This window comes from Miscanthus floridulus, chromosome 6, assembly GCF_019320115.1.
Source record: "Miscanthus floridulus cultivar M001 chromosome 6, ASM1932011v1, whole genome shotgun sequence".
Classification (NCBI taxonomy): Eukaryota; Viridiplantae; Streptophyta; class Magnoliopsida; order Poales; family Poaceae; genus Miscanthus; species Miscanthus floridulus.
In genome coordinates, this window is record NC_089585.1 from 140,388,138 (window position 1) to 140,459,179 (window position 71,042).

The window sequence follows — 71,042 nt, forward strand, 5'->3', positions numbered from 1 at the left end:
GAGACATGCAAGTTGACAAACTTCGGTTATATGATGATGATCCCTAGTGAGTAGAGTACGGGATAAACACCAATGTTAATCAATAACCATAAAATCTGCTGCTTAGTTTTAATCCATTCGTTCTAAAATATAAGATATTCAAGTTTCGTCCTAAGTTAAACTATGTTAAATTTGAATAAAAATATAATGAAGGGTATTAACATCTACCATATCAAAGAGATATATTATAAAAAATATATATTCATAATGTATCCAATTAAACTAATTTTAAGTCCTACATATTTTTTTTTTCTTTTTCTATAAGTTTGATCAATAATTTGAATTAGCACAAAACTGGATTTTTTACATTTCAAGATCATAGCGGCAAAACTTGCCCATCTAAATCAAATCCTAAACTCGATAGAGATGTTCGTATTTCACTAACCTTGATACATAAATAAACGAAGCTATTCCCCATCAATCTTATATTTTGGAAGATGAACGGGGCACTGTCTTTAAAACTTCACTTATAGTGGCGTAGTAACTTTTTTACGTGGATCTTTCAGGAAATCAAATTGTTTTCAATGTCAGTTTTAAATCTAGCTATATCTAATAACTTTAATTTATATGGACTATTTTATTTAGGCACCTTTAGTATTTGAGTTTTATACGAGCTCTTAGGCTATTTTTCTTTCCAACTCTTATATGGTAATTAAATGGCTATTTTAATTTATTATCATGAATTAAATATTTATTAATTACATTAGCCCTAGAATCTTTGGTTTAATCTAAACGATAGACAATCGCAAAAACATAATGGTGTAGATTTTTTTTCCTTTTTGATCAATATCGTAATTTTTAGGATCTCTTGACGAACATAGTGACTTATTTCACACTGATAAGTGATACTCCCTGCATTGCAAATTTTCAGACATTTTGGCTTTTCTAGATATAATAGTTTTGTATGCATTTAGATAAACATTATGTTCAGATACATAGATTTCACGTCGGTTCTGGCTAAAGTCAAGACATCTTCTAATTTGAAAGGAGGGAGCAGTACATAGATTTCATGCCGGTTCTGGCTAAAGTCACCAAGTGCCAAAAAAAAAAAAGTTGTCCCACCTGTCATATGTACCCCCACAGGTCTATAGCTCGTTTGATTTTTTTTTTTGAGTAAAAAACCTGTTCGTTGGTCGGTTTCTGGACTGATAAGCTCGGTTAATGCTGATTTATTATGAGAGGAAAAACGTTGCTAGTTGATAAGCCCGGGCTCAACCAGCGAAAAGGCTGAAAGTCTATGGCCCGCAAAGGAATCCTCACCCAGGAAAGCGGTCCAGGCCCATCTGCGCCCGAGCACGGAATCCTCACCCAGGAAAGCGGTCCAGGCCCATCTGCGCCCGAGCAAATGTACTCCGTAAGTCCTAGGGGCTAGGGCGTAGCGTCCTGGACTCTCCGTCTCTCCCGATGCGACAAACAGATTGGGATTGGGAGGAGTCCAGGCCCATTTTGCGGGTGCTCGGTCCGTTGCTCTAATGCTCTGACGACAACTAGACACCTGTTCCACTTTAATAATCCAATCCAAGTGTATAGCTGCACAACTCCGCTCCGCAACCCAATTCCGCCGGTGAGGATTCACCACACGCCAGGTCGCTCCTCGATCGCGGAATCCCCTTCCTGCTGGTGCGCCGTCTTCCGTTGCTCCGGTAAGAACCCTCGCTCGTCGCGCGTCGCGCGTCGCTCGGACTAGAAGCCCTGCTCTTCTCTATCAGTCGTCGCTCGCTCGTCGGGATAGGGAAAATTAATGCGATTCCGAAATCTTGCCTGTTCGTCTGTTCGCGCGATGCCATAGCGAACAATGCAATCATCATCCTTTTGGTTGTTTTCTAAATAAAAGCGAGTCTCGTCTTTTTCTAGGCAAAGTCAATGCGATTTCGAAATCTTTTCTGACGAAGCATACACTCATCGTGGCACCAGTGGGTGGAGCTAGTAATCGTACTAGCAGTAGGATCATAAATCTCAGCCCACTCCACCGGCAGCGGACCCTCTTCAGCGCTTCCTATATTGACTCGTCGATCGATCGCTTCCTTCCTTGCTGGCGCCGGCTGCAGCCTGCAGGTACGACACGGATCCTCATCTCGCACCGCATAGAATGCGATCGCTTGCCTTTGCCTCGTAGTGATTTTGTCGGGTCAAGGATGGATCTCGGCTCGGTTCTCCGGATCATCCTCTTACCACGATCTGGGTTTTTTGGGAAGGAACCGAGGTTTTGAGGTTAGATTTCCATTTCCTCCTAGTCGTAGGTAACGGGCTATGGTGGCCGTTCCATCTCGGGGAGCGCTGCGGCCGCAGCGGGATGGTGGCTGTGGACTGTGGAGCGCTTCAGTTAGTGGGGAATGGGTTGCGTGGAAGGCATTGACTGGTGCTCAGGAGGAGCGAAGGTGGAAACGAGATTGGGACGAGCGACGTTCAGGAGTCCAGATGAGCTTAAAGCTAATCATCCTTCCTTCAGATACAGCAATACAGAATGAGTGGGCGTGCTCCACAGGGAATTATTAGACAAAATGGCATTTTACAGACCATCCTGAAAGTATATTTTCTTCGGGCAGTTGTTAGCGCAGCCGCAGCAACTGTGGTCTGGTATATATAATAATCTATAGTAGTTTGCTCATAGGACGTAATCCTAAGATCAATTAATCGGTTTGCATACTCCAAATTACAGCATTCTCAAGTGCCATGCTACATACAATTCGTCTGTTCTGATGAGATGGTATTTTCATGTTTTTTCCCCAGGACATGTGCCTTTTGATCCAAGGGCTTAGCATACGCCAGATCTCTAAGTGGATACTGGAAATTCCTTCTGTCTCCTTCAGCGGAAAGTGTTCCGGAGAGATTCTATTGTGCTCATTTTGATGATTCAAATTGGGCGGCTTTGCCAGGCACGGTGCTACAACCTCCTTCTGCCTTTTCAACTTGCTTTTTAGCTGAGAAGGTGCTTGCTGTTTAGCATGTTCTCTTGCACATCATTTGAGAATTATTCTCAAGTGAGTCCTACTTGCTTGCAGTTCCCTCAAATTGGCAAATGCATGGGTTTGACCGTCCAATCAACACAAATATGACTTATCCTTTCCCATTGAACCCACCATTTGTGCCGGCTGATAATCCCACGGGTTGTTACAGGACAGTTTTTCACATCCCAAAAGAGTGGAAAGGTATGCTATTTACATGATATTTGGTAATCTTTCTTTTCTGTACAGCAATCATGGTATGTTGGTGCTAATTGCCGCCCAATTTTCTGTTCTCTGTTCTGAATCCTTCTATTCCCCCTTTCTTTTCTCTCTCTCCCTCCCTCCCTGCGATGATGATTTGGATGACGTTGTCATTATATCGAATATTTGTCTTGTTCGAGAAGATATGTGGTTCATGAACTTGAAAAGGAATAGCTGACAGTAGCAGACCTGTTCTGAAGCTCTGTGTTGGTTTCACAATGTTTGTGCGATTCTTGACAAGTTTTGGCCAGGCATGATTATTGCATAGCTGTCTATCTCCTTGGACAAACTTCTCTGTGTTGGTTACATATACATGTTTTTATTTATTTCCTTTTCCCCCTTTGCTATGCTATTCCTTTAATGTCTACTGGGATGCGTCTTATGACATTTTCTAAACTTTTTCCATTCTTTGACATGGATAACACCTTTGTCTCTGACATTTAAATGGATCTAGTTCTTACAGTTGTCCCTAACATTCTCCGTCATCCATTTTGCACAATTCTGTGCTGATTATGATTTCTGATAGGTTTGTAACAGCCCAACTTACAGCCTGTTCATTTTTTGCTGTTGATCTTGCTGAAAGGAGGATCTTGCTGCACTTTGAAGCTGTTGATTCTGCATTTTTTGCTTGGGTAAATGGAGTACCAATTGGGTATAGGTATGAAAAAACCGCAAAATGCTTTGATTTTCTTTCCTTGTACTCTATTTTAATCTGCAATCTACAGTACAAATAATTTATCAAGTTAACAATGTTGATGGTAAACTAATCCCTTGTCCACCTATTTACTGCCAATGGATCCTGTGAAGCCTGTTATTGTTATCACTGTTTCGGTATCTGACTCATAATTTTTGTGTACTACCCTTAAAAGGTTTCTGTATATAAGAAAGTGGAATATACGATTGTCTGCAACCACAAATTGTTTGTTGTTTGGTATCCAAAAAGTTTACACATATAGATCTTTTCAGCATTTTAGTTTCCATTTAACATATTTCACTTTCTATTTGAAAAAAGCGAAGATTCTTCCCAGTTCCCAACCTTATAAACATGTTTTCCTGCTGTGAATTGTTTTCTGAATGCTTAAATGTATAAAATTCTGTTTTCTATATGAACATAGCTTTAAAAAATTGCACCTCGAAATATGATAGCTTAAATATTTTGGTTGTGATTTAGGAGTGTTGTGCTGCTGGCTACCTGTTGTTTGTATTTTTTTTCCTTTTCGGACACTTTTGAGACAACAAAATTCTTGAAGATTTTTAATTATACATAAGGTGTTATAGTGCTCTATCTGGTTTGACCTATTTTGGTAATTATAGATTTGTAATGAATTGTTTGTTTGATTGAGCGTTGCTTGACGATCAATGCAACCAGGACAGCAGGCTTCCTGCTGAGTTTGAAGTTACCGACTGCTGCCATCCTTGTGATTCGGACAAGGAAAATGTCCTTGCTGTTCAAGTTATGAGGTGGGGTGATGGCTCTTATCTTGAAGATCAGGATCACTGGAGGCTGTCTGGTATTCACAGGGATGTGCTCCTACTATCAAAGCCACAGGTTACTCCTTGTTTCTTACATGGCATTTAATGAATTTCTAGCTATTATTTTGCATCTTCTAAAAAATAGAGGGGATCTTTAAGGTTCATATTTGCTTTTAATATGACCTCATTTAAACTTGAATTAGGTGCCTGATGTCATGAGTTTTTCAAGATATGGCATAATAACTAAGGCAGAAATGCACATGGCATTCGCCTATCTCCACAAAAGCAAGATAAATATGGATCCTTTTTGTGCTTACACTCTCAAAAGAATATGGAGCATCAGCCGTGTACTTTTCCTCTTTTAGACTGTCAGTGTTTAACATACTCCTCTACTAAATAATTGTGAGTCCACTGTTCTGTTATAACCTCTCGCTAGGAAGAATCATGGGCTGCATTGTTTTACTGAAAAGGGGGATGTACTAACTTGTTGAGATTATACACTGCATTTACATTTGTATTCGTTTTCTCCATTCCTTTTCTTAAAGAAATTATTCTTGGGTCTCCAAATTTTTTGGGTTATGAAGTGCTCATATGTTCTTTGCAGATTTTTATCACAGATTACTTCTTCAAAGCAACCTTGGATGATAATTTCAGTTTAGCTGATATTGAGGTAACTCTAGTCCTAATCTTGGCAGGGTTATCCGGTTTTGCGAATTGGTTAGTGCCTTAGTGGAGATGATTTGATTCATGACACACATGTTCCGGGAAAAACTAATGAAGATGGTTGAAGACCATTTCTTTCCTTTCTTCCTTCGTTCTTTTGGGTAGGAATGTTAATATAACCTTCAAAGTTCAAACATTTCTTACAGTAATAACTGATATCTGTTACTCAGAACCACATGATCAATCAATTAACCAACCACCAAAGGACTTGTAGATACATTTAGAATCTTATGCTGTTATTGCAACAGATAATCATTATGTGCTTATCCAGCTTTCGTGCTTGCTTCGATTGCTATAGCTTTTTATGCCCCATCTTTTCAAAACCAAACAACAGGCAACACATTTTCTAGGGGAACTCATTTGCCATTTCCTGTTTTTTTTTTCTCATACGGCAAAATATAGGTATTGTAATTGCTGATTCTGCACAAGTCAAGGAATTATTTAATCTGATATTGCTATGTAGTTTAGTTCACTTCTAATGTTATTTAGTATGTCAGGTCGAGGTGGAGATTGACTCACACAAGCAAGACCGGGAGCATGTCCCAACTTTGTCTATTGAAGCAACACTCTTTGATAACTCTGGACTATCTAACAGTATAGATGCTGATCTTTCATATGCTAATGCAGTCAATTTGAAACCGAAGCCAAAACCAACTCGAAGCCCTTGTCGTGGTTTTCGTGGTTATGTTCTTGGTGGAAAAATAGAAAATCCAAAACTTTGGTCTAGTGAGCATGTAAGAGATATAATAACCCCAGGGAAATTCTATTGCCAAACATTACTGTTACAGTTCAACTGTATAAAAGCTATGTCTTTTAACTATTCTTCCTCTTGTAACAGCCCAACTTATACACGCTTGTTGTTCTCCTTAAAGATGCCAATGGGAAGCTTATTGACTGTGAGTCATGCCAAGTGGGCATTCGTAATGTGGTCCTGGCACACAAGCAAATGCTTGTCGATGGATGTCCTGTTGTACTAAGAGGTGTCAACAGACATGAGCACCATCCACGCCTTGGAAAGACAAATTTAGAAGCATGCATGATTGAGGTTGATGTCTTCCTCTGTCATTTTGGAGAACATTTTTAAGTTTTTAACATATCTCTTTGGTTTGATTTAATCATCTGCCCAGGTTCAGATTCTTACAATCTATCTATTTGTGACAGGATGTGATTTTGATGAAGCAAAACAATATCAATGCTGTTAGAAATAGCCACTACCCACAGCACCCGAGGTGGTATGAGTTATGTGACATCTTTGGTCTTTATGTCATAGATGATGCCAACATTGAGACACATGGTTTTGATGATTCTAGCACTTTCAAGCATCCTACACTAGAACCTATCTGGGCAAATGCAATGCTTGATCGTGTTGTTAGCATGGTGGAGAGAGATAAGAATCATGCATGCATTATTGTTTGGTCCCTAGGAAATGAATCTTCATATGGACCTAATCATGCTTCCATGTCTGGTAAAACATTCTTACCTGTCAGTTCATTTTTTCTGTATCTTATCTTATCTAATGGTAACATTCATCTAGGGTGGATTCGTGAAAGGGATCCAACAAGACTCCTCCATTATGAGGGAGGTGGTTCCAGAACATCATCCACAGATATTGTGTGCCCCATGTATATGCGTGTCTGGGATATTGTTAAGATAGCAAAAGATCCATCTGAAACAAGGCCTCTAATTCTTTGCGAGTATGCTAAGCATGACCTCACATATCAATAACTTGATTCCCTTTGTCTGTATTCATATGATTTTGATTAAGATACTTTTTTCCTTTTGCTTTCAAGATATTCACATGCTATGGGAAACAGTAATGGGAATATTGATGCCTATTGGATGGCCATAGACAACACTTTTGGACTCCAAGGAGGTTTTATATGGGACTGGGTTGATGAGGTATCACCTATTTACTTTCATCCACTCTTGACCTTTGCGTGATTCTAGTTTCTATAAGCCTCTAGGACTTTCTTATGTGTCTCACTGGTTGGGTTACGTTATGATTTATGACCTGCTTCTTTGATGAGTGGATAAAGTAGAACAGGATTATAACAAGCCGATTTCTTTAACTTTCATCATTGCCTAAAAATCTTGTCAAGCTAATCTAGTACATTGCTACAGCCTACAAATGAAATGCTGTAAAATGTATCATTGACGAATTTTGTTTATTTTCTTATGCCATCGTTTGTTTCTCACCACTATCCTTTTCCTTTTTTGTTTCAGGGTTTACTGAAGGAGGACTCAGATGGATCTAAATTTTGGGCATATGGTGGTGACTTTGGAGATACTCCAAATGACTCCAATTTTTGCCTCAATGGCATTGTGTGGCCTGATCGGACGATTCACCCAGCTGTTCATGGTAACCGGAAAAAAAAGGGCGTACCCAGTGCAGAGAGCTCTCGCTCTGTGCGGGGTCTGGGGAAGGGTGTTAGTGGCAAGCCTTACCCTCGCCTATGCAATACGAGGAGACCGCGACTCGAACCCGGGACCTTCCGGTCACAGGCGGTAAGACTCTACCGCTTGCAGCCAGGCCGCTGGAAGGTATGTAGAATGTTCATGGGGGAGCTAAGAACATGCTGCCCGTACTTGTATGGTAGGCAATTAATAACAATTAATACATGCCAAAAGTACTAACATAGGCAAGTGTAAATCAAGTGGACTACTAAATCTGTCATAGAATGCCCTGTACTCGTATGTATTTAAATGTATATATTTTTGGTTCATCCCCATCGTGTCTGATGCACAAGCGCGTTCAGCATTATGTTGGTCTAAAAAATTTGAAGGGTCCCAATAGTAAATGGCTTTACGTAGAGCAAACTGAAATGTACTGTATGACATAGCTAGTCGTGGCCTGTGATTGAAAACTCTTGGCAAACTGACTTCTCATAGTTTCACTATAAGCAGCTGCAATGTCCTCCTTCATTGGTTCCTTTTTTTTAACGTAAAAAACTAACATAAATTCGGCCATGGGATATTGGGCATCCTCCCCACTAGGCCACCAGGTAGTTTCATTTTCTGTCAAAAGTTCTGTGAATTTGTTTTCTAATACTATCGTTGAACCGTTCTCGCTCATTCCCATATGTACCAGTCATATTACTCTTGCCAAGCTTTTAACCAACTTTTGGAATTTGATGTTTCAGTACCTTTACTTTTACCCATTTAAGAAAACTTGGGATATATTTTTGTAAAGGAACGTTGCTAAAGCCTAAAACTCATGGTGCTTTTACAAACAACAGGTCAGCGGCGTTGAGCTTATGAGCAAGGGGATACTCCACTGCTTTTGGACGCGCACCAACTGACAACGACAAAGGAGGTTTCTTCACCAAGCCATATGCTTCGCGATGGAGAGAAGCCTTCCTTGACAACGTCACGTTCCACAGCAGCCAGTTCTCCGTCAAGGAATCACCGGACAACACCGTGGAGTTCTCCACCGTCTACTACGGTGTTCCCGGGCACTTACCGAAGCCTGATGACGAAGCCTCCGAGTCCATTATCTTCCGGGTGAAGATGGTCTGCCGGATTCACGAGTCAGGCGACGTGGTTCTCGACTACGAGGTGAACCCCAGGAGCGACCTCCCTCCCCTTCCACGGGTGGGCGTCGTGTTCAGCGCCGAGAGGTCCCTGAGCCACGTCACGTGGTACGGGCGTGGGCCCTTCGAGTGCTACCCGGACCGCAAGGCGTCGGCGTGTACGAGAGCAGCGTGGAGGAGCTACATGTGCCGTACATTACCCCCGTGGAGTGCGGCGGGCGGGCCGACGTCAGGTGGGTGGTGCTCCGCGACGCGGGCGGGCTCGGACTGTACAGCGTCGGCGCACGGCGGCTCCCCGCCGATGCAGATGAGCGCCAGCTACTACGGCGCCGCGGAGCTGGACAGGGCGACGCACGTCCACAGGCTGGTGAAGAGGGACGAGATCGAGGTGAGGAAGCGACGTGTTTTTGTTTTTGAGCTCCTGGCCGGCATCGTCCGAGTTGCTGCGAAGTGGTCGGGGAGTGATGGCTCGGCTTTGTGTTTGGTTTGCAGGTGCATGTTGACCACATGCACATGGGGCTGGGCGGCGACGACAGCTGGTCGCCGTGCGTGCACGAGCAGTACCTGCTGCCGACGACGCGGTACACCTTCTCTCTGTGGCTCTGCCCCCTGGTGCCGACGTCGTCGTGCCATGACATCTACAGGTCTCAGCTTCCCAGCTGATGGTGCCGTGCCGGAGGCCCGTGAAGAGAGAGACCCGTCGTCCGTCGAGCCTTGCGAAAGCGAAACAACAATGAACCAGAGACGCATTCGATCCTGCAATGGCCTGGCCAGTGAATGAAGTATTAAAATAATTATAAGAATAGGTCATGTTAGCTTTCTCTTATAATCTGTTTTTTTCGGTTTGTTTTTTCAGCAGTAACTGTGTTTTCTCTCTCACAATAAATCAACCGGAACAGTGTTTCGTCTTGGTTTTTCAGCGAAGCGAATGGGGCAATATAATAAAGCAGAGAAGCATTCGCTCCTGCAAGCTGCAACGGCCTGGTTTCGGTGATGTTCTAACAAATCCTGGATATGTTTATCGGTTATACACAAACGTGCGTGGCGTTGCATGGAACTCAACACGTCAATCAGACTCCATTGCATAGAACTTAACACGTCTTCAAATCGAATTTTGTATCATCTTCAATGTCTTGAAATTGAATTACATGAGTATGGGATCATGAATCTGGATCATATTGAGATATGGAGAACGCGAGGGCGGATCACATATTGAGACATGGAGAACACGAGGGCACTTTGGGAAGTAAAAACGGACTTGCTAGCGCCCGGGCGTCCGGCGCTAGCGTGTCGGGCTCGCGAGGGAGCGCACTAGTAGTGGTTTTGCGCTGCCTCAGAAGTCGCCCCGGACGTCGTCCGCGTTGCTGACCGTTTTTCACGCGTATCCCATGTGCAACGCCCGGTCTGCTTTTGAAACATCTAGATGCAACAAACACTTGAAACAAGCATATGAAACACTTGCGAAAACGTCTGAAAATATTTGAAAACCATTGCAAACATAGCAACATCCATACGAAATACTTGCAAATATACGTATGAAACACCTGGAAACATATGCTTGCAACATGCATGTATATGCAACATCTAGATCTACTTTTGCCACGTCCAGACAAAACACTTGCAACACTAGTCTGAAACAGATGAAACATTTGAAACATACACTTGAAACATACGTGTATAGCCATTACAATATGTGCAACATCTCGATCTACTTTTGTAACATCGATGTACAACACTTGTAATATACCTCGGAAATATCTGAAACACTTGAAACATACTATTGCAACATGCCCTTTTAGCATAGCATCTGCTTGCTGATTGGACAAATGGAGGCTCGTCGAAGTGGAGCTCGACGTCGACACGAAGCTCGAAGCCACGGAGTGGCGCAGAGGTCACCGGTGTGGAGCTCGTTGGCGGCACGGACCTCGGCAGGGGCGGGGCAAGCGGATGGAGCATGGCCGCGACGGGAGGCGCGAGTCCACGACTGAGTGCCTAGCACGTCGGGCTCGCCGTGCGCGGCGCGGGCGGGCGGCAGGGGCGCGAGCGGGGGCAGTGTGGTCGAGTGCGGGGTCATCCAGACGGACGTCCTATAAATAGTGTTTTCGAAGTAAAATAGAGGAATATAGTTTGGGAAGAAAAAAAATTAAAAAAACGGTAATCTTCATAATTTTGTGTAAAAAAGAATATAAATTTCTTCCAACAATGTTTGAAAATAGCTAATTATGTTTTTCCAGCTTCTAAGATTATATTTTCTTAAAAATTTAGTAAATGGTAACTAGTCACATCAGACGAATTTCAATACCCATTACTAAATTTTAGTAGCCATATCAGACGAATTTCATATCCAAATACTTAAGGCACACGATTTTGGTAGCCTTAATTTGTTGATGTGTTACCAATAACCATTAACTAATCCTACGTTCAATCAGGAAAGCACCAATAACAAATCCTACGTTATAACAATCAAATGAAAGTATACTACCAATAACAAATCCTATGTGATAACCATCAAATAAAAGTAGTACTAGTTTTTACTCAATGATGAAATTCCGTGGTAGATAAAAAACGGTACAATATGATAGGAAAGGAATAAATAAAACAGATGTAGTCCCGCTGATGATCGAGCTAGCTTGCTGCATGATATTGATCGCGTCTTATCTCATTAAGCAACGAGGAAAAAAGGGGAAATCTAGGAAGGATCCGCGCAGTGGTCACAGGAAGGAAGGCGTGAACCACGCCGGCGGCGGCCATAGCTGATGCTCGCCGAGCGAGCGTATAGTCTCTACCCTGCCGGCCTTTAGGTTATAGAGGCCAACGTCTCTGAGCTCGGGGTCGTCGGCTTGGCCGTAGGAATAGGATCTCTCCTGGCAGTTGGCTTTCTTCAGGCAGGCAGCCCCGACCTCGTCGTCGGTGAAGTAGACGCAGCCAGGCCTGATGCTCTGGTGATCCCTCGTCGACAGGCACAGCGACCCGTTGACGCCGACGAAGAGCGCGGTGTCGCCGATGTCCGCCGCCTCCTCCCACCGGCCCTTGACGCGGTCCAGTATCTGGACCTTGAAGAAAACGCGAGTGCGCTTGCCCCTGGAGTAGCGATCGTCATTATGTTCCTCCTTAGCGTGCTTGAGCACGGCCATCAGCCGCCCGTCCGTCGACGCCGCGAGGTACTTCCGGCGCAGGTGCTTGTCCTCGTAAGCCAGCCTCGGCGCGACCTCACCGCTGGTGAACTCGCCGGTCACTGGCGTCGCGCTGCCACGCCTCGACGCGGCCGGTGTAGGTGATGGACAGGAAGCGGCCGTCAGTGGTGTATGGCGTCCTCGACGGCGTCGGGGGAGCGCAGCCATCCTCCACGAGGGGTCCTCCGCCGTCGCGAAGGCCGGGGCGCCGGTGCACCGGTCCATGATGAGCATGGCGGCGTAGCTGTTCGGGCGCGGCGATTCCGAGAGGACGACCTTGCGGTAGAACACCTGTCGCATCTGGGCGGCCGTGACCGTGTACGTCCTCCCCCTCGAAAAGTCGTCTCTGCGTTCCGTCGTCGGGGGTGGGGGTTGGCCTCCGAAGCGGACCTGCAGGAAGGGTTCCACGTGGAGGCAGAACCAGTGGCCGCCGGAGACCGGGTGGATGAACGGGACGGTGGTGATGGCCGGCAGGTCGGCGTGCGCGCCCGTGGCCGGGTTGGTCATGCGCAGGGCGCCCCGGTCGTCGGCCGTCACGAGCCACCCGCCCGCGGAGCCGATGGCGACGTGGCCGCGCATAGCGACGTCCGAGGTGCGCACGGTGGCGGACTCCCCGTCGGCCAGGGACAGGACCTCGTTCTCCGCGGGGAGGATGAGCCACGGCGTCTCCGGCTTCAAGCGGTGCCCCGACGCGGCGCAGACGGAGGCGAAGGCGAGGCGCGTGAGGAAGGCGAGGCGGTGGTGGATCTCGGACAGCAGATCGGACGGGAGGTGTTGGACCTGGAACTGGCCAGCTGGGGCAGGGGCAGCTGCGGCGGCTGCGGGGGGCCAGCTGCCTCTCCCTCTGCCGCTGGAGTTGGCGGCGGCGTCGCGAACCGGCCATGATTGTTTCGACGAGGATCCAGAGTAGGGCACTGGTCCGCTATACATTGCCCATGCAAGTCGGTGGACTTGGATCTAATCTATTATCTCTCCTTTTTTTTTCTTGGCCAAACACGTGTACGGTGTACCATACGAACTAGAACTAGTACTACAAACAGAGAGTCTCTACTCCTAAAAAGCACGTTTTTTTTTCAAACCCCCGCCCCGTCCTAAAAAGCCATGCCCAGCCCCAGCCGCCACGCGCCCACGCCGTCCGGCGCCGCCTCTCCCCGTCCCATGAAGCCACCGCCCCGCTCCGGTGCTCCGTCACGCCGCCACCGGTGACCTCCGAGTCCTCTTGCATGGCTTCTCGCCGGTGCTGGTCCTTTCCGGCAGTGAACGCGAACTCGGTACGAGGAAGAGGACGGACGAACGACGCTGGGGCTTCGTCCTGCCGCTCTTCAGGAGACGGCCGCCGCGCAAGGCACGTGCGAGAGAGCGAGCAGCACCGGCGTTGGGCGGCTCAGCTCCCCCGGCCCCCGGCCCCGCCCCGCTCTGCATGGTCCTACTCCTATGCAGCACAACTCGGCGGCCACCGCTTCATCGGCTGCGGTTGAAGAGGAACTACCATAACAGACTGACATGTAAAATGCGACCTGACACTTTATGAACTTTGAAATAACATATGCATTGCCATACTAGTCTGGCATGATTATTTAGATTTAAAAAATCACATAATTCTCAAGAGTGGCAAATGTAATTTTCAAACTGACTTGAGGCCGCCGCTGGTACAAAGGCCAGCAACTTGCTAACAGCACGGGCAACAGCATACACTGACAGCCTCACTTTGATGCAACATTGCCTAAATGATACACGTTACATAAATTTGACAAATACGAAGAGGAGTGATCTAAAACTTGATCAGATTTGGTGTGATGCCCTTGGGAAACTAAAGGGGACAGCGTCTAAATTGTACATTTGTTCTGCCTGTAAAATTAAATCTGTTAGGATCCCAGAACACTCCTTTTTCAAATTTGCTATAGTTTGCAAGGATGTCCATAAAAGACCAAGGGGGTGCACAGGTGAGCATGAACTTGATTATAGAGCATCTCCAATAGTTTCTAAAAAAAAGGTAAATCAATGAGTTTTCCAAGTAGCTAAAGAGTTGGAAGCATATTTATTGTGTTCCTCCAAAAAATTTTAAAATCTCAGTCCTAAAATATAGAAGACAATTTTACAGTCACGAATCCTAGACTATTTCTAAATCATTCTAATCAATTTTATATTTTCTTTCTCTCTTATATATTTGCATCAGAATCCTGTTGGTGGCTACCCAAGCTAAGAGGTCCTAGAAGGCCTATTCGACCAACCAAACAAGTCGAAGTTGGCTTTAGGGAGCCTGGCTAGAGGGATAGGCAGAGATCCAAACACCTCCTTTATTCTTCCTCACGTCCTTCCACTTTAGATTGACCGATGAATACACTTATACACGACGTATTTATCCGTACGATTAGGTCGAGTTTAACAGGTGTGGAAAGATTGGGAATTGAGATAGAAAGTTATTGGGGGGGGGGGGAATTTTTTTTCCAATCTTGCCGGTAGTTATATATTTGTACAGGAGTTTGTTGGGTTATATCCGTACCCGTAGGTAGTAACACTGCCCTGAATCTTTATCGTGACTTGTGCCAGAGCCACATGGACGTGGTTGGTTGTGGGTGGATGAACAACTCAAGGAAAACGATTGTTTTGGCGCTATAGCCTGCGTGCAACGCTGGATTTTATTCTGTTTCATGTGAAAAGGAACTGATTTTTTCATAAAAAAAATGGTTTGTGAAATTTTGGCGTAATATCCATCCAATAGAACAATTGAAGATCGTCGATCAACCGACATAAACCATGGTCCACTCCTCATGCAGCTTGTCAATACCTGTTGCGTCTCTATCGCCGGTGCAAGTAGGCAAGAGCAGTGACATGAACACTGACACGCCAGTAGAGGATTTTGAATAAATTTCTCCTCATTGGACCTACTAGTATATATATTTGTCATGTTCGCTTGGCTTATAAGCCATGGCTGAAAGCATTGTTGATTGATTTATTGTGAGAGAAAAATACTATTTGTTGGCTGAAAAAGTACAGCTTATAAGCGAAGAAGGCGATTCATATATTCCTGTGATAATGTTTGTTTCGTTTTCCTGTTCGATCCCGACAAACCCTTCCTCCTTTATTTTAAGGTTGTTTGTTTTTTCAGAGTTCACAGTCGCTGACAGTTGATTGTTTTTGACAAGTACTATTATACTACTCCCTCCATTCCTTAATATAAGCCGTATAGTTTTTAGCACGAATATTAACGCACGGCTTGAGGAAGTACGTGGGACCGAGGAAAAAAAAGGAAAATCACACACGCACCGATTGGTTTCCCCTCATCGCTGGACCCACCGCCTACCTTTCCCGCGAGCGACGACGCGGCATGCAGAGGGAAGCGCAGGACAGGCAGTGGACTAAGCGACACCGACGAGCATCATTTTGAATGTGAGTATTTTACTCTCTCTCCCGCGCGGCATGCAGAGGGAAAAGCCTCGGCAAGTTGAAAAGCGATGGAAGTTTTTGGCTCATCCAAAAATTCCAGCAGAGGAGGGAATCACAATGGCGCCAATGACCAGAAATTTTCGTTTTGTAAACAGCGACCCTGGAGCTATAAATTCTCCCCATCGCTTTCTCACCAGTCTCCCGCTCGAGCTCGACATCTCTAATGGCTGGTCGCCGCTCCGGGTGGATCAACTGGAATGCCCTCGGCGACGAGGCAGAGGAGGATGCTGCCGAGTTGAACTACGACTACGAGTGGCTTGAACCAGGTTTTCCCACTTTGATTCATCGTTTGTGCAATAGATTCTTCATTCGTTTCGCGATCTGTGCATAATTCGGATTTGCTATCTTGACAGAGGTAGAAGTGACAGAGTCGTATGGCAACGGTGGAGAAGAAGGGGACGGCCACGCCGGACTAGGTGGTCACGGCGACGCGGGACAAGCACTTCACGGACACGGCCATGTCCTTGACGTCCGTGAAGGACTCGGTGGCCCGCTATTCGGTGGTCGCCATGGTCTTGCGCACCGGGTGCGGTCCATCGTCAACAGCGCCATGGTCGGCGCTCATGGCGTGGGCGCCAGCAGGGAGGACGCACTGCAGTTACGTGGGCGAGCTCGCCTGGGACTAACAGGTCGCAACCGTGGGCGTGCACCTGTGACACGATGGCCTCCTCATCTTCCTATTCAAGGTAATCTGCTACTCGAGTTGATGCATGTTTTGTTCAGATCATGGGTACGATTAGATGTCTGCATGTGCTTGTTTATGGTCCATGTATCCATGTATCCTTTGTAACCTGACCATGTATACGACTAGAAGTAGCAATCTGACCATGTTTACGGTTTACTCATTCGTAATTTAGGTGCGAATGGAGGCAGAGTATCAATCGTTCTGTTAAGAAAAAAAAAATCATAAATCTAAGGGATTGGTTGGGGCATATGCTATATTTTAAAATTTTCTTTAGAAATCTATATGGCTTATATTAAGGTATGCTACGCCGCCGCCCTCCTCTCTCCTGCTCCCCTCTCGTGTGCGATAAAGGCTGACCCGCCCGCCTCTCCTCGCATTTGCAGGGACGCCGCCGCGGGACCGCTTCGCCGACATGATCCTGGCCAACGCCACCATCTACACCACCGACCCCGCCCGCCCGTTCGCCGACGCCATGGCCGTCCGCGGCGGCCGCGTGCTCCGCATCGGCACCTACGAGTCCGTCAAGGTCCCGGCCGTCGACGCTTCGCTCTCCCCCTCCATCTGATACTCTGCTGCTAGCTGCCCTGTATGCTGTGTGTGCTTGCAGGAGCTCAAGGGTCGCCACACGCATGAGCTGAGTCTCAGTGGGAACGTGGTGCTACCGGGGTTCATCGACTCCCATGTCCACTTCATCGATGGTGGATTGCAGGTACTAGTTACCAATTGCTGCACTCCAATTGACATGATCCACAAGTTACTTACTTATATATATATATATATACACGTGGTGCTACCGGGGTTCATCGACTCCCATGTCCACTTCATCGATGGTGGATTGCAGGTACTAGTTACCAATTGCTGCACTCCAATTGACATGATCCACAAGTTACTTACTTATATATATATATATATATATATATATATATATATATATATATATATATATATATATATATATATATATATATAAAAGATTTGTATAGCAACTAAGATTCCAGAATGAACTTTATTAGCATGTGTATACAGTTTTAGAACTGAATATACGTACATTGAAGATCTCTTAGCATAACTGAAGCAAGGAAACATAATCCTGGGCCTTGTTTAGATGCAAAAAATTTTACAAAATGGCTACTGTAGCGTTTTTGTTGTTATTTGACAAATAGTGTCTGATCATAGTCTAATTAGGCTTAAAAGATTCGTCTCGTCGATTTCGTCTAAACTGTGTAATTAGTTTTATTTTTTATTTATATTTAATGCTTCATGCATGCGTCCAAAGATTCGATGTGACGGGGAATGTGAAAAATTTTGCAAAATTTTTTGCAAACTAAACTGGACCCTGGTATCTCTTTGTCTTGGGTAAAACTGTAGTGACAATGTGTCTTTAGACAGAAAAGGCATTTGCAGGCGTCGATTAAATGGGGTAAGCCAGCCAGGTCGCCATTCCAGCATAAGCAGATCTAGAACCTGCACCGAAGATGAAATATATATTACATTCAAGTAGACAAAAAACACCCAAAGGCTAACTGGGGCTGTAGGTTGAAGAGTTGTCATGGAACTAACTGCATGAACATGGTACGGAGTGAGAGTCAGAAGCAAGCCTTTGGCCCAGACCAAAGGTGGCAAAGGTGAATAAAAAACATACTGTGAATAATTTCATAATTACATGGAAGGAAAGGTTAGTAACAACAGAAGCATCAGTTTCTGTGTATCGTATAAGCAAGGCAAAGTTATGGCATGCTTTGTAAGGCAAACAGCTGCGCAGGACCAACTTTGTCAATAGGCATCTTCTTGGGACAGGAGTGAAGATATTGTGAGGATGAGAATAATTATAAATGACAGACGTATCATGGCTGAATGCAAAACTCAAAATGAGGTGACGTAGCACACCAAATCAAGATCATACTTACCAAAATGAATTGTAAGGTGAACAGGATGAGGGTGAGACTGTCCAAAGTGGATTCATGTTTTGCAGAACCGCCCACCTGGTGTGCAAGGGGCATCATAGGAATGTTTATACCAAAATGAGCAAGGGATATGCACAGAGCAAATATAGCATGTTTTGTAGAGTGACTAAATTTCTATATTGTTGTTCAATTTGTCAAATGATGTATTGCCTATTGCTCTGAAACTTCAATTTATATAAAATAAATGATGACTATGCGTGCTGAAAGCAGTGAGGAGCAGCCGAAAGTAACAGCGAAAGAAGGCACATTATAACATTTTGCTCTACAATCAGCAAATGATTAGGAATTGAGACTATTGGCAGGAGGACCATAAATTAAAATAAGGAACATATTACTTAAAAAAGGGAACACTGAGGTAAAGGATAGATGATATCAAGCAGTGCTATCTAATTACTGCACGGTCTCTAGTTACTGCTCCTTACTGCATATGGGAATAGGTATTTGTGTTACAATGGACAATTGCTGATGTTGGGAAGATGGCAATCTTGCATATGTGCTGGGAAAAAACTGGAAAAGGGTACTGTAGTTTTCACCTGAAGCTCTGATCCCTGTGTACATATTGAAAATAGCTACTTTAGTTTGCACCTGAAGCTTTGATCTCTGTTTAGATGTTGAAAACCAAGTCTAAAACCTGATGGTAAAAGTGAAGGAGGCTGATAAACAGAGTTTGTATTGGTAATAGTCCTTTTTTGGGGTGAGTGTGATGTGGAGTATTATTATCTGATAACAAAAGGCTGGTGTGGTTGCATGGACCTTGGAGGCAACAGACTCACATATAGAGGGCATAGAACATGTGTGGCCCTTACTAAGAATATTTTTGGCGCTGTGGAGGACAAAGGCAAATGGCAAGGAAAGAGTTAATATTGCATATGTGTTTACCCAAAGTTTCACGAATCAACTGTCGGTCGCTTGCACCTGGAGCAACTGGCTGCTGTGTAGGTATGGAGAAGAAGCTATAAAAAAACACAGAAAAAGTTATGTCCAGTATTTGGAATAGAAGGGCTGCATACAATGTGCATCTAACTTGAAGCATAAAGTTTTTAATTGGAGGGTACATAATTAGACTCAGCTGTTGGTGGAGGAAAATGAGTATGTCGATAATATTTGGGCAAGCTAAGTCTATCTGTAAAGGGCATACCCAGTGCAGAGAGCTCCCGCTCTGTGCGGGGTCTAGGGGAAGGGTGTCAGTGGCAAGCCTTACCCTCGCCTGTGCAATGCAAGGAGACCGCGACTCGAACCCGGGACCTTCCGGCCACATGCGGTAAGACTCTACCGCTTGCACCAGGCCCGCCCTTCAAGCTAAGTCTAACTGTGAGAGGCGAAATTGTTACCTTATAAGCAGGGGGCTTCTTGGTAGCATGGATCATAGCAAAGGGTGTAATACAGAGATGGCACAAAGCCTGTGCAGTTCTTACATGTGGGTAGTAACACAGTAGACTAAAACTGAAACAATAACAGATGCATTAGAGAATAAACAGGTACAGGTGATTGATGTTAAAGGAAATCGGGGTTAGTGAGGGGACCTGGCCAATCTGAGTACATCAGTTGGATATCTCTTAAAAAATTTCCTTGTAGACAACATTATGGGTACTGTCTTTATATCCAGGGGGGTTATTTTCAATGAGGACCCGTACGCCTCTTGGAGATGTAACACGTGAGAAGGCAACGTACAATTGGCCGTGGAAAATACAGGGCTTGGCAGGTAAACACCAACTCTACATAATGTTTGGCCTTGGCTTTTATTTATCGTCATGGCATATAAAACACGAACGTGGAATTGGCGCCGTTTAATTTTGAATGGCCACTTAGGGTCAGCTGAAGTAGCCACTATTTGAACATATGTTTGTTTATGTGGTGCAGCATGAGCATTGGCTATGAACAATCGATTTTGACAATGATCTCATTCAATATGGACAATGGTCTGAAGGCATATAATAGCATGGTTATGTAACAATAGCGGTAGCGTCAATATATAGTACTGGATTTAGGGGCGGAATGGATTTGCAATGGGATTTAGCATTGACATGCAGCATGAGTAAATTGATATAGAGAACGGTTTGAGAGAAGAGGCTTACGTTTGTGTCGACCGAAGCATTGAAGAGCAGGATTCGTGGTGGCATTCGTTTGAGCAAGTGAACTCCAATGACGGGTAGATCTTGAAGAGGAAGACACCGAAACAACACGGTGGTCTGTACTGACAGTTGCTGAATGGAGAGCTGGAAAGCAGGACCATAATAAAGAATATACACGTAAATATTTTTGTCCTGAATGAGACAAGCAGTTAGACATAGGTAAACAATGGTTGCACTAACCATCACTGCAGAGGATGTTGTCTGCTCTACGTTTGCGACTCGTTGTAGAAGCAATAGAAGGCCCAAGTGGTGGGGACGCTGCAAAGAAGGATGAAGATGCATTAGTGTAACCGAAGAACTATAGAAGGCAGTGTAGGTAAACTTGTTTCATATGTAAAAAATACATATTGGCAAAGGGAGCAGGAATACCATGAGGAAAGGTGGCATTAGCGGAGGCTCGTACATCGCTAGGAAGCATCATAGACCGACGCCTCAGTGCCTCACGATTCGGCTTGTTGAATCTTGGCTGAAACTGGCTGAAAAAAACTGTTCTGGCTGAATTGTTGTGAGAGAAAAATACTGTTCCGGCTGAAAAAACAAGCCGAACAAGCCGAATATAGGGTAAGCCGAACGGGGCCGATGTGGGACCTGTGATCGCGATGTTTGCCCATGGGCCGAGAAATAGTCCGATGCCTGATGTGTCATCCTTTGCTAGCAAATGTACGTAAAGCATGTTTAAGGAATTAAGCGGTGTAGCTGAACAATGAATAACAGAGGCACAAAATGAAACGCGAAAACTGAGCGTGTCTATAACACGCAGGTATATATGAACACACCAAATAGCAGGTCAAAGAATCAGCAGTACGGCAAAAGGGGCTGATTAAGGTAGTGTACAGATGTAATATTGACAACTAATGTGTTGTAAATAATCTAAAAAATTCAGCCACATAACACCACAGCAGTGAAGCAGAGACACACAATGTGTAGTTCATAGGAGGCAAGCACAGAATGAACATATAGAAATGCATATATACTGAGTAGGCATGTGCGTACCATATGGAAAAATTAAGAAAATAAAAAGAGGAAAAAAAGGAGAGGTTCCACGTAACTGGTCTGCACATATCAATGCATATATACTGAGAAGGCATGTGCGTACCATATGAAAAAATTAATAAGAAAATAAAGAGGGAAAAAGGAGAGCATACCTGGTGCGGAGGGCGGCAGGGGACGTTGGCGCTCCAGAGCTGCCGTCCAAGAGAGCTGTAGGCACGGGCGAGGTGCTGTGCAAGGGAGGAGGCCGGAGACGCGAGTGCGAAGCGGCGGGAGCGAGACGGCCGGAAGCGGGCCGGCGCCGTTGCAGGGCAACGCCTCGACGGCGCCGCTCCGGGGCCGCGCCGCGCCGCGCTGCGGTAGCCCGCAAGCGAGATAGCCGGAGTCGGGAGCGCGCTGTTGCCGGTTCCCCACGGGGCGGCGCAGTTGCGGGGCGGCGCGGGCGAGCCGTGCGGCGGACGGAGGTCGCAGTGACGGCGGAGGCGACAGAGGCCGCAGTCGGGGCCGCAAACGGCGGGTGGCGCAGGGGCGGCGGAGGTCGACGCTGCAGCCGCGCCGCCGCAAGGAGAGCGGCCGAGTTCCTCGCAAGCGTCGCCGCTGCGTTTTTTTTTTCTGGCTGCGACACCGAGGGAGGCGATGATGTAGTGGGGTGCGGGGCCCACCTGGGCGTGGGGGCCTGGGGAGGCCTGCGTGGCAGGCATCCGATGGCAGGAGGCAAAATCGGACGTGCCAAACATGTGTGTACTGTGGATAAATAGTGTGTATTATAAATAGTGTTTCCGGTGTCGGAAACGGAGGGACACTGTAGAACACGGTAAAATCACCACGTTTAAAGATAGTGTTTCAGGTGTGGGAAGCGGGGGACACTGTAGAACAACAGTAAATCATCACGTTTAGGCTCGTTCGACCTGCTGAAACTTAGTTGAAACTGGCTGAAAAATACTGTTATTACTGAATTGTTGTGAGAGAAAAATATAATTTCAACTAAAAAAATAAATTGAATAGTACGGATTATAAGTAAAGCCGAACGGAACCTTAAAAGAACTTTATAGATTTAAAGATCTTTATAGATAGATAGATGATGCAGTATGTAAACTGTTTCTCAGCATGTGCTATCTTTGTAATGCTGCTCTCTGATAATCTGCAGCTAGCGATGGTGCCACTTCGAGGGGTCAGAAGCAAAGATGACTTCATTGGTCAGAACCAAAGATGACTTCATTGCCAGGTCTTTTCGGCTTATCCCATATTCGATTTGTTTGACTTCTTTTTTTCAGCCGAAACAATGCTTTTCTCTCATAATAATTCAGCCACAGCGAACGGCCCCAGGATCAAGGAAGCTGTCAGAGGTATGTGCTACTCTTTTTTGTTCCAATTCATTTTCCTGCAACAAACTGCTGCTGTAATGGTGCAAATACATATTCGATTACTCGGTCTGTTCGCTGGTTGGTTTCTGAGTTGATAAGTCGGGCGAGTGCTGGTTTGTTGTGAGAGAAAAATACTATTGACTGACTGATAAGCCCTGGCTAAAACCAACAAGCGAATAGACTGACTTATGCTCAAATTCAGTTATTAGTTCATCTCATTCAGTGTAGTAATAGCCATATAAATAAGAGTAGATTCTTTGTCAGAGTTATGGTCTGCTTGGTGTTTTGCACTTCTACGTTCGAATAGCTACTATGCAATATGCTCTGCTTGGGTATGGCAATTTAGGCCTCGTTCATTTTGCAAATTTTTTGAACCCGATGAATAGTACCACTTTCGTTTTATTTGGTAAATATTGTCCAATCGTGGACCAACTAGGTTAAAAAGATTCATCTCGTGATTTCCAACTAAACTGTGTAATTAGTTATTTTTTTTACCTACATTTAATACTCCATGCAAGCGGCTAAAAATTGATGTGATGGAAAGATAGTGAAAAAACTTGGAATTTGGATGACATCTAAACAAGACCTTATTCAAATGCTTGTTTCTGTATAGCATGCTCCCAGCATATTAAATAGCTTGTTTAGCAATCTAATTGTTTATCCCTCCCTCTTGTAGTAGCCTTTATGGTTCTCTGGGTTCTTCAAGCGCATTGTTCCATGACGAATAGTTTATCCCTCCCTCTTGTAGTAGCCTTTAAACTTCTTTTTTTATTTTTTTTAAGTTGCTGATGGATCTTTACAGCCTTATGAGGGTGATCCTGGTAATTATGGTCTGCAAGTGACAGATTTGGACAGCCTACTTAATAGAACACTAGAGTCTGACAAATTTGGACTCCAGGTAGACATTTTTCTTTTTGATGTACCCTCTCTCCTAAAGTTTAACTACCATCATTCTAGAAATTTAAAATAAAGTTTTTTTTGATTTAAATGGAGTGAAGGACCGTAGATTCCGGGTAGAATTGTTTCTTTCCCTTGCACTCTGCTTAGTTTTTTTTTTTGGAACGAACTCGCTCTATTTAGTAGAATCTGAATTGAATATTTGCATATCTAATCAGATTGAGCATGCCCAACATCTGGCTCCAGGTGCAGCAAACCGCTTTGGCAAGCATGGTATCATTGCATCCGTGCAGGTAAACTATTCCGTTCCATTGCTACTATATATTCGTATATTATGCTTTACAAAATAGATTGTGCATTTAAATCTTCCGCTTCTGAATTCCTTTTAAAAATCTTCCACTTCTGAAGTATCCGCTTTATTGTTGACAGCCAGATCATCTATTAGATGATGCCAACTCTGCTGGAAACAAGATTGGGGTGGAACGGGTTGATCAAAGCTCCTACACATTCCGATCACTGTTAGATGGTGGTGCACAGCTAGCTTTTGGTTCTGACTGACCTGTACGTAATTCTACAGACATTTCAGTAAATTAAATTATGTATTTCAGTTACCATATAATCAGCTACCAGGTGTATTATTACTGTCTTTCAGATTTCAGACATCAACCCCTTACAAGCTATCCGAAGCACCATGTTCCGTAAGCCTCCTGGGTGGGAGGTCCCCTGGATCCCTGCGGAACGCTTGACCCTGGATGAATCACTGAAAGCGTAAGTCTCTTTCGATCTGGTCATTGCAATGCCAAGCTCTGCGGATCCATCGTTTTCCCTGCTAATGGACTGGCCTCTCACCCTGACGAACACACAGGCATACGTTGTCTGCTGCCTATGCCTGCTTCCTGGACCATGCCGTGGGCAGCCTTTCTGAAGGGAAATACGCCGATTTTGTGGTGCTGCCTTCTACATCGTGGGACGAATTCTCTAACGATGTGCCGGGGCAGGTCCTGGCGACGTACGTGAGCGGCAGGCAAGCCTATCCATGATAGATAGCAGTGCCAGGAAGATCTGCAATGCACATACTGACGAACACGTTGTGTAGGGTTGTTACTACCATTCTTTGGAAATCAATACTGTAATCACCATTCTCGAAAGATACGAACTGTAACATTTTTCAGAGAGGTTTTAGATACTGCTATAAAGGAAAGATTCACTTGGAAGTAAATGTTGTTGCAAGGGACTTCGCGGTCGAACGAATCAGCTCGAAAACTCACTAAAAGAAGACTTTCGTGAACACAAACGTGATGTGCCGAGTTTAGTGGATACTGAACATCCCCTGGTTTTGAAATGTTCTTGGTAGACTTACTTTGAACCGTCAGCTTTTTGTCGCTAACTTGGCCTAAAAGAAAGAGCTAGAGCCAGGTGTAACTTCTCAAATGGCTGTAGTAGTACACATGGGTTGTCTGGCTGAGACTGACTGATCGTTGAAAGTGAATGCGCACGTGTAATATAATATAATACTTACCGCAGAAGAACGTCTTTTTAGGTTGTCTTTAAGTCAAATATTTTAAATTTTGACTAAAAATAATTTTCTTTGGTTAAATTTTAAAATATAAAAGTGATGTAAATAGATTCATCTCGAAACGTAGTTTCGTATAAATATATATAGACTATATTTTATAGCTAAAAATTATGATTAAAGAAATAGATTCATCTCGAAACGTAGTTTCGTATAAATATATATAGACTATATTTTATAGCTAAAAATTATGATTAAAGTTATTTCTTTAGACCTTTTCGCTGTCTAAAACGACATTGTTTAGAAAATCGGAGGGACCGTATGGTATGACCAAGGAGTTGAACGAATGGTTGGATACTTGATGTGAGCTACTACCGGTGGAGCCGACACGAGGACAGCGAACGAATAGTGTCTCGAAGCTAGCGTCGGCCGCTGATTGGTTTGATTGGAACAGGACTGCCACCATTCCTCTGTCTTTTTTATTTTATTCAAGAAAACTGGAAAGATTGCATGGTAGACGAGTATGGTTTTGGGACTTCCATTGACACTGCAATTTGTAGCGGTCGGAATCAAAATACAAGGCAACAACCCACAGTTTACTGACGCATTGGTGGCAACAGGTAATGTGGTCCATATGGATAGGTTCGATGCAGGGAGAACAGTCAACTTCCTTCGAATTCTAAGAGGAACAGTCAACTTCCTTCTAGTCCCAAAAGGAGGAAGATTCAACATTTCAACGCCAGGAGCAAGAGAGTCTTATTAAGATAAGCAACAACACCGACATAAGTGTAGGGACGGTGGTGGGTTGAGTAAGGTGTGGGTAGATTAACTGTCCACCCTAGAAAATTTATCAAACATGTAAAATTTTATATCTTCATAGAGCATTTTGCATATATACCGTGCAAGTTGGGTAAGATACGTGTGGGTTAGAGCGCGAATAGAATAGATAGAATCCATTATATTTCAAGCATCAAAGGCAAAGCAACATACCCAAATATACACCCGTCGGTAGAAATGGCACTCATACTCGCACCCCGCGGTGAAATTTCTATATTCACACCCATCAGGTGCAGTACCCTTGGGTAGGGTTGTCGTCGCGGTGGGTGTCATGCTAGTCTCTGGTAGCATTTTGTATTTCATCTAGAAACATGAATATAGTGTGCTAGGTTAAGATTAACATCGAATGGGTGTAACATGACTTGAACTTTTGTCTAGCATTTCCCTCAAGGGGACCGTGACGCCTAAGAGGGGGGTGAATTAGGCAACTTAAAATTCTAACTCCTAAACTATGGCCGCTTTTTCTAACCTTAGCAAAACCTATGTAAAAGTTAAACTATCTAAATGTGCAACTACGGTTTTGCTAGTGTGTTGCTATCTCTACCGTAAAAGGAGTAAAGCAATCAATGTAAATGCGGAAGCTAAAGAGCAAGGTAGAGATATGCAAACTCCCGTCGATGACTCCGGTATTTTTACCGAGGTATCGAGAAGCACGCAAGCTTCCCCCTAGTCCTTGTTGGAGCCCCTCGCAAGGAATCCCTCACAAGGGCCAAGCTCCTAGTTGGGTAACTCCATGGATAGCCTTAGGCCTTCCCCATGCGCAAGTGGGTCTCCGACCTGCCTTCTGGCAAGCCTCTCCTAGATGCTCCCCGCTGTCTTCACTATCAAGCTTCCGACCAAAATATCGCGGGCCTTGTTCCCTCCGATACACGGTGGCGGCCACACCACAAACACGGTTGGTGTGATCTCGCAAGACTACAAGTCCCTCTGATGTACAAGAATGGTGCACGCAAGTATCGAGTGGTAAGAGGTATGCTAACCTCACTAAACACTAGGCCTAAATCTAGAGCAAGCGCATAAGCGGTGGTCTAATCAACCTAAGCACTTCGCAAACCACCTACGCTAATCACCTAATAAAACACTAAGCACTATACAAGTGGAGATCACTAAAATGGTGTATCAATGCCCTTGATATGTTTCCTTAGCTCCATACACCTCATTTGGCCGATTGGGGGTTGTATTTATAAGCCCCACTGAGAAAGTAGCTGTTGGGGATGAAGTCCTGCTTTTCTGCTACTGACCAGATGCTAGAGTCATCCTGATCGGACGCGTCCGATCGTCTCGACCGTTGGAGCCGCAAACAACTGAACAGATGCTGCCAGCGTCCGGTCACTTGCCACCGGACACGTCCGGTCGCAAGTTCGCTACTCTGGAACCTCTCTGTACTCAATCGGACGCTGCTGTCCTACGTCTAGTCGGTTTGCCACCAGCGTCCGGTCACTTGCTGAGTGTGTTACGGGACTGATGAATAGTGCCATTGGTGCATCCGGTCGATTCACTTGTTCAACGTCCGATCGCAGCTGCTGACGCCTGCTGTTGCCGGGCCACTGGTCGGAGCATTCGGTCACTTTCTTCTAGCGTCCGGTCTAGCGTCCGGTCTCTTCTGTGAGCTTGTTTCTTCGTGATCTTGTGTGCGACTTGGGTCCTATCTTCATGCTTGGACTTTGCTTGATATCTTGGGTCTTCTCTTGTGCTCCTAAGGTCTTGCTTGTGGTGTTGATCCTCAGATCATCATGTCACCTTCGTCCAAGTCACGTCTTGCACCCTATTGAACTACAAAACAATCACTTGTAAATTCATTAGTCTAATTTGGTTGTGTTGGTCATCAAACACCAAAATCCAAAGAAAATGGGCCTAGGGTCCATTTTCCTTACACTCCCCTTGCTGGTAGTTTGAAAAATCTTCTAAAAAACTACAACTTACAAAAGAAATTATACATTTTTCATGGATTTTATGTTGTTCAATTCTAGGTTTCTCTAAAGTACCCCTTCCTTGTCCATCCCTCGGTTAAAGTTAAGTCATTCATCTAATTTGATAGTCAGCCCGTGCCCATACTCATTTTCTTGGTTTCTCTCTTTTTATGAGGTGGGTGGGGAGGGGCGTAGAATCCCCCACTTGATAACATATTAACTTATTAGCCCCTTGCTATATTGTTCAATTAGAGGTTTCTCTAGAATACCCCTTCCTTATCCATCCCTTGTTATATTAACCCCATACCGGCAACGTTTTCCGATCTTCATACAAACTAGCTAAAACACCTTCTTGCACTGAAACTCAGGACACGCATGCACATAAACATGAACTACAACTTGTCCTAGCTACTACTCGCTAGCATATTAAACATCACACACACACAACCAACACTAGTCCAGCGCTCACTACTCACGCCGTTGAAAAGTACTCTAACTCATCTGCCTTTGCTGCAGAAAGTGCCGACGACATGACAACCACCATGAGAGGCTCCGACAGCTTGTCGCGCCCCATCCACCAAAGACTAATGTTGATGAAAGAGTGAACGACTTTAGGCCGATCAGGTTGATACATTCCTTCGCCAAACTGATCACTAAGACTCTTCATAAAGCGCATTTATCAAGCGAAGTTGTATACAAGACAATTTCATGTATGTCCGAAACCTGGCTCGAGCATACCACAGAACCAAAACACTGCCCTGCTTTTCAAACCGGATATCTCGAAGGCCTTCAATAAAGTTTCCTGGGAATATGTTTTGGAGTTGTTGGAACATAGAGGGTTTAGCCCGAGATGGAGAGATTGGTTAGCAGCTTTTTCTCCCCTTGCTGGTAATTTGAAAAATCTCCTAACAAACAACAACTTAGAACATAAATTATACGTTTTTTCATAGTTTTTATGTTATTCAATTAGAATTTTCTCTAGAGCAGCCCTTATCCATCCCTCAGTTAAGTTTGTGTTGTTCATCTAATTTGATAGCTAGCCCGTGCCATACTCATTGTTTTCTCTCTTTTCTCTTTTTTGAGGGTACGTGGGTTGGGGGGGATCCCCCACTTGATAATATGTTAACTTACTAGCCCCTTGTTAATTATATTACCACAAACATATATGCTCTACACCATGTACCTATAGAAGTTCACAGATTTGACATGGTTTGAGTCATGTGCTCAATGTGCAGCAAGTGGCATTGCCTGGTGTGTTTTTTGCGTCCATACTCAGATTTGAATGTAATAGCTAATCCAAGTAATTATATACATAGAGGATCAGGAATGAATCTTCATGTGAAATTGCAGTATCACTTCGTTTGTACATACTTTCTTGCTTCCTGGTATAATCCTGATAGGATTCATGTGAAAAATTAACTTTTGCCTAATTAACTACAGCTCTAAGTAGTGGTATTGTTCAATTTTGTTGTTGTATAAGTAATTAAGTGTTCAGTTCTATAGTTGTACGATGTAGCCATCGCGAAGTGCAGATGAAAGTTTTCTTTATACCAAATAAGAGCAACATATTTTTGTAATAAATATTTTTGCATAATGAGAATCACCACTCCATTCTTACACTCACAAGCTGGTTGAGGTAGAGTTGGTACAACGAGTGGCTGCTAATGGTCACTCAAGATCTACTATATAGAGCCTTTTACCTGTGTGCCATCATGAAAGATGCTCTAGGCCTACAGGCCACTAAAAAGTTCAAACTCACCTATGTGTCAAGACACTTTACCTTTTTTTCTCCCAAGCCATTCTGTCTGCCTTCTATTTAATTTCTACCGTTTGCCAGCCCTTACATGTGGGCCCGACCTATGATGATGTCCAAAATACCCTTCTTTCATAACTCTATTGTCGGGTTCATAAACCCGGAGTCCCTTGTGGATTGGCTTCCCAACAAAGGCTCGGCTCAAGCAGACAACGTGCAACTCATGGGCCGGCCTAAGTACCTAAACGATAGGCCAGAGGGGCGATCCAATCTCTGACCGAAAGGCCCGGCCAAGGAGGAAAGGCACCTGCTTTTGACTCTGGCCCGCCTCTCTGACCGAAGCGCTCACTTCGGTCTCTAGCCCACCTCCGGATGGCCTCTCCGACCGAAAGGCCTAGCCAAGCACCGCTTCCGACTCTGACTCATGTCTCCGACCAGGGATGCGCCAAACCCCTGCTCACTACTCTTCTTTGACTAGTGTAACACCTCGGGTGTTAGCCTTGCATAACTTGACTTGCATAACATGAGCATGAGCATCAAGCATTCATAAATCATCATTTACAATTGAAACATTTGATCGAAACATATGAAACTTGCTTGTTATCTCGTGTTTCTTGGAACATATGCATATGATCATGTGCAAATAAATGCAAGTGGGTAATGTTGGTCACTAAAACACCTTAGCTATACTTAGGTTAACAAAAGGAACCTTGTTCATGAAGGCCACATTTCATGACCAAGCACTAAAGTGATATTTCATGTGATTACTTTCAATAGCTCTATGAGTGATTACTACATGAAATGCTTAAATGACCTTGCAAATTGCTCAAACATGCTTAGGATATCATTAGGAACAACTTTGGTATTTAGTGCTAAGGCTAGTTTAGTCATTTAGCCAGGGTTTGAGTATGGATCATGATTTCAATGTGACATGTTTGACTAAAGTTGAACTAGGTGTTAGAAACCTTGCATGGAGGAGTTCACTAAAGCAAAGTTGTAGTGTTTGACATAAGGAACAACTTTTATTTTTATGTCATGGCCTAACTTAGCTTCTAACATGTTTGAATTGGACTCACAAAAATCAGTTTTTCACTGTTTTCAGCACTTCAAAAATTTTCTAAGTGTTTGCTCGACTAACAGCTTGACAGCCCTATCTTAGTGATGATATTACTCCGTCTCTGTTGCGAATTAGAACGAGGTACTTGAACCAAAGTTGTAGCTGGTACATAGGACTACACAAGTCGTGAAGATCGCTTGCACGTTGGAGCTTTGGTTTAGCCGATAATTCGCCGTGTAAACTCGCTGTCAGGCATAACATCGGGTCACTGACGAACTGAATCGCGACGTTCAATGGCCGACCGGTTTTAGGCTTCGCATGCCGCGTGTCCCCGGCGACGGCCGCGCATCGCCAGCACTCTGTCCGCGCAGGCCACGACGCGCCTGGGCGCGGCCTTAACCTCGCCAGCGTCCGCCCGAGTCGCCCCGCGCTCCATTTTCGCTTCGCCTCGGCCTTCGTCTTCGCCCGCAAGCGGCCACCGCAGCACCGAGCACCCGTTGTCGCCATTACCGGCACCGGCTCGCTCCACCTCGCCATTCGCCACCGCAGCCACTCCACTGACATCACCGAGTCTCACCGCACCCGCCTGTGCTCACCAACAGCGCCCGGTAAGCCACCGTGCCACGTACGACCTCGCCGGAGCATCCCCGCAAGCCTCGTCACCGTGGCCGGAGCGCCACCGTCCACCTCTCCAGGCGTTAGCTAGCACGTTGAGTTTGTCTTAGGTAGTATACGCTCGTCCGAGCTTGACCTTGCGCCACCGTAGCCCACACCGGCGTACCGCCGTGGTCTAGCTCCGCCGTTCCGCCATGGCCGCCGCTGTCAGCTCTAGGGTCGGCAATAGGACCGGCCAAGTGGCTCAGTAGGTTCGCCAGGTCACGTAGGTCATACCATGATGACGTCACCGCCGGCGGATTCGCCGTTGACGAGCTGTGGCCGCGCGTGTTGGCTCTGTGCCACCGGCTCTGTTTTGGTCTCGCTGACCGGCGGGTCCATCTGACGAGTGGGTCCCTGCTGTCAGCGACTCTAGGTTTTAGGGATAGTTCAAAAATTCCAGATTCAAGTATGTTTTGTTATTTTTGTATCTTTAGTTTGATAGCTCCAAAAATTGTGACATAAATTTGTGAGTGTTCCTTAGGAAATGTAGTATTTAGGAAAAATATGTTATTAGCTTCAATAGTAGAAATTTATGGAGATTTAAATAGGGATTTGAAATGTGCTTTTGAATGCATACAAATTTGTTTATTTTATATCTAGAGTTCCTGTGCTCCAAAAATTATGAAATTTTTGTGGTAGGCTATTCTTGTCATATATGAGCTTGGGTAAAAATTTGAGGATCAGTGCATGTGTAGATCTATAGTTTTTTATTTTTCTTTTATGGCTAGTCCATCCTTGCATGAATTTTTATAAATTATTTATGAGTCCAAAATTCATGAAATTTGTTGGAGGTAATGCTAGTACCCTATGGATGTTAAGAAAAATATAAAATCTGTTGCTTGACACTTTTTAATAGGATTTTCCATTTATGCTATTTCCAGCCTTGCTTTCTTATTATTTTTGTATAGAATGTTCTACTTAGTAAAATGACATGAAATTTTTATAGTAGTCCTTTGATAGCATTAGTAAGACTCTGTAAATTTTTGAGAATTTATTAAGCACATCTGATATATATTTATTATTTAACCTAGATATCTAAATAAAATAATAAAGGCAATTTAATAAATAGTTTGGGCTTCACCATTATATTATCTAAAATGTATTTGGTATGCCTATACTGTTGGTAGATTTTAAGTTGTCAAATTTGGAATGATTACATGAAGTAGAGGTGTTATTACTTTATATTGCATGTTAAATCATTTCCGGACTGATTCTAGAGTGTGAGGAGTTACATGTTGAAACTGATGTAGACTGTAAAAATGGTTAATAACAAAGTTGTAGAGAATTTGATAAGCTTTCTAGAAAGTCTAGGATCACTGTTTTTGGATTTGTAGAACTCCAATTATGAGTGAAACAAGTAGCTACTAATTGTGGCCTAGTCGATGCATTGTAGAAATAGTTAAGTAGTAATCGAGAAGAGATATGCACCTACTCAAACAACGTAATGCACTTCTTAACATATATGCATTCGTAATACTTATACCATACTCATGCATCTAGGATCGGAGGAAGAGATCACGTTGTTGGAATTCGAAGAAGCAGAGGAAGGGAACCCGCAGGAGAATCCGCAAGCCGCAGCTCCCGAAGGCGTGGAGCAGAACCCTGAAGAGCTTCCGGAGTGTCCTGACCATCGCCCTACTTCCTTTCTGTGAGGCAAGCCCCGGAGCATTATAAGTCTCCCAGTAATTTACAAATGCTTACTTACGTATTTATGATTGATGCATTAGGTTATAAGAGTTGAATGAAACCACTTGATGCATGTACATTCCTTGTCCAGATATTACACCTTTAACCAGTATAGGTCCAGGATCGAATATATGCTTAGCCATGCTTAGACCGGTAGAAGTCGGGTGATTTCCTGTCACCTGCGAGATATAGGTGGATACCGGAGCACGGTTGGTTATAATTGTTATCGTGGAAAAGAACCATGGTTAATGTAAATGGAGACCGGGCGGGATATCGATAGAAAAGCAACAAGGCATGGAGGTCTTGGGTGTGGATCTATCCCCGTCTGTGTCGATCAAGGACCGTACCGTTGTTGGAACTTCTGACAAGATTGAACGCATGCCTCTCACTTAGCTGGCCGGATAATTCGTTCCGACCGCGAAGCCGAGTAATTCAACTCAGGCCGGGAACCGTTCTGTTGTGAGCTCCTTCCGGGGAACGATCAGACTGAGCCCAAGGGCAGGCTTGGCCTGAGCATCCTGGCATCTGGTGTTCCAGATTGTGCGGCGTGGTACAGACCCGCGAAATGTGTACCTGAGTTGTATCAAAGGTGACCTAAGGCTATCGTGGCTGGTAGACCTGGGTTTGTGTTAGGAATAAACTCCCAGCTGGTTGAAATCGATTCGAATCGCCGTCTCTCCCGGATAGTGAGAAACTTGGCTAGCTCCAACATCGTAGTAACTGTGTTATGAAACATGATGGTTCGGATAAAAATTGGAATTTCAATACCGGCTATGGTTACTATTGTATGCTTCTAAATGATATACCACATGTTTGGCACAGGATAGTTGCTAATCTAGAGAGAAATAGTTATAATTAACTTGATAAAGGAATTATAATTGTTCAATGGGTAAGTTGCCTTTTTCGCAAAATGTTGCCAAGTTACGTCCACTTATACAGCCTTGCATAATCCTTGGAGTCATTTTATTTCTGGTTCATGACGGGTAAGTCTAGCTGAGTACCTTCTCGTACTCAGGGTTTATTTTCCCATTGTTGCAGATGGCACTGTGTATCATGGTTATTGCAAGAGTTGCTTCTATCCCGCTGTGGATGAGGAGTAAGCCTTGGGCAGGCTTCCTTAGTAATTCCTATCTTTGCTTTTGGTGGACCGTGATCTGGTTTGGCACTGTATCAAACTACGTTGGAAACTTATCTTCGAACTTATTTGCTTCCGCTTTAATTATCAAACTCGGTTTGTAATAACTTTTTATTCGTACTCTGATGATGAAAAGTATCTGTGAACTTTATGTAATATGTGGCATGTATGTTGAATCCTGTACGATCTTGGTTGTTGTAAATCGTTTATCGAGACCCGTCGTGGTACTCGACGGACTACCGGGTTTATATGGGTTCAAGTACGATAGTGCGACCGCTTGCGGATTGCCATTGTACTTGTATTCTTATAAATTGGTCGGTTCTGCGACAACTGGCGCGATCAGGGTCGACTGGAACCAACCGACCGGGGACGCCCGCTCGGTAAGGATCAGGAAACGGATGGAGAAAGTAAGGTAGGGCGCACAAGTCAAACTGCAAAATCGGAGACCGTACCCTGCACACCTATAAAAATAGTACTCTATGACCTCCCTAGCACGACAGAGCCCAAGCAGTGCTGTAGGCACCGACATTTTCCCCTACAGTATTATGGGCGTCATTAACTCCCATACGGTAAGGCTCCCCCCACATGCCTCTAGACATCAATAGTGTTGTGGACATCGGCATTTATCGTACCAGGCAAACATGGTAAAACCCCTTGCATGCCTCCAAGTATCAACAGTGTGGTAGGCGCCGACATCTGCCATACCCGAAGAAGACAACACAACCTTCCACATGCATCTAACATTCAACAGTATTATGGCCGCCTACCATCATCCTATACCCACCGGCGTGGGCAACAAGGCTTAGTAGCATACGTACTCTCTCCCTCTCACTTGTAAGGCCATCTCCTTCATCTATAAAAGGGGATGCGCTCTCTCTCAATAGGTAGATTCATTAGATCGATCAAGTTCACTAGTACACAACAGCAGAACCACTAGGTTCAAACCACGAGCACACGCTTGAACATTTAGCTCATAGCGGGGCTCCCGTCACTCTCGGCCCTTCCGACCGGAGTTCGACCAGACCTCTTGTACCCTCCATCTTTCTCTTTCCCATTTGTAACCCCACTGCAAACTTTGAGCACCTAGGCTCAGGAATAAAGTCACCGACCGACTCAAACTGGACGTAGGGCACGTTGCTTGAACCAGTATTAACCCTATGTCATTGAGTGCTAGGCCACCTCCGATCACAACGTACGGCAAAACTACAAATATTTACGTGTTGGTCACTTTCTGCACCGACATCTGTCCTCTCCCTTCTTTCTCTCTCTGCCTCGTGGGGCCCAACTGTTAGTGACACAGCACCTTCTCCCTCCTCAAGAAGAGCGCGAGGGGACCGAGGGTGGTCAGGGGAGCTCGCCCACGCGCTGGTGGTGGCTGGCTAGCTAGAGAGGCGCGTGGGGCTAGGGCGTGTGTCGGTGAGTAGGCCGTGCGTTGGGGGAACCATGCCATGGAACAGGGCCACCCACAGGCATCCCGGAGCTAGGGAGGGCGTCGTCGTAGGGTGAATGATGTCCGCCGGTGGTGGCAGACCTCTAGATCCGGCCGAGGTAGGGCGAAGGAGGGCCGGCAGCTACTGGGATAGGGAGCTCGCCCACACGCCGATCAGGGGAGCTCGCCCACCTGGCCGTGCTCGAGCAGAGCTCCGACAGCTGCACGAGGAAGACAGTGGCAAGCTGCAGCAGAGAGCCGCATGAGCCACGACCACCGCCACCCGTGCCCTGTATCCCGTGACGAACCACGCCGCGAGCAGCGACACGGCCGCCCCGGACGCGAACGACAGCGCGGAGGCCGCCGCTGCCTGGCCCGCGGCTCGAGTGGAGGCCCGTGGCTGTGGCCTAGTCCGATGGTGCTCCGTTGTCTCCGTTTCTGTCACCCGCCACCGACTCCTCGTCCTCCTCCTCAGCCGCACGCTTGTCACTGGGGCTGACTTGCACGTGGATCCGACCGCACCGCTGACTGAGCCAGCCATGGACGTGGGTCAGGCCAGCGCCTCCGCTGGGGGCGTGACTATTTTTGTGATGGCGGTGCTACTCGATTCTGCCAGCACCGGTGATGGAGATCATCGCGGGCGAGCGTGGCCATGCTGGCACAGGAGCCAGGAGGCCGACTGTCACTTTTGACGATGGCGTCGCAGGACACGGTGGCGGTGGTGGCTGCGCACGGTGGGGTGGTGGGCACCGTGTGCGATGCGTCCCGGCGTAGGGTGATGACGTTAGGGTGTGGAGTCCAGGGAGAGCTGCCTGGTGTCCTACGCGGCACCATGATGGGCTTGTCGAGGTCAATGCGGCGGCGCCTCTCGTCCGCGCCAGGGAACACACTCGACTAGCGCCCGCACCACGCACCTCTCGTCGCTGACGAACTCCACCACGAAGTTCGTGCCCCGTCGAGCCAGTTGTCGTCGGCGCTGAGCGCGGATGGTGGCTGGTCGACGGCGGGCATGGACGGTGGCGGACTCGTCGAGCCCTTGAAGTAGGCGCCGAGCTCAGTAGCGGAACGTCGAGGGCGGGACGAGCTTGACAGGGGTGCAGGAGACCGTGGTTGTGACGAGCTTCGCCAGGCACAAGAGACAGCGGTGGCGGTGAGCTCAGCTAAGGCGCATGAGGCGGCAGCCTGGGCGAGCAGGCGTGCTCTGTCGGGGCGCTCGATGAGGCAACCGCGGGTGCACAGGTCGCGGTCGCGGGCGCGGGCGCTACAGCCCTACGGCCGACCGGCCGCCTCTCAACCTCCGTCGCAGATGAATGAAGAAGCGCATGGTGAAGAAGCGAGGTGAGGGCATTTGAGACTTTTTCCGGCGTATATTGACACCGCTAGATGGAAAAGTGGACAGGATGGTTTGGGAGGCAAAAAAAAAGTAAAGTGTCGTGGCGCATATGTGCGTTTGAACTTTTTAGTGGCACGTAGACCTAGAACACCTTTTCATAATGACACACAGATAAAGGGCTCTACTATATATATATATATATATATATATATATATATATATATATATATATATATATATATATATATATATATACACACACACACACACATTTTGTATGGGGTTTCTCGGGCCAAAGAGATATAATACTTGTTCCATTCTCAGTGAAAGACCAACAGATGCGCACCAATTTTGGATAAACTCTATTTTTTCTAGATAAATTCCTGAACTTCTAAAAGTTTCTGGCTCCGTTGCTCTTGTCAAATCTCAACCTAAATTTCTTGGTCGTTCATACATTTGGCCCAAGAAGAAGAAATAAAAATAATAATAAAAATCCACATGTCGGCGTGGGGAGCAGACGCGATAAGGCGACCAAACGCTGGCCTGGCGACTGGCATTTGTCATTTGCCAAGCAAGTTGCCACGTCCATCTGAGCGGATAAACTGAACACCAACGTGATGCACGCGCATCACCCGCTCACCTCTCTTCTCCGCTGGCCTGGCCATGGCAACAATACACTTGCATAGACGCATAGTTGCACGCACGCACGCGCAGCCGAAAACGGAGGCCAGACAGCCAGCTTCTTCCACCTGTCGCCAAGTCGGCACTCGCGCCGACGCGTCCAACGGGCCTCTCCAGCAAGAAATAGTAAAAGAAGAAGCCTCGGAAGGAAAAAAAAAAATGGCCGTCACCTTTGACCACTGACCTGGCCTGAGCCAGCACAGCACACGACGCGCACATGAAACACCTCCCTTTTCCTCTTCTTCTCCCAGGTCAACCTCCCACCCCACCACCACCACCACCACCACCGCTCACATATATAGCCCCCCGCCTGCCACAGCTTGCAAGCCCGGCCATCCCGATCGAGCTCACTTCAATTCTTGCACCGTTGCACGTCGATTCCGTTCCGCAGACAGACATTGAGACATGGGCAACGGCCTCTCCCTCTCCCCGTCGTGCTTGCACCTGCCAGCGACTCCCACGGCGGTGCGGCTGGTGTACTGGGGCGGTCAGTCGAGGCAGCTGGTGGTCACGGGCGGCGGCGACAGCGACGCCGTCGTCACGGCCGGGGACGTCGCGGAGGAGCTCCCGGCTCCGGCGGCGGGCCATGCCGTGTGCCCCGCCGACGCCTTCTTCGTCGGCCTCCCGATCCCGGCCATGTCCCCGGGCGAGGAGCTCCTGCCGGGCCGCACCTACTTCGTGCTCCCCGCCGCGCGCCTCCCCTGCCTCAAGGCGCTCACGCCCGCCACGCTCGCCGCACTGTCGTACGGCGACGGCAGCAATAATGGCAACGTCAAGAGGAAGCAGCCCCTCTTTGCGGTCGCGGGGTGCCCGTTCGAGCACGTCAAGGGCGCCAACGGTGGCGCCCCGCTCATCAGGGTCCTCCCGGAGTTCATCGAGAAGCTCATCACCTGCGACGCCGGTGGCCGTGGCGCGAACGCGAACGCGAAGGACAAGGCCAAGGACGCGGAGCTGTGCAGCACGCCCGAGCTGAAGCGGCATTACGCGCAGCTCGTCGGGACCGGCAGGAGCCGCCCGTGGTCGCCCAGGCTGGAGACCATCTCCGAGCGCGATAGGAGCCGGTGGATGAGGTCGGCGGCGAGGACCATGCTGTCCTCGCGGTAGCCATGCCATGCATCCGCGCGCGTAGGTGTTATTAATTACAGTAGCTTGCAGGGATGATTCCCGTTTGGGAAGAACGATGAAGGACGAACAGCAAAATGTACAGATGATTTTTGGTCACGCATTTTTTGCTTGCAAACCAGAACGAACTTCTTTTCCTCTCTCTCTCGCCATGGTTCATCCTGTCCATCGAACTGACACACTGGCTGATGACGCCATCCATACAAATGCATAGCAGACTGCAATGCGCGGCCATTGCCGCCGCCGCGTGCGGGAAGCCTGGAATTGGTCGGACACGCGTGGGAGGGAGGGCGGCGCGTCGAGCTCAGTCTCATCGTCTTCTCCGGTTGACCGGGCCGCGTCGCGTCCCGCCGTCTCCTTGGCTAGTGGGGTGGTCGGGGACTCGGCGTCGGAAGGAAACTGCGCGGAAAGAGAGCATCGTCCAGTTGGGCTGGGCCTCCTTTTGCTGCGGAGTGGTCAGGTCCACGGGCCGTGAATGAACGCTCGCGCTCGCGCTCGCGCGCGGTTCCGGCCATTCTTCGAACGCGGCCGGGCCGAATCTCACCCGGATCCGCGGGCCTTTTAAGGATGCACAAGCAGGCTAGCCCGCTTGCATCCTTCTTCTCTTCCTGCACAATGTTTCAGTACAAGTAGAGGAGGACCTATAGCGTTTCTCCTCATGCCCCAAAAAAACAAAGGATCTATGGACTTTGGTTAACAGAAAAGCATATATTATGCATCCATTGGAATTTTACAGTGACTTTCACAGTCACCATATACTATAGTTCTTCTGTATCAACAGAACACACATGGACACACCGGCAGGGATGCATTCGTGCATTAGTACTGCTACTACATATTTTCCCACGTAAACAGTCCATCATTTACAGACTAAACTAGAATCCCTTATTAGCTAGCTGCATGCATGTTTATGGAGTAGCACGCCGTAGGATCCGCAGGAATGCTGAATGCATGCGCCAGCGCTGTGTGTGTACCGGTGGTGTGGAGGCTAGCTGCTGCAGCTAGCTATACGCCCCCTGCTTTCTTCCTGACGATCTTCTCCAGTTCGTCGCAGAATCCCGGGCACTGCTCCTTCATCGTTCTTTGACTTCTCTGTCAGTGCAAAAACATTGGTAGGATGGACGCTGAGTCATCTGGGAGTACTGCGTGCTAGCCAGCCCGCCATTATTGTCAACTTAGCATGAATGCAGTGACGAGTTACGTTGGATTTATTTTATTTAAGATGTTTATTTTCGAAGCGTATGTCATAGTTAATGTAGTACTGTCATTGTTCTTCAGTACATACAAATATTCAAGAGAATGTAGTACTGGGGTGTCTCATTTGAGGCGTGGGATGTTCATGGTGTTTATTGGTTTCGCTCGTGAAATGGTTGAGACAGTGATAGATCATCTCATTCCTATTTTTCGTTTTTTGTCTGAGAAACATGATAAGTTGATCCATCATCCACCTTTTATTCTCATATCGTAATAAGCACATGTAGATAGGAGGAATGGATCATCACCACAAAATTCACTGGATGATGACCTCATAATATAATGCATCACTCCCATCGATTGACTCCCGCACTACTAAAACTGTATGAACCATTTGTCAGAACTTCACGGTTCAATTGCCGTGCCATTTGACTTGAATAGCCTTGTAGAGATCGAAGGCAAGACTGATCAATCTGCCTCAGGACACCAGAAGGTGAGGTAGGATTTATTTATTTATTTATTTTTAAAAAAAGAGGTCTGGGGTGAGATAGGATCCTACTTAGAAACTAAATTCCCTCTATCCTAAATTATAAGTCATTCCAACTTTTTTGAAGAGTCAAAGCATCTTAGGTTTGAACAAATTTTATTATAATGTTACCAAATAAGTATCATTAGATTCTTCATTAGTTATATTTTCATAGTCATAGTATACCTATTTGATGCCATAATTTTTTGTAATTTTCTCTACAATTTTGGTCAAACTTGAGATGATTTGGCTCTGCAAGAAAATTGAAATGACCTATAATTTGAAATGGAGGGAGCAGCTCCTATCCTTTCAATTGTTTTTCCTTAGTTATACTATGGTCATTTTGTGGATAGGATATGAATATAGTACCTTTTCTTACAAATAAAAATCATACGTTGGACAACAAAAAAATTCCATTGTTCCAAGTCGCAAAAGTGTATCCCTATTGATGTAAGGTAATGTATATCTTTCAAGCTCACTTAAGATTGCTAGTCCAACATGTGCCATGTATGGGCTAGCAATTCTAAGAAACATAAATATTTCAAGAAGAATGTAAAGTATTAGAAGTGTCTGGATAAATAATCTAGGGCCCACTCCTAACCAATACCTTTGCTTCCTGTCATTTGTTCATTTTCTTGCACAATACCTATTGATGTTTTGTTATCTTTATCAAATTGGGATAGACTTTAGTTATTGATAACACTATATTTTCTTTTCCATCTCCACTCATAGTTTCTACTTTGCATCGCATCTTGTTGTAGCCCATCTGTATGACAACATTAGTCCATATTTTGGCTTCCTAATTTGATCCCACTTACTTTAATTTGTAAGGAAAGTTTTTTTTCTACATGTTAGGCTAAAACCTTAGCACTCGTTTGTGCCTCTTATTACATGCCCTCCTTTTGGATGTCATTAAGATATATGTTTTTGGTCTTACACTCCATCTTAGGTACAGAAGTGGTATAGACAAGTGTTTGGGCATTCATTGCAGTGACAAGGATATTGAATGTCTCTATAACAAAACTACAATTGCAGCCATATTTTTTAAAACACATTGGAGTGTTTACACAAAAATTACAAATTATAATGTGTTATAACCTTTTAACCAAAATTGAAAAAAAATCAGAATTAAAATAGAGTCAATTTTTGTATATTAATAATAGGAGTATATAAGCCAATATTTTTACCAAATCTAGAAGTATATGTGTAAAGAGAGGGTACATTGTTTTTTTTTTCATAATATGGCAGGTTCAGGGATTACTTGGGTTATTTTAAACAAAGGCATAGGTGCATAATTTACATGTAGATTTAGATGTTACTTTTGTTTATTTTCATAGTGACATAATTGGCTCATTTATATGTATGTACTTAGGGGTTATTTTTTTATTTAATTCATAAGAACATAATGGGTACTTTACATGTATATTTAGGGGTTACTTCATGTTAATATTTTATAATGGCAATGGTTGATAGTTTACATGCAAATTAGATTCAATGGCTATTGTGATTGGGTCTATAAAAGTGATGGCCGTTAACATTTATGAGAATTTATACGATTTCTCTGTTTTTTTTTCTAGCGCATTCCATGAGAACTAGTGGAGCACTGAAAAACTCTCCAATTAATAACAGTAATAAGACATAATAACATACAATAATTACATTATGTTGAATATTTATCGAATTAATGAATAATTTCACTCTTTTTGAGATGAGTAAGTCACTCTTAGATTCAGATTATAAGTGTTTCGTCAAGCCCATCAAATACGACCATTGGGGTCCAAATACTATCTCTCACGGTAGGATTATATATCAACTTGTTCAGGAGTCCTAATCAGGTTAGCTTTTCTATGTGGATTATGAGGTATGGTTTAGGACATCTAAATCTCTAATATAAATTTTATTTGATCCTATTTGAACATTTATGATTATCATGTTTATCTCGATGGTGTGGTGCTTCATTGTGTCCAGCCGACAAATGAGTGGTGTTGAACGTTTTGTGGTGATTGTGTAGCTCGGTGTGTTCCGTTGTTATGCCTGCTTGGCCATAGTTTTTAACTGATGTTAGAGTTGTGCCTATTTTTATTTATTTTCCTATGGGAACCTACCCAAAGTTCCAAGGCAATCTGCTTGTGTTTAGCTAGTACCCATTCGTCGTTCAAAGAAAAATCTAATTGGAGGTGGAGTATTTATGTTTTTTTGTCAAAATATAAACTATTTTATACCCTATCAACATATTTAAATATAAAAAAGTGAATTTTAAGTTTATGTTGGCATCTTTGTGTGTGTACATACATAAATAATAAGGCAACCACATGTTGCAATAACTTTGGTAAGCCAATGCACAACAATGGTATTCCTAGACTATAATTTGGTCCAACGCCTAGTAAATATCAAGCTTTTGAACACATCATATAAAAACATTTAAATTAAGGATAAATGATGGTGTCTAAGATAATAATAGATACACTGACACTTAGTTTATCTGATTACAACTATTTTTTATAAATAGCTCTAACTGAACTCAAATTGCATATGCTAGTCTTTTTGTGTAGCCGGGAGAAGTAGTTCTTGTTGCAGAATAAATCACTATATATAAAACATCATGTATTTGCACTAGTATATCAACATGTGATCTTGCATATAGGCTGGAATCATAGAAGACATAATTTAGAATTTATGGATGAAATAGAAGCCAAAATAATCCAAAGCTCTTCTCTCTCTCTCTCTCTCTCTCTCTCTCTCTGTGTGTGTGTGTGTGTGTGTGTGTGTGTGTGTCGTGCGAGCGCGCGCGCGTGTGTGTGTTTTCTTACAAGGTGATTATGTCGTCTCTATTTTACTATAATAAGCTTTGATTAACAAGTACTCTTATATGTCTTTCCATCCATATTATTCTAACCTTTTCCCTTTTGTATCATACATATGTGTGTCTTCAACATATGTTTAGTTTAAAATTTAGCTTTGTCAGATCTTCTTGCATTTCATGTGTCGTGATTCATAACGTTATGAATCTTGCTTTTGTTAGCTTCCCAATTTTGATCTCATTAGTTGTTGCTAGTTTTGTTTTAGAAAATCAAGTGTCTACTGTATTGTGGTTATGGATCTTGGTTTCATTCAAAGCTCTCTTTTTGTATTTTTTAACATATGGATTATGTGTCATATGCTAAAATTGTTAGTACAATGAAATAATAGGTGTTTTAGCCTGCACCACGCACATAAGATGTCAAATTTTCTTGATCAAAAAAGTTTGAGCGTAAACATGAATGGAAGCACTTATAGTTAAAGATACTATCGATGTAGACATGTTATATTATTTTAGTTCAATAATGTATAAATTTATCTAAAATTAGCAATCACTAATTTATTGTCACAAATTATCAAATATAATTTAAAATGCATCGTCAATATCATTATTGTTAGATTCATGAAGAAAAAGCTTTTCATTATTCCTAAAACATGAAAATTATACTTATAACTCATGCTTGCATACTTGGTCTCACTGGTGGGCCATGTTTACTTGAGAAATTTAGATGTGCATTTATTCAAAATGATGAAACTGGTAATTTTGAGACAAATTCAGGGTTTACTTTATATTATCTTACATAAAAGTAGATGTGGTTAACTTAGATGCAAGTTTAGGTGTGGGGTTAATTTAGCTTATATTTTATACGGGCGGAGGTGGGTAATTTAGAAGATGAGTTATATGCTACCTTATTATGTTTTAATTTCATAATAATGGGAGATGTGAGTAACTTAGATGTAAATTAAATCTCTAAAGGTTGTTATTGTCGGTAATGATCATTATTGTCTATTGAACCGAATTTTTTATGAAAATTTATAGGATTTACTCTTCTTCCAACATGTCTAGTAGTCAATTAATATGGATGCTCTACAAGAAGCCTCTAACTAGTAATAATAAGATCGTTATGTATATTTCCACCTTTGTGTGTGCCTAGACAAGGAATCTCAATCCACAAATGACCTCCTAGAAACTAGGAGGTTAAATGGGATATGGGCCACAAGAGTGAGTGGCCCCACTTTTTTTTTTTGAAACAAGATCGACTTAGCTAGTGGCTCTTATGTTTTATATAATTCCTTTTTGAAACAAGATCTAGTGGTTCATGTGATCCTGGTGTTAACCATATATAAAGAGCTTTATCTTTCAAAGGCTTTCTGATTCAATGTCTTGTTAACTTAGGGCCGGGTATGGAGAAAAATTAATACTCCACTAAATTTAGATGAGCCTAGCTAGATGAAATATCGTATTATGAGAAGTGTTAGATTGTATCAATCAATCCAAGTATACTAACTATAATTGGACAGAGTAAAAAAAATCAGGTCAACATCAAGGAAACGGCCGGAACATTGAACATGCATCAAGACTCAAGAGAGGTCGAAGCTGTCATGCACCTGAAGATGGAGGCTATAGAATGTCTTGTTCTCAAAGGTGGAGTAGGTTGATGAGCTGACGAGGTGAAGGCCTTCGTTCTCCAGCACCTTTATGCACTTGGAGAGAGGGAGAGCTGTGGCGGCCACATTGCTGTGCAGGCTGACCTGAACCATGATCTCCGTGTCGTTCAGGCAAGTAACAGAAACAATGGGAGTTACGATCTCTTTGGTGTTGAGAACTCCTGGCTTGCAGTTGGCGTTGGTCAGCTCCTTTTTCCTCCTCTCCAGGTTGTCCACCTGCTTCTGCAGCTCCGGGATGTACTTGAGAACTCGGGACACGGTGGTGGGGATGCTCAGCTTCTTCTGCAGCACAGCAAGACATGCATCGTCGTCGTCAAGATCGATCGATGGATCCATCGATTAATTCGCATGCTTCCTCAGAAGCTAGGACGACGTACAGTGTGGTCAGCGTCCGGGAGGAGGGAGCGGAGCGAGGAGTAGAGCTCGTTGAGCTGCTTCCGGCGGTCGCGCTCGTACGCGTTGTGGCTGAGCTTCCTGTGGCTGCCGGAACCGCCCGAGCCGTAGCCGCCGCCCGAGGAGGTGGCGGCGTTGGCGGCCGGCGCGGAGAGGTCGTGGATGTCGTAGTCGTCGTCGAGGTCGAGGTCCGGCCACGGAGGCGACGGCAGCTGGCCGCCGCCGCCGCCGGAGAAGATGTCCGCCTCCAGCGACGAGATGCTGCTCCCGAAGGGATCGTCGAACAGCTGGTGGTCCATGCTAGCTAGCTTTTTTGTGTTCTCTTGGTGAGATCTCAGGAGGGATGATGAAAGAGCTAGGAACGCCTATGAGGCTACGCTGACATTATTCTTTGAGCACCAAGAAGAGAGATGAGATCGAGAAGGTAGCAGTAGAGAGGGGATGTTAACATGAGAGAATTTTAATGTGATAGATTAGCAGGAGGCAATGTTTGTTAACTATATATCTCTGGTGGTGGTGGAGGGTTTGATCGAGTAGCTTAGCTTTAGGCAGCTTCAAAGAGGTGACTTCCCTATTTATATAGCTAGGCGCTTGAGATGGTGGATCGGGTAGGTGTCGTCACTTTGTCACACACCTATGCATGGCTTCACGAGGAGAAACAATTTTCAGTTATACACTACAACCCGGATGGAATAAGATATTATATTCCATTCGGTGAAACTATGTACATTATCGCATGCAGTAAAAAGTACAACAAAGTTATACGACAGGATGGTCTACTTTGGTCGGCGATCAATTTCAGTATAAAGCAACAGCAATAATATAATCAAAGCTAGAGACGTACTCGCTCTGTTAAAAAAACATGCCATTCTAGGTTTAAAGTGTCGATTTGTTATAAGTTTCACTAAGTTTATAGAAAATAATATAAAATATTTATATATCAAAGTATGCTTTATTATTCATTTAATGATTGTACTTAGGGTATCTCCAATAGTCCTTTTAAACCGCTAACTCATATGAAATTTGAAAAAGAAAAAAGAGAGTAGTCGGACATATACTAGCTTTAGTATAGAAGATATGAAAGCATTGACAAGTGTGTGAGCTTAACTCTTCATGAAAAATTAGCTACTCCCTCCATCCATCAATAAATCAATTCTAAGAGTAGTCTTAAGTCAAACTTTTTTAAAGTTTGACCGAATTTATATAAAGGAGTGCCAGGATTTATGACACTAAATTAGTATCATTTAGATACATCATAAACTTTTTTTTATAATATGCTCATTCGGTGTCACAAATATTCGTACTTCTTTCTTTAAATTCGGTTAAACATTAAAATCTTTGACTTAAGATAACCCTATGAATTGATTTATTCAAGGACAAATGGAGTAATTGTTTTTTTTTATCTTTCTCTATCTTTTTCTGAATAAAATATGCTATGAGCTAAGCTTTTTAGCTGCCCTTATTACGTATATTATAATAATTATTAGAACTTTTAGATTGTGTATCTGTTTAGTAAAAGTTGAGACTCACTAACTCTTTGAGAAGTGAGAATGGCATCTCCTTTGAAACGGATGGAGTACTATCATATGTCAAAAAACTGCAGGTTAATCAATGCATCCTTGCTCAGCGTATGGTCGTGACAAATGTGTGACGCATGCAGGTTAGGTACGGTTCAGGTCAGGCTACACTGTATCGCTTGAACTTATCGATCGCTTATCAGCTAGAATTTATAGTATTTTTCTCTCACAATAAAATAGCTTCAGCCAACTTATCAACCGGCTTATGTATCAGCCGAACAGAGCCAATACTATTAGTGCACTAATCAAGACTAGTATATAGTAATACTCCTATATTTCCCAGCCACAGGTAGCTAATAGCCTATAGTAGAATCATGCACGGAGCTAGACAAGCCACCAGGGGGATCTAGCCTAGCTAGCTAGCTAGCTAGCTAGGGCTTATCTTAATCTGCCATTTTTTTAAACGAAGCGCTGCGATTACTGATTAGTCTAATCCTGCAGCATCGCATCGGTGACGGTGCGCGTTCACCACGTCTTGTGAGGGTGTCGACACGCTCGGCGAGCGTGGAGGAACGGGGACGCCTCGTGCCGGCGTGTGCCCGGCAGCCCTGCTCCCCGTGCGAGCCACTCCGATCCCAGCCGCAGTAGTCCTCGTTGGAGGTGACAAGACTCAAGAGCGAGGCCAGGCACTCGTCTATAAGGCAAGCCACGTCAGCATTGCAGCAGCCAGGTGGCAATATATATCTCTGACGGTGGACTTGTCTAAAAAAATATGGCACCATTGTGATCACAGTGTCGTCCCTACAGCACCCGCGGGTCATGCCATCATTGTGGGCCCCATGTGTGCGTTGTCGAATACCGCGCGGTGTTGGTCGACCAAACTCGTAGCGAGCTCTCTTCTCTTTTCTATGGGTCGTCATGAAAGCTTTCGTGTTGGGTTTTTAGACAAATGTAATGTATAGTTGCTTTAATAAGTATAGTAGAAATTATAGTGGCACTGAAAAAAGCATGTGGCGCAATATTTTTGGAGTAATGTGTTTGAACAAATGTTTTTCATATTGAAATTTAGTGTAGTTAATGGAGTTTTCCCTTTTCAAATTTAGCTTAGTCAACAAAAAAATTATATAAAATCTAGCGACATTTTTTGTCTAGCTTAACTAATATTTGACACAAGTATGTATTGAAAAACATTTTTGTACTGAGTTTTATAGAGTAAAATTCAAAATTAACGCATAGAGTATATATGTATCACCATGTACGTAAAAACCATATAAAAGCTGAGGTACGCATCATAATATATTCATATTATCTAGACTAGTTCATCAACCCGTGGACCCATGGAGAGGCAGCAATTTTAATGGATGCATGAATAGTTGTTACCCTCTAGTAAGATCAGTGATTACATTTTTAGGAAAGATTAGTGATTAGATGCCATAGGAATCTCTAGTAAAAGCATCCCAAGAGTCTCCCTTCATGGGTTTTTATCATAAAACTTAGGAAACAAAAAATCAAACTCCAACAGACTTTCTAAACAACTCTTCATCATTTTCGCTTTCTAAAACCACCATTCTCGCCCTCCACTAACAGGGAGGCTATATGGTCTCTAAACTTAATATATGATAGTTCTAATCATGATTTTTCATACAAGAAAAATTATGGAAAGTCATTGGAGTATATAGAACGAAACATAGTTCGTTGGAGTTGGCTCTCCAATGGAGATATACGGCCTGTTCGCTGGTTGGTTTCTGGGCTGGTTTGGGCTGGCTGGTGCTGGTTTGTTGTGAGAGGAAAACACTGTTGGCTGGCTGGTTTGGGCTGACTGAAACCAATAAGCGAACATGCTGATATTCATGAGATGGCTCTGAAAATGGAGATACATATATTAAGTTTACAGTGGCTTGGTTGCTCTAAGATTACAGATGCCACCGGCCCACAGCTAAGTTGACGCAACGGCCGTGTTAAGTGTGGCCTGGAAGTGGAACAACCGACCGACTCAGGGGTTCGGCAAGAACCTGGGCCTTCATATGCTGGGTCCAAACTGGGCCAACCCTCTCGATGCCACTGCCACGGCCTAGCCCCTATATTGATCGGTGACAATGCGTTGTGGGCCTTGGACTTTTGCATTCTGTGACTTCTGCCTTTCTGGCCCTCTGGAGGAAATTTTCTCAGGTTTTTTAGTTTCTTGTGTTTGTGTGACAAAAAAGAAAATAAACATGAACCTGTCTTCTCGAAGCTCCAAAATCGATCTAAAAAAATACAGCCTTATTGATCTACTTGAGAGAAAATGCATTTCCTATGCAATTATCAAGTACTCGTGACTTTGTGAGAAAATACATCTCCTAGTCCTAGGGGAAAAGAATTCAGTGAGGTTAACGTGGTGTGCTCATCAATCAGTTGCTTGCTTCTGAAACAAAACCATGCATGGGCCCGGTCCATGTCCATTTGATGCAGGCCTTTCGGCTCTGATCTGATGCAGCATCACTTTGTTTGTTTGGAAGCACTGCAAGTGTAAGCTGGAAAGGAATGCTTTGTTGTTGTCTTCAGGATCACGGCTTGCTTATATGTCTCAAATAACCCTGTCATTTGTACACATGAGAATACACCTAAACACCCTAGGCAATAGCTCTTTGCCATCTCTTACACTCTGCTACTAATAGTACTATAACTGCACACTCTTTACTTGGCTTTTCAGAACTTGTGAACAAAGCCTACTGTCTACAGTTTGTCGCCGCCATGTTACTCTCTCCTAAATTATGTGATCTTGTTCTACTGATCCAACGAATTAAGTTAACAGTACCGATTGGCAAGCAGAACCTGGGGCCGGTTTAGTTCGCGAAATTTTTGGCGAAATGCTACTGGCATTTTCGTTGTTATTTGACAAACAGTGTCCAATCATAGTCTAATTAGGCTTAAAAGATTCGTCTCGTAGATTTCGTCTAAACTGTGTAATTAGTTTTATTTTTTTATTTATATTTAATGCTTCATGCATACGTCCAAAGATTCGATGTGACGGGGAATCTTGAAAAATTTGGCGTTTTGGGTGGAACTAAACAGCCCCCTGATGAACAAACCGCGGGATAAATGTCACGTCGAATTCAACAACTTTGCAAGAGTTGTGTTTCTCCCTGTAAATTTTGTTCGGCTTCAGAAGAAAGCTCTGCTCCCATAGAACACCCTTGTCCCATCCTTCTGCTGCTGCCGCTCGATCACCTTGTTCTTGTCGGGCGTCTCCTCCTTCTGCACGCCGCCGCCGCCGTCGAGGCCGAGCTCAATCGGTAGCTGCATCTTGGCCAGCGACTCGCTGAACTGCTGTATGCTCTTCACGTACATCTCCATGATCTGCCGCTGCATCGCGCTCTGCTCCGCCTCCATGTCCATGTCCATGTCCCCGAGCGGCGACGTGAACACGACGGCCTTAGTGGCCTTCCCGCCGCGCGACGTCGGCGTGTCCGGCGAGCGGCAGGACACGGGAGCCGTGGTGGCCTCGTCAAGGTCGGGCAGCGGCAGCGGCTTCTCTGCCGCTTCGGCGGAAGAAGAGACGGCCCTGTCCTCGCTGACCGTGCTGGCCGTCGAGGCGGAGGCGTTCCTGCTGGTGCTGCCGTCCGAGGACGCCGCCGACTTCTCCCCGCTCGGGCTCGTGCTCATCTCGCAGTAGTCCGGAGCCACCACCCCGTCCCCGGCGCGCAGGAACGGCAGGTACTGCACGGCCATGGCGTCGTTCTCCTGCTCCACTCTAAGGTCCGTGAACTCGATCCTTGAGTAGTCAACGGCCATGGGCGCGGGCGCGGGGCCGAGGATGACCACCTCCGACGCGATGGACGGCTCGGCGGCGTGGCCCGGCGCGTCGTCGCCGGGGATCCCCGGGCGGAGCGCGAGCGAGAGGCGCACGGTGCCGGCGGGCGAGTGGAGGAGGTCGGTGGACGAGAGCTCGAAGTTCCCCTCGACGATCCTAGCGCCATCGGCGGCCGCGATGGACGCGAGCGGCACGAGCGCGAAGCCGAGGAGCTGGTCGTCCAGGACGCCCCTGGCGCAGCTGCGCATCCAGAGCTCGCACTTGAGCACGTCCACGGCGATCCTCCCTTGGCGGACGCGCAGCGGCGGGAGGCGCTCGCCGAAGCGCGGGGAGGCGCCGCCGCCGCGCGCGACGCGCGTGGCCAGCGCGGCGCCGTCGTCGTCGGGCGCCGACGTCAGCGCCAGCCTGGCGTACACGTCCTGGTCCCCGTAGATGCAGATGTTGTGGATGCCCCGCGCCTCGTGCACGAAGATGTCCAGCACGCAGGGGGGTTCCTCGTCCTGGTCCTCCTCATGCTCATGCTCGAGCTGGCTTCTGCTCTGCTCCTCCTCCGCCTTCGTCCGGGCGGCTGCGCAGAAACCTCGCCGCCGCCGGCTCCATGGCAGTCAGAAATCAAAGCGATAGAGAGGTCGTTGGAAGAAGAAGGGCAGAATGTTCTGCCTGTGCCTGGATCACGTTGAGGGAGAGAGCAGAGCACAGGGAGTAGACGCCAAGTTTTGTAGTGGCTTGCAAGAGCAGAGCAGGGGGAGTATGCTGTGCACGCGAGCGCGTAGGCGTAGTGGAAGTGGAGTGGCCGCCGGTAGTTGCAGGAGGAAAGGAAACCCAAACGGCCAAACCCTTGGGTCGGTTGGCGAAGAAAACCGAGGGTTCCGGTTCGGTCGGTTGGCTTGGATTGGCGCCAAGGGCGGGATGCTGGCGCCATGGCCTTTGGCCTATGCCCACGGGAGAGGAGAGACCCAACCACCCCTACCCCTCCTCCTAGGTCCTAGTGCACGCTGCATCATCATGTTCAGGTAGAAGCTGCAGCTCATCAGCCATCCCATCGTCACACACCACAGCAGCAGCACACCCTCGCTTGCTTTGGCCACGTTCCCTTCGCTGAAAAGCCAGACCGGACCTTTGCCTCTCTCTCACTCTTTTTTACGTGGTTCTGAATCAGAGCCTCTTTATTAAAAAAAAAATCAGAGCCTCTGATGTAGGAGTAGTACGTGTGATCCCTTGTCCACACCACACCCTGATGTTGCCTTGCACTGCACCCAAACTCCTGGCCCAGCCGGTTTCACTATCACGTGGTAGTTGCGCTACTAACCTCCCTGCATGTTTATCTAGAAGAGATTGATACTGGATATATACACACATAAATTTTGTAGTGGTGCCGTAGCGTCCCTGGTTGATCGATGTTAGCGCCGACAGTGACGGTATCGATTGAGACTTGCAGCCCGTTCGTTTTGGTCGTAAATGATCGTAAATTTCCAGCCTGAACAGTATTTTTCTCTCACACCAAACCAGCCAGCAGTAATAATCCACGATCGTATACGATTGTTTCAGCCCCAGCCGAACAGGCTGTCGATTAGGATCTTGGAGAATTATTCAGGAACCAGCTACAGAATAGCATGATTATTGTATTGCTGCTGCTGGAAGTAATGCTAATACAAAGTACGTATATGATTTTCTTTGAGAAGGATACATACACTAGATTACAAGCAGAGCGTCCTAGATTATCTTTGAGATCACCTTGGTGTGTAACACGTACAACCCAGTTGACAGTCGTTAAACAGCACAGTACCACAGTAAACAGTCTCAAGGCTTATATTAGCACATGCACGGTGCAACCTTCTAGAAGCACAAGCACATCCACAACTTGACAACCGGGTCCTGTACGCTGGCGTCGCGTGCATGGCCGGCGGCGACGTCGCCGGCAGGATGGCCGCACGTAGGTCGTCGGGAAAGGTGGGCGGGCGCGACGCTACGCTAGTCGCTAGGCCTAGGACGTGGCCTGGGTATTCGTCAGACAGACAAGCGCGCGAGCGCAGTGGATGGCGTGGAGGACTGCAGGTCAGTCGGCGTCGACGTCGGCGTCGGCGTCTCTGTTTGTCAACCCGAGTGGCTGGAGCACACTCCCGCTTCCTTCGCGTGCAATTGCAAGCATCGACAGCGAGAGCCACCCAACCGGACTTAATGCGCGCCACCACCAACCGACGACTAATAATTTCAATTTTTTTCTTTATTTTTTCACTCACTATCTAATGTATAAACCCTCTGTCTGAAATTATAGATCGTTGTGGTTTTTCTAGAGCTTTTGCTGCACAGTAAGATGCACCTCTAGTCATCAAAATCCTCGAAATTGGATGTCATTTAGATCTCTAAACTTCTAAAGTAAACATCCATGCAAGCGGGTTAGCTTAAGTTTTGACAATTTGAGTCCTACGTGACACGGTTAGTAAGTTTAGCAACAGGGCATGTATTTTGGAAGCTTGGAAGCCTAGATGACACCTTAAGCCACGGTGAAGAACCGTAACACATTTTTAACTCTTTGCTATATAACATTCTCGATATACACTATATCTAAATAAAACAATAAAAGCATGTATCTATAAAAGTCAAATTTAAGGTGGACATAATATTTGTTTTTTTATGAAACAAACTGAGACTGGCGGATATACAGTTATCTCATGCGAAAATGAGATAAGGCACGAATGCATGGTGGTCGTGACGCCACAAAACTTCGTGATGTCAAAATCCGATGACGTCACGGTGCTTCCGCTCTACTCCTTTTCCAGAAAACGACTAATAATAAGGCTGCAACGGAACGCCTTTGTATTTGTTTTCTTGATTGAACAACCACTCATCGCTCTTGCACCTCCACTGCCCACCATATATCCTTTATTACTTTTGATTGATCCGGTAAAGGTGTCAGAATCCTGGCTGATGACGCCAACTAACTCGGCTGCTCGCCAGGCACGCCCAACGCTAGCTAACAGCACCCTATGCCCCAGCTCTGAATTCAGTCGGTCCACGCATGCAAGCAAATACCGGGACCTGCATCTCCCATAGTGGGCAGGGAGACGGATGCTTTATTGTCAGGATCTTTTGACAGTGCATGGAGCAACCTTTCCTGCTTTTACTGCTCCCGAAGCAGTTACTTTTCCTCCCAACGCGTTTTTGATCGGTGGCTTTTTTTTTTGTCAGCTGAGACTACCGGCTCATGTGCAGAGACTATGAACAACTTTGAGACCTGGACACCTACTTAGGCCGCGTTTAGTTCGTCCGACTCTGCGCCGCCTGAAACACTGTAGCGATGTTCGTTGACTAATTAGGCTCAGAACGTTCGTCTTACAAAGTACAACAAAACTGTGCAATTAGTTTTTTATTTCGTCAACATTTAGTACTCCATGCATATACCGCAAGTTTGATGTGATGGGAAATCTTCTTTTTGCATAGTGTCAAAATTTGGAATTGGGGGAACTAAACATAGCCTTAATGCTGGGGCAGTACGTCACGGTGTTGCATTGGGGAAGCCCTAAAATAGCAGTAAAAAGATCTTGCTACTAGCTACGACATCAAGTGTACTAGCTGAAGCTGAAAGCTTCTCTGCAGCGTCACGGCTCAGAAAAACAAGGGCGTAAAGCCAAGACCAAGAGTTAGGTCTCGGTTCAGCTCGTCACAATCTACTTTTTAGATGGAGATTAATAGGTGAACTGTGCTTGTATATTGGTTCTTTTAGCATCACTAGTGCAGAATTTGCAGTAGTGGTTAGGGTGGTTCGTTTCGTTAGTCATTTAGTACGGCGTCATCCGAAACCGCCGTCATGCTAGCAACCGTGATCGCCACGTGCTACTTATTACAAACTGATTTAGGTATTACTGGTTAACTAATACAATACTGTATACCTACGAGTGTATCCTTAAAAATGATCCAATTCTAGATCTATAACTAGTCAGAGCATCTAAAGTTTGACAAGTATATATGGAAAAAATCAATATTTATGGCACCAAATAGGTGTGTCATAAAAATATATTTTATAATGAATCCAGTGATACTATAAATATCAGAATTGTTTTATAAATTTGGTCAAACTCAAGACGGTTTGACTTGGTGCTATGCTAGAATTGTATTTTTTACGGACAGAAGGAATACTCCCTAGCAAATAAATTATTTTTTCTAAGGAAAAGAGCAGCAGTCCATTTCCTTCAATCTTGCCGATCACGGGGTGAGAGTGAAACAGTGTTTTAAGAAGTATGAATCACACGGTGAATCTAAAGTCAAATCCTCAAGTGGTGAGCCATGCAAATATTTCCCATTTTGTGTGGTCTCCCATTTGCACCATCAAGTGGGGTAGATGGTGTACATCTTTCTTTTCCTGCCATTGGGTGCAGTGATGATGATCTTCATTGCCACTCGAGCAACTGCCAACAGGCAAGGCAACCTTGCAGCTGCAGAGCAGGAGCTAATGGACAGAGCAGTGGCAAAGTGGTAGCTGGTGCCTGCCTCCAAATATTGTGCAGCAGCAATGAGCAATGGCCGGCCGGTCGGTCGGTGAGTACCCGGTGCTTATTTCACGCCACGCCGTGTCCTGCAAGTCAAAATGAGTCTGAAAAGTGAGGGGTCGAGTTCACAAAGAATCCGACGGGTTCGGTTGGGTTAGGTCTGAACCCGCTTTGGCCTTTTAGTCTTGCTTGCTTTGACAGCTCGAGGCGTCCCGGGTCGGTCGTTTCTTTGCAATTGCAGCGACAAGTGTGCTTCAAGAAGTCCCACACTGGCGCACAATGGTGATGGGCTCGCCAACTTGTGCCGAGAACTCCTGCATCAGAATTCAGAAGCACCAAACTGAGAGGGATACAAGCATCTGTGTTTCTACTATCGCCCTGTTCGCTTATCTTATAATCCGTTTTTTTCAGCTTGTTTTTTTTCAGTCGAAACAGTATTTTTCTCTCACAACAAATCAGCCAGAACAGTGTTTCGCTTCTCTTATACATGTACCGAATGTTTTAAGGCGCAACCTTTGAAAATTCAGCTTCAGAAACGCCATACATATGCAACAAGCCAGGACAATAGCTTCTGGACCCAACTATTCTCACCCAACTCTTGCCACATGAATACATGATTAGTACATTGTAAATTAAGAAGACTTCCTCCAGTCAGTCTTTCACAAATGCATATAGGAGTATAATATCAGCAACGGCGCACCTGATCCAAGAGTGACAATGGCATATCAAAATCATGTACAGCTTGTGGACAAGATGTCCTACCTGGAATACTGTAGTACATCCAGCCAAATCTTGACAGTTCTTTCAGTTCACCCAGGAATTGCAGTTCTGTCATCTCATACTTGGTTAGTTGATTTGCCTCCATACCATTGGGGAAACCAATATATCTCTTCTTTTACACCAACATGAGAGTCGCCTTGTGTAGTTGTGTATCATATCGTCATCCATTCATGCAGCAGTATGCACCTGCACCTGCAACACAAACAATTTAACCAAACCAAAAATGGATGTGTTTTTGGGACATGTTTGGCTTTTGTCAATCACCTTACACTTAGTAGCAGTATTAGTATGGCAGATCACTTGACAGTCTGAACAAAAATAGTTGATGGATATAGTAGCTGGAAATTTAATAACCAATGGAGAAAAACTATGGAACTCTGGTTCGCACTGGGCATTGAGATTAGATTTCATTTAACTTTATTTGTATAGTCATAAACTTTCACTTAATTTTAGTCGCTGAATCATTAAAACACCAAAGTTCAAAATTTGCTGAGATAAGACAACTACTGAAAATCAATTCACATTGCTGGGAAAGGTAACACACTAAAACACAATCTTTATTATATAATCAGCAAACAGGATAACACTTCTCCAGTGATTTATTACAACTTTCAGGCCACACCCACAATGCATTACAGGTCCCAAGAAAGGTACGAGACACGCAAGACCTCAAGAGCCATAAACTCTTCTCAGTGAAGCACATACTACAATGGTCCCCAGTTGATTCAGTCCTTCTGGAGCCTTAGTGTGAAGGCCTGAAGGGACAAGAGCACTTGCTTGAGCCGCTCTCTGATTTGAGCATCAATCAGATTTCCATCGCTGTCAAACTTGGGTGGTTGCTGAAATGCTTGGACGCACAGTTCAGGCTTGTTGATGAAATGAAGATCCAAGAATACCCCAACCTGACGGAGATGGTACTGTGACCTCCCTCCTCCAAAGCCACCGCCTGCACTCACAATTCCAGCAGGTTTGTCTGCCCAACAGTTCTTTCCTCTAGAAGCCCAGTCAAGTGCATTCTTCAGGGGGGCTGCAATTGTAACACAAACCATGTAAATGAAGCAGAAATGGTGAATTGTAAACGCAGGCTACGATTGTAACACAAACCATGTATCATAGCTAAAAGAAAGGTGAATTTGGGTAGTTTTGGCATTATGATATTGTAGCATTGTCTTAAAATAACACAACCACTGCAGGAATACTGAAACCAACGACTCATATCAATGTTAGGAAAGTTAACCAATGAAATCCGTAAAAATGTCAAAAAAATGTGTACTCATAATCAGACAAAATGGAGAGGCACCCATTGATATACAAATAGCAATGTTGAATCAACATCAATCTATGCATACTTAACATTGCGTGCAGCATAAATTACCTGGCAAACAACACTTTAAGGAACTTTGTAAAAACTAATTCGAGATATCAGGTCTTGGGAACAAATATAATGATGCAGATAATACTACAGTGTCCTAGACCTATCATTGACTGCATGGTAGAAGATGTATTCAGTGCCACAGAAGGTTACAATCTACAGTGCAGGTTCAAATGTGAGTTCATGGAATGACACAGTAGATTCATCTCCAAGATAATGGAGTGGAATTATGCACTTCATAACATGTATGATACTAATACGCAAAACTTATATTGCATTAGAATAGCAAATGAAATGGAATAGCCATGATATTTTGGGGAATGGGCTTTCTTCAGCTCAGGGGGTAAAGGGATGCCAATATAGATATTAATTAAGATGGCTAAAAATCTTCTTAATATAATGATAGGCAGCTCTTTTGTGTGTTCGAGGGAAAAAAAAACAAGAGGATTAAAAGGGGGCATTTCTTAGTGGTTGCCAGTAATCTGTGAACTAAACCAACATCAAAGTCAGCAGAAAGTATGAAGGAAAGAATATTGACGTGCCCCTCTGTTGATAAGGTTTCGCAAGAAAGGAATAAAGGAAAAGCATACACATCATGGGAGACATGCCTTTGCTAAAGGCCAAATGCCCCCTTTTTTTCTTCGTGTAAGGCAATTTCACCATCACGGACTCAGTGTACCGACAACATAGTCTTAAGTTCCTGTTTGATGGAGAATTATGTGAACCTAACACCCTATTTGTGCACCACGATAATTGGGAATCAAATCGATCCCACCCATTGTGCACCATGCCAACCCAATGTGAACCTAAATTGGCAGTGGCAGCAATGCACAGGGTGACATGGTCCCCAGAGGTACACAGTACAGTTCAGTATGCCTAAATTGTATTTCAACTGAATGTTAAAAATCAAATAATGAATCGCGTTGCTCAATTTGCCTTGAGCACAACAATACTGCTGATTGCTGAGTGAGTGAGTGAAACGCCGTCCTAAAGTTTCTGGCGGGAGGCGTTCCACGCCCAAAATACCCCCGACCCCGAGCATTTTATCAATGGCAATCCCCTTCCAATTGGTGCCTGCGGGCAGGAGATCTGAAACGAACGAGGAGCAAGGCAGGAAGGAGAGAGGGGGGCGAAGAGCGTACTGGCGATGGAGTAGTTGTACTCTGGCGCGCCGAAGAGGAAGCAGTCGGCCTGGCAGACCTTGGCGCGGAAGGCCTCGACGGCGGGCGGGAAGCCGGTGCCGCCGCCGGTCTCGAGGTCGGTATTGATGAGGGGCAGGTCGGAGATGTCAAGCTGGTCGACGCGGAGCCCCGGGATGGAGTCCTCGCACACCTCCGCGGCTGCCGGGTAGTTAGTTGGACGAGGAAGCGAAGTCGTGAGTAGTGATAGGCACGACACGACACGAGGAAGGAGGAGGAGGGGAAGCGTACCGGCGCGGAGGAGGCCGCGGTTGAAGGAGGCCTTGCGGAGGGAGCCGCAGATGGCGGCCACGCGCAGGACGGGCCTCGCCGATGCCGCCGCGGCTTCCATGCTTCGATTTCGAGTTGGGGCGGCGCTGGGAGTCCGACTAGTCGGGTTGGTCGGTCGCGGTGCTGGTGCTGGTGCTCTGGTGCTCGACGCGGCGAGGAAGCCAATAAATACGTCACGCACTCAGCTCGGTCAGCTCGACTGCTCGAGTGCGCCACCGGCGATTCCACGATTCTTTGTCCAAATCATCGGCCAACTTTAGCGTGCTCCATCTACTCCGTTAGTATAGTTTGGTGTCACGGGAGTACGGGACGCCCAAAAAGTGCGGCCGGCGGCTAGGAGCAAGTCTTGGGCTCTTCCGCTCTTGGCAGCCGGCGGCTCGTGCTCTTCGTCGGTGGATGGGAGCGTGTGACCTACTGACCTCGACTCAGCTTTTCTTTTCATGACGAGACGAGAGGATGACCTCAGCTCTGGATGGCATCGGTTTTTGGGGGCCGCCGCGAGCACCAAGCGCGGGCCGGTACGCGACAGAAGGAGCTGCTGGGTGGCCCAGCCTGCAGCCCGTGACGGGCCTTTACCGCGCCGCGTCTTTCTATGCGCCAGACAGCACTTGCGCGTCCAACAAGGAAAGGGGGATTTGGGCCACAAGATAGTTGGAAGTACGAGCGAACCTTTTCTTATTTTTCGTGATATATATAAATCATTTGCTAATTTGCGGTTTGTCTAAAGTAAAATCGTCTGCTTAACATACTCCAAAGGAGGCTCCTATCCCATCTCCGATCGTATTTTGAAGACACGAAGATGTAGGGATGCAAATGCAAGCAGACTTGTCCACGAGTCTATAAAACCTGCAAAAATTAAACCAAGCCCGCTTGAAGAGGGAGGAAATGACATCCCGACCATTCCTAATCCTTTATTCGCCCAATCTCAAAAAAAAAAAACCTTTATTCACCCCTAATCAACACCCCCTCCCCCTCTTACTACCCTTAGGCTAAGGGATAATGGTTGGGGACTTTGATTTCAGCGATCTATCCTTCGAGAAACAAACTGTCATGCATCACGATAGCTGGCAGACAACCAGAAGTGAAGGAAAAGACAATCAACACCATTCTTGTGCTCCAATCGGTTCCAGCTTCTCCTCACAAAATAATGTAGCGGTAATGTTTTATAGCGTGGAGCTATTTTTATTTCTCTAAGTTAAAATGAATTAGAGAACACATGGAACCGGTAAAAGCTAGCTTGGTTTCACCGGCTTCGGCTCCTACTTGGCACATTATGCTAAGCACCAGGGTCGAGTTCTCATACCTTGTTTGGTAGAGCTCATCCTATTCCTGATTGTCTGTGACAAACGATTTGCTTGATAGGAGTAGAAGTGATTCTATAGCCACAGGTGATTTTTTTAGATTCTCCAAGGTAAACTATAGGTAGAAGTTGATTTTTCTACTATAAGTAAATTAGGGGAAACTAACTCTTTCAGCTTGTAGCATTCTACTTTACTTTCAGAGAATTACTTTACGAAATCAACGTAGACTCATTTATCTATAAAATGCAGCTTCAACTCCTCCTAGATCCAAAATGTTGATCCGTGAGCTCCGCCAAACCCAAACCTGCCCTTGAGTAGTCGAGTTTATGAACAGATACTCTGGTGGAGTGGTCGTACAGGCTTCGCTGCTTCAGTGCCTCTGCGGCGACGGAGCACGCGCGACAGTAGGCTAGAGAAGCAGAGACGGAGAGAACCGCAGCTGCAGGCCACGAGGAAGACTACGGCCTCAGCCGTTTGACCCTGCAATTTTTGCCACCAACGGGTGGCGAGAGGCGGCTGCCGCGCCGTACCCCGTACTGCGCGTCGAGGCGAAGTGGACTGTGCGCGGACGGCCGGCAGCAGGAGCAGGAGCACCCAGAGAGACAGCGTCCAGCGCGGAGCAGGCACATGCCGCATTCCAGCCAGGTGGAAGATGCCAACCTTGATCAGCAGTTCTGCTTCCCATCATGCAAATCTATTCATCTTTATTTTCCCGTAATTCGGGTGCGTGATCAAAATCTTCGGGAACACATCTGTTCAAGTTCAGAGAAACCGGCATGCAGGCTGACCCTTGTTTAGTTCTCCAAAAGTGCATTATACAAAAAAAAAGATTTCCCGTCATATTAAATTTGCGGTTCATGCATGGAGTATTAAATATAGACGAAATCAAACAATAATTGCACAGTTTGCTTTAACTTTGTGAGACGAATCTTTTGAGCCTAATTAGTCAATATTTAGACAATAATTTACAAATACAAACGAAATACTACAGTAAAAAATCGTGCATTATTGCCGAACTAAACGCGCCCCTGGCAAAAGGCAACCCATCGCGCGAGGGCCGAAGCCATGGATGATTGACGCAGGTCGACCGTTTCTTGCCGCGGTAACACTCAGCCCCGACCCGAGCCCCCGACACTGCCTTTGACCACACCCAAATCAGGAGCAACGTTTGCCCGAGGGCCAAGGCTGCATGTCAGCACGCTGACGCTGCACCTCTGAAACCTGATTTTGATTTGACGCGAGCGAGACCAATGGCGAAACGTGGCAGAGCAGCGGAGGGCAACTGCCCGAGGACGCGTCGGATTGGACGTCGTCTCAGCTTGCCTCGAGAGTAGTGAGCACGGGCAAACCAACGGTGGAGATCACTACCGCCCCCGCGACGAACCGATGGGCGAGTGGGCGACGAGCATGCAGTGCAGCTGCGCGTCCCCTCCACTTTTCCCTCTCCCTCTACAAATAAAAACTCACCTTGCATATTTTGAGCTCACTTGCTCCTGGTGGAGCCAGGAGTCTGGAGCTATTTCACTGTTTCGTACAGCAGGAAGGCAGCCCCGGAGATCGGTCCGCCATGGCTGGCGAGGGGGCGTTGCGAACACAAGGTTGATAAGTACCCTTGTGTGTTCGTTTTTGTGTGATGAGTGATTGATCACCGTGATCCACGAATAGATTGAGTCGGTTACTAATTCTACCATGGCAAAAGCTATGTGTGCATGTCTCTTGGCTCGTGGTATGCAGGTGTGGAGCACGGAGTCGGTAGTTGACGGCGAGGTGAAGGTCAAGGAGGACGTGCCGTGCCGACGGACCGGGAGCGGTGAAGGACGGACGTGAGGTTTAGACCGAGGGACCGGGAGGCCGAGCGACTAGCCGCGGTGGCTGACACTTGGAACATCAACAAGTGCAAGAAGACATAGAGTGACGGTGTTGACCGGGTCAAGACGGCGGACGCGTGAGTCGAGCGAGGCTCAGGAGGACTTGGCGGACCGGTCGGTCGAGGACGGCGGTGACACGCGTCGGATGGCGGGGGACGCGTATGGAGTACTCTACCCGCGGACGGTTTACGGGTTTGGGCCTCAAAACCCGGGCGGAGGTTCCGAGGAGGGGTGGACGGCACGTGGCGGCATCGAGGAGTTCGCGTCGAGGCGAAGCTACCGGTAAGAAGGCGCGGTGGCCGTCGGATCAAGATTACACCGGGTTGGACAACAACGCCCTTGGACTTAGCGGTTCAACTCATTTGTATTCAGGGGCAAAACTAGAAATATGTAATAGCCCTGTTAAATAGGATGAGGGAGCCCCCATCTCCCTCACCTCTCCCATTTTTCTTTTTCTCCTTTTAGACTTAGGGTTTCTTGCTCTTGAGAGAGGTCCAAGAGCTGAAAAATTCGTCCTTGTTTTTCTGAGATTTTTTGTTTGGGAATGGAGGCCCGAATCCTCCTCGTGCCCTCCGGAATTCACCATGTTTTTCTGTGATTTTATTCTTCACCGATTTGATGTGTGCAATTTTTGTTCGTTGCTTTTCTCCTCCCGTTTTTCCAAAATCTTGCAGATCTAGAGTTTGAGTTGATCTCATGAAATGATTTCTTGGGGATCTATTTGTTCCTAGGTCCAGTTTAGTTCCAAAAAATTTTGTAAAATTTTTCAAGATTTCTCATCACATCGAATCTTTGGACACATGCATGAAGCATTAAATATAGATAAAAAAATAAAACTAATTACACAGTTTAGCCGAAATTCACGAGACGAATCTTTTAAGCCTAATTAGTCCATGATTGGACACTAATTGCTAAATAACAACAAAAAGTGCTACAGTAGCATTTTGCAAAAAAAATCGCCATCTAAATACAGCCCTAGTCGAATTACATATCTGCAAAATTTGGGATCGAATCATCGAGTGTCGAGTCAGATTGCGTCAATTTCGTGTCCGCTCGTTTTCTGTTCTTCGTTTTCAGTCTGTGTTCGTGCAGGATCTGTCTGATGGGTGGACGCAGCAGCGCTACCAGCGCCAGTGCTCCTGCACTGAGCGTGCTCAGATGAGCAGCGCGTGCTCAAGTCTCTCGTCAGTTCCAACGTTTGAAGCTCCCAGGCCAAGTTCACTAATTTGTTCTTCCGAGTCTATTTATTTCATTTCTCTGTGTTCGTCGTGTCCTAGAGCAGGGAGAACCAGCATCGTCGCTGCAGTGTCTATACCCCTCCCGGTCTAGGACGAGCAGGAGTCCAGGCTGAGCTACCTGCTCCTCTCTCTGCTCTTTGTTTGTCCAGCACAAATCAATGCTCGACCATGAGCTTGTGCTTGCATAGCTCCAAGAGCATATCACGTGAATTGAAATGTTGTTTAGGAAATGTCTCAATCAAGCAACAATACTTTGAATATTAAATTTGGTCTCAAGCTCATCATTGCATTTTACTGAATCTCTCTTGGTTAGCCGGTTACCATATCTATACGTGAATTTGCTTCTGCAAGTGTGCTTCCGTGCTCATCCATTTAGGAGAAGGCAGGCTTGTCATTGCTATTGGTAGGCTGTGCACCTTCGAGTGCCATGCAAATCCAGCTCTCTCCTTCTAAGTATGTTTTGCAGGTGTGTCTCACGGTGATGGTGTCCAGCTCTTGTTGTTTTGTCCGCAGCTCGATCATTTGAGTTCTGATTCATTTTTGGTTGGTTGCATTGGTTTCGTGGTATTCCGCTGTGTTCCTAGGGAACATCCACCCACTTATTTGGATCGTGGACATCATGGTGTTTGGTTTACGAGTTTGGCGGTGATTTCATGACAGTGGCTGAAAAAGTTTCAAAAGAAATTTTACTGCTCCCATTCACCCTCCTCCGGTAGCCGTTTTCAGTCCTTCAGGCGTCCAGCGGCGCCGGGCTGATGGAGCCGGCGCTGGCACTGGCACTGGTGCCCTTGACAGCGCGGAAACCGCGCGGGCGCCCGCTGGGGTCGAAGAACAAGCCGAAGCCGCCGGTGGTGGTGACGCGGGAGAGCGAGGCGGCGATGCGGCCCGTGGTGCTGGAGCTGGCGGCGGGCTGCGACGTGGTGGCCGCGGTGGCCGCGTTCGCGCGCACCGCCGCGTGGGCGTGTCCGTGCTCTGCGGGCGCGGCGCTGTCGCCGCCGTCACGCTGCGCCTCGCGGCGGGCACCGCGGCCGCGGCCTCCGCGGTGACGATACACGGGCGGTTCGAGGTGCTTGCGCTCTCCGGGACCGTGCTGCCGTCGTGGTGCGACCCCGGGGCCGGCCACGGCCGCGCGCCGGCGTTCTCGGTGTCGCTGGCTGGGGCCGGCGGGCAGGTAATCGGCGGGACCCTGGCTGGGGAGATGACCGCGGCGGACGGGGTGGTCGTGGTGGCCGCCGTGTTCAGGACCGCCGAAGTGCACCGGCTGCCCGCTGCTGGCGCGGAGGACGGGGACGGGGAAGGCGGCGGTGGAAGGGAGGAGTGGAGGCATCCGCATTCGCAGCAGCAGCTGCAGGTGGCGGAGGCGGCGAGCGCCGGCGACGTGGCGGGACTGGGTGGCTACGGCGGCTGCGGCGGCCACGTGGGCCAGCACGCGGAGCAGCTGGCTGACATAGGTCTGTGGGGCCAGCATCCGACGCCCACTCGCGGACCGTTCCACCACCCTCTGCCCCGCTTCTAGAGGCAGGCACGTGTGCATGGCATGGCAGCACCGCCACCGCCGCAGCATGGATGTGTGCGCGGTGCCGCTGTATTTTTCTCGGGAAGACGTGAGTTTGTGCTGTTTCCGATGCAAATCCCATGCAAGACGTAAAGCTGCTTGCTCCTAGTCCTTTGCTGTGGTGGTGCTCCAGCAGGGAGAGAACGCACGCAGGGCGCCACGGTCCAGCACTCCAGCTCACTCACCTCACTGTCACTGATGGCTTCGCCAGCCAGCCAGGCGGGAGTGTCTGGGCGCAGCGCAGCGCAGATCGACGGGCGCACCATCCACCTCCTTGCTGCTGGGGCCTTGTTTAGATGCCATCCAAATTCCAAGTTTTTTCACTCTCTCTCCATCACATCAATTTTTAGCCGTTTGTATGGAGTATTAAATGTAGGTAAAAAAAATAACTAATTGCACAGTTTAGTTCGAAATCACGAGATGAATCTTTTGAGCCTAGTTGGTCCACGATTGGACAATATTTGTCAAATAAGACGAAAGTGCTACTATTCATCGGTTTGAAATTTTTTCGCAATCTAAACGAGTCCTGGATAACGAGCGAAGAAAACAGGTGACATACGGCTCTATTTGTTTTGCTGAAAAGACAAACCGAAAAGCACACGGCTTTGTTTGTTTCGCTGAAAAGTTAAACTAAGAAGTACTGTTCGTTAATTTGTTGTAGGAGAAAAACACCGTCCAGTCAAGCGAACAGGGCCGAAATCGCCGGGGCTTGAGCAGGCGCGGTGTGGCCGTGCGGGAGAGCGAGGGTAAAGATGGCAACGCCCCCGATACCCGATACCCGACGGGTATTTGATCCATTAGGGGACGGAGATGTGATCATATCTTTACTCGTGGGCATCTAAATGGGTAAGAATCCATCCCCGACGGGTATACAGCCTGTTCGCTTGATCGTAAACGATCGTAAATTTACAGCCAGATTAGTATTTTTCTCTCACACCAAAACAGCCAGCAGTAATAATCCACGATCGTATACGATCGTATCAGTACCAGCCGAACAGGCTGATAGCGGGTATGGAAACGTTCCCTATTTACCCGTCCCCGTTACCTGTTGGGGAACCCGACTATTTGAGCTGTCATGCGAGTATTAGGCCCAAAGAAGCTCAACATAGGTATTTTGATCCACATCTGAACAATCATATATATAGTTTATGTGTTTTAGGAACCCTAGTTCAATTTTTCCTCACCATCTCCGCCAGCAGCATAAGCACACCTGCCTCACGAGCGCTCGTGGCCCTCGCTTCCTCAGTTCGGTCTCTCTGCCACCTTTGCTCGTCCTCATCGCAACCTTGCTCCTTCTCCTCGACATCTCCGAGACTCCGACACTTATACCCGGGTGAAGAAGAAACGTCTCTGATTGTAAAGCTGCGATCCCAAGTGTCCTTGTTTATCGGGTATGCAGTACCCGTCGGATATCTGTTACCCGACCGATGCCCGACAGGTATGGAGATGAGCAAGAATCTATACCGAGACAGTTAATGAGGACGGAGACAGAATAAATTCTCCATAGCGAGAAAAAGAACGCTCCAACAATATCCGATGGATACATCCCCGTTGCCATCCCTTAAGCGAGGGGAAAGCTAGCTCGGGTGGGCGCCCCTGCGTTCCGAGCGCCGGCGAGCCAAGCCGAGCAGCAGGAAACCACACCGCGCATCATATCTGCAGTGGCCCCTGGCGCCGCAGCAACATGGGAAGCACGGCGCATCTGTCCTACGTGCACAAGTTTGTTTGCATGTTTGTTTAGAGCTGCGTCGTCTAGATTGTCCATCTCCATGCGTGTGAACTGAGAACTGTGATGTGTCTTTGCTTTTGAGAATGAGTTTTTAGCAGAATACGCAGGAGCTCCAATTAAGCCAGGTACTACATTTATGTAGTCTGCATATATATTAAGTTGTTTTTTAACAAAGAAATGGCAACTCCTCCGTTTTGAAATTACATGTGGTTCTGAACTTTTCTGAGTTAAAACAACATCTATATTACTTTTTTTAAGGTTAAAAGGGATTTGGGATTTCTAATTGTATTTTTTACATAAAAACATTTGGAATTTGTTAAAAAATATATTTTTGTAGTTTTTTTATAAATTCATTAAATCCTTGAATTAATTATTTACATCTCTAGAAGCTGACGTGGCACCACGCCGGCCAAACCGGCTGTTAAAACCGCTCACAGAGCAAATTTGATGGTTCCAAAAGATAATTTCCAACCCAACCCAAATAATTTTAATCATACAGTTTTTTTTTTCTCCGTTCGCTTCTCTTATAATCCGTCTTTTTCAGCTTGTTTTTTCAGCCGGAACAGTGTTTTTTTTCTCATAACAAATCAGCCGGAATAGTGTTTCAGCTTGTTTTTCCAGCGAAGCGAACGAGACCTTTGAGTCGAGCATATAGTTTTATTTACAAGCCTGTATTTGTAATGGTATTTATTTATGCCAAAACTAGGCTTCCAAACAGGGCTGGAGGAGATTAGATTGGAGAAGGCGAGTCGAACCTTTTTCCCGTCCACTAGCCGGCCTTTTGCGATGACTGAGCCGTTGAGCTAATTCAAGGTCATCCTTTGGAAGCGTGTCACTGTGACTTTTGGCCTGTTTGCCCACAAGCCAACATCACTCCTGGTACTTTTTCAGACGTCGTTTTTCTTTTCTTCCAAACACGTTTTATTAGCCCAGCAGGCCAGCAGCACCCTCCTAGTCCCCGAGCCTTTCTGACGTACGTATATCCCAGAAGTCCATTGGTTACATCTGCTCCATAAGTTTTCATACTGAAGTTTCCTTGTCAGATCATACGCTAATTAGAAGAACTAAGTATAAACTAATTATAAAACTAATTGTACAAATGTAGATTAATTTGCGAGACAAATTTATTAAGTCTCATTCATCCATCGTTAGCATATATTTACTATAACACCACATTGTCAAATCATAGACTAATTAGGTTTAATAAATTCGTCTCACAAATTAGTCTTCATCTGTGTAATTAGTTTTATAATTAGTCTATATCTAATCCTCTTAATTAGTGTCAAATATCAATGTGACAGGACTAAAGTTTAGTCATGAACAAACACCCCGAATTCCGTGGCAGCAACAGTACCCAGATCTCTCAAGCTGGAAATTTACGATGCCCGTAATGTCTTCCAATACGATAGTTGTCACCATGGTTCCTTATCGAATTAATTGCTTGTTTAATGGGAACTCCTTATCGAATTAATACGATCCATCAAACGGTACTATGTCCATGCGATTCGTTTCGTTCCCTGTGCACGTGCGCCTGCACTACGCACGTGTGCTAGCATGCCCTCACCCTGTTACCCACGTCCGTGTTTTGTGCGCCGACGCAGGCCCGTGCCACCCGACGTCGCCCGTGCCGCGCGCTTGGGTCCTCTCCGGCTTTCCACGCGCATCGTGAGTGTAACATCTGATCTATTTTAAAATATTTAAATGTAACATTTACAACATACGTTTTGAAAATAAATGAAACACTTAAAACATATTTCTAAAATGCTTATAAAAATATATGAAAACCAGTGCAAACATACACAACATCTAGATAAAACATTTGCAACGTAAGTGTGAAAATATATAACATTTAGATAAAACCTACTTGTAAAATACGTCTGAAAAATAGCTGAAACATTGAAGACAGACACTTACAACATATTTGTACAACCATTGCAACATATGCAACATCCTAATCAACTTTCGCAACATTCATATGAAACACTTGCAGCATACCTCTTAAACATCTAAAAAGTTATACGCTTGAAACATGCATTGTATCCTAGTGTGGCTTCCTCCGCCGTTTGCATCGGGGCGCAGCAGCCGTGGCAGGAGGGAACGCTGGCCCTACACTTCTCCTTGCGCGGGCGGCCTCAGTGGCCAGCTCACGGTCTGAGGGAGCGGTCGCCACGCGTGGGCGTGGCGATGCCCGTGCCGTCAGGCGCGGCGGGTGGCGGAGGGAGCAACAGCAAGAACAACAGCAGGGGCGGCGGAGCAGGAGCAGGAGCGGGCGCGGTGATCGTCGATGGTGAAGTAGAGCGGAGCATGGGAGCAAGCGGGCGTGGTGCACCCGTGGCGGTGGGGGACGCCGCGATGGTCGATAGAAGATGGAAAAATATCGCTCTGTAATTTTTTTTGAGTAAAGGAGCGAATGTAGACGGCCGGAGGCCTGTTGGACCCAGACGGGAGGAGTCCGCATGGACGTCCTCTCCAGAGCATTTTCGTTGTTTAATCGACTCACGGAAAGTATGGCGTTACTTCCGTCATTAGTCTGACCAGCTCGGCTATGATTCTTTGCAACCGTCTTAGGGTGCGTTTGGTTCGATACCAAAAAGATAGATGTTGGTAACTTGTATATGCTCTGTAGATTTGGCTTGCTCATAAATATACGGTGGGAGCCTAAATCTGAAAGCAACCCAAATCGAGCTTCACTTGCCAGCCAGATCCGGTGGATGCAATGTAGTGACGGGATACAAGGTGTTGACACAAAAAATATGATGATGGGATCAATACACAACAAGCCAAAATATCTAAGTGGAACGAGATCAGAGATTTGCTTGGCTTCAACACAGAACCAGTCGATTCTAAAAATCCAATGACATGCCAATCAATTTAACCTGCAATTGACAAGAAGAGAAAATCTTATCAGTAATTTAAGGTGAAACATGTCGGCGTTGCACCAAACAGTTCCAAATGTATGGCTGGATAGCCAATTCAATGAAGCTATTGACTAATTAGTCGATATCCGACGTATTAATGAAATGAAGATCTTTAAATCAAGGATTATCAGCTAATATTAAACGATAATGATACGAATCGAAATAACAAATGCTCATGGAACATTAGAAAGCATCATCGGCTAAATGGAACATGATCGATATAAAGCGTCGAGGCGATAAGTCTGATGAAAAGAGTATAACATGCGAACAAATCGACTGTCTAATATAAATGAATCCAAAAATAGTTTTGAGACTAATCTGTTATCATCCATAGTGAGATTCGATCAGATCGATGCAGCTATGATAATGAGAACAAACTAAAGCCAAAGAATCTATAAAACTATATATATGTTAACATATTCATGAAAACATGCTATATACATGAGAGTACAGACAAATTGGCTAAGATAGCCGATGCAGTCATAGCAAATAAACAAAGTACATATCTTGATCATGAATAAGACCACTAATCGATAATTTCTAATCTAAAGTTTTACCAGTGAGGTTCGACTAGATCGATGCAGCTATGGTAGTGTCATTAGATTAGATCTCATTAACTAGTGAGTTTATTCAAGATTAAAATATGTCTTTGGATGCATACTATATTTGACTGGAATAGAGATAAAATAGCCGATCTAGCGGAATTAAGCCATCAATTATAAGATTTGAAACATGACCAGATCAAAGGACGACCAATTAAAATGATATGATGCTGATCTATCTCTATCTCAATCGGGTGATTTTGTTATAATTAATAAAACATTAATTATAGCGAAATCGAGAACTGGTGAATCAAACAAAAACAGCAAGGAAAATCTTACTAATCATAGTAGATTCGATAACTGGTGATATTGTATTAAACAACAAGTTATTTAACATAAGATCGATAACTTTGATCTATCTTATGATTCGTAAGAGATCAATCAGCTGATGCAGCCTTATAAACTATGATACAGATCGATAACTAACTTATATTATGGCTCATAAAAGATCAATAAGCTAATGCAGCTTTACAAACATATACTAGTCGTGATGGTACTCATAAGCAAGCTGGAGGTCGATCAGTCGATGCAACCCTATTTGCTGAAGAACTCGCCGAGATCTACAATACTCCTACTCCAAATGCGATGGCGAAAGCCAGAAAGATTGTATTGATTGAGTGTTCGTCCTTCTTTATAATAGCTAGGGTCTAATATTTATACCCAGAACCTAAACATGAATCCTACTCAAATACGACTCATTACAATTCTTGGAATAAAAGAAAACTTTCTAACTTAATAATAACTTGGACTCTAATTTTCCTTATTCGTAGAGTCTGACATATCTCCCTGGCGCCACTCAAGTATAGCCCATTGACACCGTCTACTAACGTCATCCGTAACATAGCCGATTCTGACATTACATCTAAATCAGCTGATATCGATTCTCATCTAATCGATACCTTGATGACACAATCCTAGAAGCTTCAGGTTCCCGCGTTCTTCTTCCCAAATTTTGGTGTAAACACATGCCCGCCAATTTTAGGATAAAAATGATTTTATTCCAAAATTCCTATTCATCTGTTCATCGTGTAGGAACTGCTCATTCCAAAATAAACGCATGGCTTCTGACTTCTCGGGCCAAATTCTACATGATACCC

At 45.6% G+C, this 71,042-nt stretch overlaps 4 protein-coding genes and 5 pseudogenes across 4 annotated transcripts; 4 read left to right on the forward strand and 5 right to left on the reverse strand.

Annotated features, from left to right (window-relative positions):
• The first annotated feature begins 1,537 nt into the window (after positions 1-1,537).
• Positions 1,538-9,920, forward strand: LOC136457140 (uncharacterized; annotated as a pseudogene).
• A 1,571-nt stretch (positions 9,921-11,491) lies between these two features.
• LOC136459924 (uncharacterized) lies at positions 11,492-13,120 on the reverse strand (annotated as a pseudogene).
• Positions 13,121-15,754: 2,634 nt separating this feature from the next.
• Positions 15,755-24,721, forward strand: LOC136461377 (protein LONG AFTER FAR-RED 3-like; annotated as a pseudogene).
• Positions 17,360-22,063, reverse strand: LOC136457314 (uncharacterized). The gene is made up of 9 exons (XM_066457356.1): positions 21,518-22,063; positions 20,961-21,023; positions 20,742-20,844; positions 20,553-20,630; positions 20,316-20,456; positions 19,572-19,683; positions 19,120-19,193; positions 18,184-18,258; positions 17,360-17,740 (listed from the first exon to the last, which is right to left on the reverse strand). Exons 1-6 carry the CDS (start codon positions 22,061-22,063, stop codon positions 19,652-19,654), a joined length of 963 nt encoding a protein of 320 aa, XP_066313453.1. The 3' UTR covers positions 17,360-17,740; positions 18,184-18,258; positions 19,120-19,193; positions 19,572-19,651.
• Positions 24,722-37,520: 12,799 nt separating the features above from the next.
• Positions 37,521-38,865, forward strand: LOC136459926 (uncharacterized). The gene has a single exon (XM_066459772.1). It carries the CDS (start codon positions 38,020-38,022, stop codon positions 38,716-38,718), a length of 699 nt encoding a protein of 232 aa, XP_066315869.1. The 5' UTR covers positions 37,521-38,019; the 3' UTR covers positions 38,719-38,865.
• An 876-nt stretch (positions 38,866-39,741) lies between these two features.
• LOC136459927 (protein IRON-RELATED TRANSCRIPTION FACTOR 2-like) lies at positions 39,742-45,819 on the reverse strand. The gene is made up of 3 exons (XM_066459773.1): positions 45,301-45,819; positions 44,864-45,205; positions 39,742-39,828 (listed from the first exon to the last, which is right to left on the reverse strand). The coding sequence occupies exons 1-3, from the start codon at positions 45,613-45,615 to the stop codon at positions 39,742-39,744; spliced, it is 744 nt and encodes a 247-aa protein (XP_066315870.1). The 5' UTR covers positions 45,616-45,819.
• Positions 45,820-49,763: 3,944 nt separating this feature from the next.
• On the reverse strand, positions 49,764-52,250 carry LOC136459928 (uncharacterized; annotated as a pseudogene).
• A 4,146-nt stretch (positions 52,251-56,396) lies between these two features.
• On the reverse strand, positions 56,397-59,139 carry LOC136459929 (probable NADPH:quinone oxidoreductase 1). Its single transcript, XM_066459775.1, has 3 exons — positions 58,696-59,139; positions 58,408-58,605; positions 56,397-56,920 (listed from the first exon to the last, which is right to left on the reverse strand). The coding sequence occupies exons 1-3, from the start codon at positions 58,793-58,795 to the stop codon at positions 56,619-56,621; spliced, it is 600 nt and encodes a 199-aa protein (XP_066315872.1). The 5' UTR covers positions 58,796-59,139; the 3' UTR covers positions 56,397-56,618.
• A 4,757-nt stretch (positions 59,140-63,896) lies between these two features.
• On the forward strand, positions 63,897-64,657 carry LOC136461379 (AT-hook motif nuclear-localized protein 27-like; annotated as a pseudogene).
• The last annotated feature ends 6,385 nt before the right edge of the window (positions 64,658-71,042 follow it).

Excerpts from the sequence above, each read along its gene's own strand:
- LOC136459926 (XM_066459772.1), top strand. The coding sequence starts at position 38,020 with ATGGGCAACGGCCTCTCCCTCTCCCCGTCGTGCTTGCACCTGCCAGCG.
- LOC136459927 (XM_066459773.1), bottom strand. The coding sequence starts at position 45,615 with ATGGACCACCAGCTGTTCGACGATCCCTTCGGGAGCAGCATCTCGTCG. Across the intron at positions 45,206-45,300 it reads TCCCGGACGCTGACCACACT|AAGAAGCTGAGCATCCCCAC; the intron begins GTACGTCGTCCT and ends GCTGTGCTGCAG. Across the intron at positions 39,829-44,863 it reads TCTATAGCCTCCATCTTCAG|AGAAGTCAAAGAACGATGAA; the intron begins GTGCATGACAGC and ends TTGCACTGACAG.
- LOC136457314 (XM_066457356.1), bottom strand. The coding sequence starts at position 22,063 with ATGCCTGCCACGCAGGCCTCCCCAGGCCCCCACGCCCAGGTGGGCCCC. Across the intron at positions 21,024-21,517 it reads CCTGCCGCCCTCCGCACCAG|CAAAGGATGACACATCAGGC; the intron begins GTATGCTCTCCT and ends TACATTTGCTAG. Across the intron at positions 20,457-20,552 it reads CAACATCCTCTGCAGTGATG|CTCTCCATTCAGCAACTGTC; the intron begins GTTAGTGCAACC and ends CCTGCTTTCCAG.
- LOC136459929 (XM_066459775.1), bottom strand. The coding sequence starts at position 58,795 with ATGGAAGCCGCGGCGGCATCGGCGAGGCCCGTCCTGCGCGTGGCCGCC. Across the intron at positions 58,606-58,695 it reads CCGCGGCCTCCTCCGCGCCG|CCGCGGAGGTGTGCGAGGAC; the intron begins GTACGCTTCCCC and ends ACTACCCGGCAG. Across the intron at positions 56,921-58,407 it reads GTACAACTACTCCATCGCCA|CCCCCCTGAAGAATGCACTT; the intron begins GTACGCTCTTCG and ends TTACAATTGCAG.